This window comes from Oncorhynchus kisutch, linkage group LG26, assembly GCF_002021735.2.
Source record: "Oncorhynchus kisutch isolate 150728-3 linkage group LG26, Okis_V2, whole genome shotgun sequence".
Lineage (NCBI taxonomy): Eukaryota > Metazoa > Chordata > Actinopteri > Salmoniformes > Salmonidae > Oncorhynchus > Oncorhynchus kisutch.
Window position 1 is genome coordinate 2217551 of NC_034199.2, and position 72089 is coordinate 2289639.

The 72089-nt window shown below is 42.1% G+C and overlaps 2 protein-coding genes across 2 annotated transcripts; one reads left to right on the plus strand and one right to left on the minus strand.

Moving 5' to 3' along the window:
• Window positions 1-9452: 9452 nt before the first annotated feature.
• On the minus strand, window positions 9453-14434 carry zic5 (zic family member 5 (odd-paired homolog, Drosophila)). The gene is made up of 2 exons (XM_020461273.2): window positions 13135-14434; window positions 9453-11186 (listed from the first exon to the last, which is right to left on the minus strand). The coding sequence occupies exons 1-2, from the start codon at window positions 14198-14200 to the stop codon at window positions 10747-10749; spliced, it is 1506 nt and encodes a 501-aa protein (XP_020316862.1). The 5' UTR covers window positions 14201-14434; the 3' UTR covers window positions 9453-10746.
• Window positions 14435-18505: 4071 nt separating this feature from the next.
• Window positions 18506-24582, plus strand: zic2a (zic family member 2 (odd-paired homolog, Drosophila), a). The gene is made up of 5 exons (XM_020461262.2): window positions 18506-18648; window positions 19191-19289; window positions 21104-22110; window positions 23510-23673; window positions 23843-24582. Exons 3-5 carry the CDS (start codon window positions 21135-21137, stop codon window positions 24035-24037), a joined length of 1335 nt encoding a protein of 444 aa, XP_020316851.1. The 5' UTR covers window positions 18506-18648; window positions 19191-19289; window positions 21104-21134; the 3' UTR covers window positions 24038-24582.
• The last annotated feature ends 47507 nt before the right edge of the window (window positions 24583-72089 follow it).

Genomic DNA, 72089 nt, shown 5'->3' on the forward strand with positions numbered 1-72089 from the left:
TCCTTGCCGGCTGAGGCTGGGGGCTGCGGACCAATTGCGAGCAGAGACTGCAGACCTAGTGGGGCAGAGAGAACCTATAGCCTGGCGGAGCAGTGAGGGCTGACTAGGAATGGAGACAGCAAACTAGAACTTCTGAAGGCTGGGAGCCTAGTGCTGATAACTTTGGCAGGAAATGCAACTCAGAACCTGAGCGGGAGAATGACTCTAAACCTAACACTGACTGGACCTGATAAGGAGAATGACTCAGAACCTGACAGGGAAACTGGCTCCTAGCCTGACACAGAAACAGACTTTGACCTGACCTGGAAACTGTCTCTGGACTTGACTGGGAAACTAACCAAGAGCTAGGGGAGCGGTAGAGCTCTGGCCCTACTAGAGAAGCTGTGAGCATAGTCAGGCAGTAGCCTGATGACCAACCTGGGCTAGGTACTGAGGGCTGAAGAGGGCTGAGGACTGAGAACATAGTACAGGTAACTTGTAGCCTAGAAGGGCAGGAGGCCCTAAACCTGGCAAGCCAGGTGACTGCCTACCAACTAAGGCAGGGGGCTGCAATCTGAGCAGATCAGGAGATTGCAGACCTGAAAACCGGGCAGCTAATGTAGGGCCTAAGATGGCAGGGGGCTCTAAGCCTGGCAGGATAGGGAACTGTATACATGATACGTCAGGGGCCCCAGATCCGAGCAGGGCAGGAGACTGCAGATCTGGTGGTGACGTAAAAGTGGGGACTACTTGGGTAGAATACCTAGGGCCTGGCAGAGCAGAAAACTTAGAGGCTACTACTGCAGGGGACCTTGGACTTAGAATGGCAGATAACAGGGGCCCTAGTATTAAGGCAGCAGTCCAGGGGCCTAAGCCAGAATTGTGTGAGGTTGCAACTAGGGCCAGAGATTGAGGGCCAGCTAGGGCTGAAAACATACATTGGACCTACCAGGAAGGCAGGGAACCCTAGACCTACCAAGGGGGAAGGATACACTAGCCCTAATTTAGAGGCGGGACACTCTACACCTGTGCCCTCTACACCTACCGGGTAGGCAGGACTGAAACTCTAACCCTACTGTGGGGGCAGGGAACTCTGAATCTGACCCTGCAGTGAGGGCAGGGAACTGGGCGTCTAGGTCAATGGGGACATCATGGGGGACTTCTTGTGTGTCACCCGGGGTGATGTCTGGCGGGTCCCCCAAGGAGAGGATTGGAATGGCCCCTGAGGTGAGTTCTGGAAGGATCCTCGACGCTGGAAATAGCAGGGTGCTAGCAGGCTGGGCCAGCAGGGACCCCTGGCCTGGTACTGGTGGGTCCGACCATGGCAAGGGCTGACAGCACAAGGCCAGCAGGAGCGTGTCCTTGTGGCCACAGGCTTAACTTCGAAGGAAAGAAGGGTCTCATCGAACTAGGCTGTGATTGGAAAGGCCTCAATGTCCGGGCTGCACTTGACTTCTGCAAGAGCTGCAGGCTGTTGCTCCAGCTGGTTGTCAGTCTCGACCAGCAGGGGGTTTGCATTGGGAGGAGAGGACAACAACGGTAGCCAAATCATGTCCTATGGCAGCGGCTGACTGTGGCTCCACAACTGGAGAAGGAGTCTCCCTCGTTAAGGATCTGGCTGAGGGGGCTGCAGACCTTGGTGTGGTAGACTGTGCACACTGGAAGTGTCTGGAATGCAGACGTGGACCCGGTGCTCTGGTGGCTCAGGCCGGTGGGGGCCTAGTGGTGTGTCGGTAGGGAGAGCACCTGGGTCACTTCGGGGTTTAGTGGCGCTCCCTGAAGGCTGTAGTAGATACGACATAGGGTCTAGCCGGGGGAGCCTGTAGGGATGACGATCTGGTGAATAGCTGGGCCACCTTGGGACATAGTGGAAGTCTCAACGGTCCCATGGAGGTGGCGAATGTGCTAGCAGAGGAAGCATGGGGTTGTGTCTCTCAGGGGAGTAGCCAGGCTTACTCTGGGAGAATCAGCTGGTGTGGCAATGACCATGGCTCTAGTTGGAAGGGCCTAGAGCTGTGATGGTCAGGAGAGTAGCGGTGCTAACGTTGCTCCCGCGGCAGTGACTCAGGCTTGGATTGCCTAGAGAATGACCTCCTGCTCATGATGGAGGTCCTTCTATTTCCTCTGCAGCTCCCAAATGGGAGGCCTAGAGCAGGGCTGGTAGTCTCTTAGATGATAGAGGTGTGTAAGGCATCACAGCTTATCTACCTCAGGTGCATGAAGACTTCATGTGGCAATGTGGGCTGAGGTGGGTGGTGATGGGCATCTCATGGTGAGATGCACAAACCCCCCTTTGGCATGCTTCAACATATCAACTAAGCAGGTCAGAATCCGTCTCAAAGAACCGTCAATAAACACCTAGCTTGAGCTCGTCTGAGAAGTTGGCTGGATATGTCATATTTCAATGTCAAATTCACCATCTCCAGCACCAACCCAACATCAACATGTGAAAATTGCACTTTTCTATGTTTTATAGTAAAAATGATAGAGGAACAGAAGTGTTTCCAATGACATCACCGGTGTGCATCGTGTGATTTTAACCAACTACGAGTAGGCATTGCCTACTAATTGCCAACTAATTCACTACTATTTGGTTGATGATGTCATTGGAAACACTTATCTTCCTCTTTTTTTTGCTACAAGACATAGAAACACAACATTTTCACATATGTTGATGTTGGGGTGGTGCTTGAGATAATTAATATGAAGTTGAAAATATTGCAAGTTTAACGTTATAGTGTTATCATGTCAGAAAATTATGTTGAGGTCCATTACCATACACTTACCATTCTGGCACTGCTGCCCTCACAATGAGCCAGATTCAATAACTTACATTGTGGTGCTGAAACCTGAAGCAGCAGCCGCTGCTAAACCAATCGGAAATGGACAGCTCATGGTGCTGAAAGTAGACAAATTCGAGTAGACCTAATTAATTTAAACTGCCTTCATTTTAATTTGACTTTACTAACAACAAGAAGGCTTTGTGTTGAAACCTATTTCTTCCTATTTAAGCAATACGAGGTAGGCTTACTTGTTTGACAGACCAAATTAGGCTATAGGCTGCTATCCATAGATTTGTTGGAAAAATCCTCCACCTACCATGCACTCTACAGACTACCTCCTTGTCAGTAAACTGCTTGGTGTGTTAAGTTAAATCCAGGACTCAAATGCAGGGGGTCAGTGAGGATATGCCATAGGCTTACCTTTTGTTAAAGCAAATGGCAAAAATCGTAACTTAAGATATTGAAGAAAATAACATGGATTCTATTATATAAAGTGCTATACAACGACACTTTGGTAAGCGATGCTTTATGCTAGAAACAAGCATCTTTGGTTGGTTTCTATGACATTCAGAGTCTGATCTACAACCTTGTATAGCCGAGAAGACAAAACATTAACTTTGCTTGGGAAGTAATCTAATTCTGACGCTATCGTTTCTGTAATATAGAAGATGTTTTAAACTCAGAATCACTTGTTAGCTTCTGTCGACATTTCACAATGTCATTGGATTTAGGTTAAAAGTTGAGTGAAAAAAATATTAAATTCCCTTACATTTATGACTTTTTTCAAATCCAATCAGTTTTCCATGCTGATTGGATTAATTTTTTAAATTATTTTTTCATTTTTTTATTTAACCTTTATTTAACTAGGCAAGTCAGTTAAGAACAAATTCTCATTTACAATGACGGCCTACCCCGGCCAAACCCGAACGATGCTGAGTCAATTGTGCACCGCCCTATAGGACTACCAATCATTTGATTAGCTGTTCAGGAGTCTTATGGCTTGGGGGTAGACGCTGTTTAGAAGCCTCTTGGACCTAGACTTGGTGCTCCGGTACCACTTGCCGTGCGGTAGCAGAGAGAACAGTCTATGACTAGGGTGGCTGCGGTCTGACAATGCATCACTGCCTGGTATGGCAACTGCTCGGCCTCAGACTCAACAGCCTTGGTTTCTCAAATGACTGCCTCGCCTGGTTCACCAACTACTTCTCAGATAGAGTTCAGTGTGTCAAATCGGAGGGCCTGTTGTCCAGACCTCTGGCAATCTCTATGGAGGTACCACAGGGTTCAATTCTCGGGCCGACTCTTTTCTCTGTATATATCAATGAAGTCGCTCCTACTGCAGGTGATTCCTTGATGCACCTCAACACAGACGACACCATTCTGTATACATCTGGCCCTTCTTTGGACTCTGTGTTAACAAACCTCCAAACGAGCTTCAAAGCCATATAACACTCCTTCTATGGCCTCCAACTGCTCTTAAACACTAGTAAAACTAAATGCATGCTCTTCAATCGATCGCTGCCCGCACCTGCCCGCCTGACTAGCATCACTACTCTGGACGGTTCTGACGTAGAATATGTGGACAACTACAAATACCTAGGTGTCTGGCTAGACTGTAAACTCTCCTTCCAGACTCATATTAAGAATCTCCAATCCAAAATGACATATAGAATCAGCTTCCTATTTCGCAAACAAAGCCTCCTTCACTCACGCTGCCAAACATGCCCTCATAAAACTGAACATCCTATCGATCCTCGACTTCGACGATGTCATCTACAAAATAGCCTCCAACACTCTACTCAGCAAACTGGATGCAGTCTATCACAGTGCCATCTGTTTTGTCACTAAAGCCCTGCATACCACCCACCCGACCTGTATGCTCTCATCAGCTGGCCCTCGCTACATATTTGTCGCCAGACTCACTGGCTCCAGTTCATCTATAAGTCTTTGCTAGGTAAAGCTCCTCCTTATCTCAACTCACTGGTCACCATAACAACACCCACCCGTATCACTCGCTCCAGCAGGTATATCTCACTGGTCATCCCCAAAGCCAACACCTACTTTGGTCGCCTTTCCGTCCAGTTCTCTGCTGCCAATGACTGGAATGAATTGTAAAAATCGGTGAAGTTGGAGACTTATATCTCCCTCACTAACTTTAAGCATCAGTTATCTGAGAAGATTACCGATCTCTGCAGCTGTACACAGCCCATCTGTAAATAGCCCATCCAACTACCTACCTCATCCCCATATTGTTTTTATTAACTTTTTTTGCTCTTTTGCACACCATTATTTCTACTTGCACATCATCATCTGCACATCTATCACGCCAGTGTTAATTTGCTAAATTGTAATTAATTCGCTACTATTGGCCTATCTATTGCCTTACCTCCTTGCTCCATTTGCACACACTGTGTATAGATTTTTATATTGTGTTATTGACTGTACTTTTGTTTATCCCATGTGCAACTCTGTGTTGTTGTTTTTTGTCACACTGCTTTGCTTTATCTTGGCCAGGTCGCCATCTCTAACTCTAATGAGTTACAGCAGAGGTAACTCTGGGTCTTCTTTTCCTGTGGTGGTCCTCATGAGAGCCAGTTTCATCATAGCGCTTCATGCTTTTTGCGACTGCACTTTAAAAAACTTTCAAAGTTCTTAAAATGTTCCTTATTGACTGACCTTCATGTCCTAAAGCAATGAATGTCTGTCATTTCTCTTTGCTTATTTGAGCTGTTCTTGCCATAATAGGGACTTAGTCTTTTAACAAATAGGGCTGTCTTCTGTATACCAACCCTGCCTTGTCAGAACACAACTAATTGGCTCAAACGCATTAAGAAGGACAGAAATTCCACAAATAAATTTTTAACAAAGCACACCTTTTAATTGAAATGCATTCCAGATGACTACTTCATGAATCTGGTTAAGAGAGAATGCCAAGAGTGTGCAAAGCTGTCATCAAGGCAAAGGGTGGCTACTTTGAAGAATCTCAAATATAAAATATACACTTATTTGTTTAACACTTTTTGGTTACTAGATGATTCCATATATGTTATTTCATAGTTTTGATGTATTCACTATTATTCTACAATGTAGAAAATTGTTTTAAAAAATATTAAGAAAAACCCTTGAATGACTAGGTGTGTCAAAATGTTTGACTGGTACTGTATATATACATATATACATGTATGTGTGTGTGTGTGTGTGTGTGTGTGTGTGTGTGTGTGTGTGTGTGTGTGTGTGTGTGTGTGTGTGTGTGTGTGTGTGTGTGTGTGTGTGTGTGTGTGTGTGTGTGTGTGTGTGTGTGTGTGTGTGTGTGTGTGTGTGTGTGTGTGTGTGATAGGATGTATAGTCATTGTGGACAGTATGTCGATAGAATATGTAGTATGTCCTAAGAATACGTTTCTAGAAGTTGAGTACAAATAGTCTATAAAGTGGTCAATATCTTTGCAATTGTTACAAACAAGTAAAGAATAAAACAATGTTTAAAATGAATACCGAGATGACTGCAAAAGATGAATACATTAGGCTACATAGGCCTACACATTTAAATAACATTGAAATAATTTGTATGTTAATTGAATTGAAATCTATTTACCTAATTCTAGGCTGCTGTCTGTAATTCTTGCCTCAATGTGTTTCATGATGTGTGACAACATGTGTGCAGTGATGTGCCCAATCTGTGATGTAGTGCATTATTAATAAGCCTCCTCAATAGCCCATTTGCAGCCATAGGTGGTCATATCTCGCTAGGAGCTGATCCATTGTCAGTATTGTGGAATAATTCTGATGTTAAGGTCAAATTTGAATAGATAAAGCTGGTCTAAGAGCAGCGCTGCTTTTCTTTCGATCCTATCAGTATGCATCCAAATAGTTTACAAATGCACTTAGCGAATGTTCCCGCTAAGTGCTTGATTGGGAAACACTTTGGTAAATAACGATGCATCTGGTACATTATAGTAAAGCTTAGTAAAGCATCGCAACTGGAAACGAGGCCATGGTCTCGAAGTGAGGGTAAACCGTAGTCATGTTCTCTGCTATCCACCTAATTATAGTTTGGTTGTATAGGGGAGGGTCACCTGTTTTAATTTTCTTCAAGCCTTCAGGGAGGGTTTAGTGAGAATATATTTTGCTGAAGGGAGGGCCATCCATTTTTTTCAGGGGTAAGATTTTCTCCAGGTAGGCCTAACCCTTGTTATTTATATTATAGTCAACAAAACCTATGACTCGTAGTTTTAATGACTAGACCACAAACCATTTGATTTATGCTCGTTGTGCTCAACTTCAGAAAGATGGGTAATTCTTGTTAAATCTGACAAGACTGCATTTGTTTTGGTTCTACTGTTGTCTCCAAAATTATCATTCAGCCCATATAAAGGAAAAATGAGAGAGAACGAGACACGTTTTCCCTGCGACTTTTGCTTTGTCCTTGCCAAAGTGGCGTCTGCATGTCTGACTCAGTCGGTTACTGATTTGCAGGCAGCATGGTAAGGTGGCCCATGTAAGTGATTTCCACCGGCATCCCACTAAAGGAGAACAAATCGCTGACAAAGGAGAGAGCCTTTCCCATTCAGTGCTGTCGTTAGGACAACCCAAAAGTATTCCTCAGATAATAAGTTTTACTTCAAAGCGTTTCTCATTGATGGTGACTGCTTCACTCCTTTTCATTAAGTCCCATCGGGCGGAGGGAACTATCGCTTTGGTTATTTTTCATCGTGTTTATTTTGCAACATTCACGGAGCACTTGTTTTAAATAAATATAAATGGATTCAGTCCAAATAACGGTTTATTGCCAAAAGGAGAAACGTCAGAACACTGCTTGTATTCAATAAAACTTGATTAGCTTACATAAAGATGGAATAAAACTATTTGGAGACAAAGCAGGAGAAAAGGTACGAGAGGTGAAAATTGCCAACAAACGTTTCGAACAAGGTCAATGTAACATGCATCTCAATAGAGTGCCTTACGATGGAGATGACTATTTGGGAATCTGTCCGTTTTCTGGGTTGTTCTATTGTCATAGCCATCAGTGATTTATATTGGTTAGCCTACATCTCAGAGCAGTCTGCTTTTCACTCAGTCTGGCGTTGAACTGTGTGCGGTTGATTAGGTGCCTGTTTGTGTGTTTCTGTTGCTGCCATTCTGTTTTTGCAGCTTGTTCTGCATGACGCAGAAACCAGACTCAAGAGGCCCCCTAATACTATGGGATAAATAAAGACAATTTCTTAACACTCTCTTACAAATGTGACTTATGGAGCGCAAAGACATATGAATAATGCATTCTACTATTTCACTCATTTCATTCTTGCGTAAATGGCACACTTTTTAAGACAATTCCATTTCGCCTGTGTCTGTTGTATGACTGCATGTATAAAATCGTCTGTGCCTATTATTTGCCCATCCTATACTACCATACATTATCACATAAAAATGGCAAAACAATTTTGTCCCTGTAGGCCTGTTTCATTTTCTGTCAACAATATAGGCCAGCTAGGCCTATCTTTGTCGACACATTACGTTTTTCGGGGAGAAGGTGCACTGTGCGCTTTGATGATAGTCCATTTAGTGGCAGTTAGTGGGTTTTTACCAGACATATTCAAATGTGAGCGTCTCGCTCCCCAATTGCTGTAGAAATCGTAACGCACCATGAAGAGTGTCAAAGCGGCGGGCCTTCCGCTCAGAAGTATAGCAGGCCTTTGAAGTTGTGCAAGACTCGGGTTGGCCAATTTTAATTCTGGACAGGGCCGACTTTGAAAGTGAGGTTGCGCGTTTTAATGGAGGAAATAAGAAGGGGGACTTGTTTTATATAGTCTATACAAGGTCCTACATATTGCTATCTTTTATATTGTATTGTTTCAATTAATGATTCATGGCACGGTTGCTTTGTCCTGTTCCGCATTTCAGACAACGCCATTAAGGGGCTATATTTTTCGCCATTAGCCCTGATTGGTTTATACCAGCCCTTTACTGTGCCTGTTGTTTGTGAGTTACCAGTGAAAACTTTATTGAACTGTCAATAATTATGAATTCACATATTACCTCGCATTTCATCTTTGTCAGCTTTGAGGGGCTCCCTGTTGAATTTTGATGTGTCTTGTTGACAAAACCGTTGATGTTTACGTCTGTGATTATTAGAGTCGGGTATCCAACCAGCCAGTTGCTTGTTTTGGGCAAGGTGTTTGTAGTCTACGATTACTTCGATCATTTGTAGGCTACGATAATGTGATAATAGCTTTACAACTGAGTTTACCAGCAAAACGGTTGCATTTACTGCGTGCAAACAAGTCAATTATGTAGGCATATCCTTATCTAAGGAATGACATCCTACACTGACAGGCCTCATGCATTCTATGAAGAAACCATACAGTTTTGTTAACTAAAACACACGTATTAACTACTAACACGGCCTGGTGTGTTTATTAAGCTTTAAAATGAATTCATCCTGTCAGTTTATTTTTTATTGAACCTTTATTTAACTAGGCAAGTCAGTGAAGAACAAATTATTATTTACAATGACGTCCTAGCCTGGCCAAACCCTAACCCGGACGGCGCTGGGCTAATTGTGCGCCGGCCTATGGGACTCCCAATCACGGCCGGTTGTGATACAGCCTGTAATCGAACCAGGTTCTGTAAATGCAGTGCCTTAGACCGCTGCGCCACTCGGGATCACGAACATCAAGGGTCTGCACAATCATAGCTGTTTCATCATCACTTTTTATCCATCGTAAATAATGGCACCATGCACCCCAAATAGAAAAACACAGTCACTACAAAGGGCATGCGAGAAGAGGAACGTTTCACAATACACTGCCTATTCAAGTAAAGAATAATTATTTTTCTTTTACAGAACAAAACCATCAGTAGGTCTATTACATATTCACCAAAATTAATATTATTATTCTTTGGTGTCTCTGTAAATCCAGTACAACATTTATACCAGCAAATAAATTACAATGTACAAAACAACATATTATTCGTAATTAAGACTAAGAACAACATTCACGAGCATCAGTACAATTATATACAAATCCGACCGTCATTGACAAAACCTGTCAGTTTACATATTTAGGGTCCCGAAGGACTTATTCGTACTCTTTAAATTGTGTAAAAGTGGTGTGTTTTTTTGCATAAAATATAGTCTTAAATTGTTCTTAAATATAACAAAAGTCCATCCAAACATGGTCTTAAATCTTAAAACTAAGTTTGGACCCTTTAAGACACTTGCGTCTTAGCAATACTATCATGTGGGTGCGAATGTCTGTCGCTATCTGCAGGTGTTCGATATTCAATTGGATGTTTAGACTACATTAGTTCTCGCATCTACTGTGAGATATACGTAAGAAAAATGGAATGCCACTCCCCCATTCTTGGATGTTTAGACATTATTATAGTGTTCATGGGCTGTTGATAAGGTTCATGTACTTTGCATGAGCAACGTCTATTTCTGCCTTGTGTCTAGGATTGAACATTGATTAATAAAACAGGTTACATTGCCAGGGATTGCGATCATATGGACATTGTCAATGTAAGCATAATTCATCCGTGTTAAACGATGCAGGCATGTAAATGTAGCCTGCATATGTATGCATGTGTTTTCTCAAAGACTTATCCTTACTGGTGACATTGTATTTCTGTTCTCAGTATATTTAGGCTTCTCTTGGTCCTCTCTATAGCCTATTTAAATAATAAAGCTTTCAAAATGAATATGATTTCCTTTTCTCAAATAATACTGGTGATTGTAGCTTTTCTATATTGAGACTTGTTGAGATGGTGATACATTCGGCTCTTTAGAAAGCGAACAGAGAGGGCACGTTTTATTGGCTGTTGTTCTTCATCATCATCTGACATCCGCAGCGCTATTTCTTGCTCCATAAAGTCCCACTTATATGCTTACAGTCAGTACAGTCCCCATGCAGGTAGTTCTTACTACACTTCTAACCATTTGGGAGATAATTTGGGGAATAAACGCAATTTGTTATGTTTGTAAACATTAGAGCATTGTCCTGGGGTCTGAATTTCTGAAAGAGTCCTCTTCGTCCGAGTCCGAAGTTGGCACATCGCTGGAGGGGGTGTGGAGATGGTTGGGTCCCCCGCTCCCCTGGCACACGTACCACTCATTGAGGTTGGTAACCTGAGGCGACAGGTTCGCGGACCGGTTCCTGTGCGGTTCGGAAGCGGGCGAAAGGGGAGCGCCAAGAGGGTTCGTAGAGGAATGGTATGAAGCGTTGGCAGAAGGGGGCGGGGGCGACTTGCAGTGGACTTTCATGTGCTTTCGCAGCGAGCTGGGGTGCGTGTAGGACTTGTCACAGCCTCTGACTTTGCAGTAGTAAGGCTTGTCACTCGTGTGGACGTGTGAGTGCTTCTTCCGGTCGCTGCTGTTGGCGAATTTCCTGTCGCAGCCATCAAACTCGCACTTGAAAGGCTTCTCCCCTGGAAGAGATTGAGATGTTTAGCATTAGAGGCTACTCATATCATATCAGGAAAGGGTGCATGTGTTTTAACATAATATACAACATAGTGATGACATTGTATAATGTCCTTTATAAAAACACATTTGATCGAAGTCCAAGAAAAATAACAAAGTTACCAAATGGATCGGCCCAATAATAATGTTATGACATCAAATTTATACAATATATTCCCAGCTAACAGCAATGCCAATTTCTTTAAATTTGACATATACAAAGGATCGTCAATTTTCACCGTTATTCAACATGGACGTTCACCTTCTCTACCCAAAGTAGGCCCATAATTGAAACCACCGCTTACTGGTAACATATCACTTCCCCCAGTATAAGGCTACTCCAAAAATGGTCAGTGTGGCAGCCCACTCTGCCACTAGGGCTTCCTGTCCGACATACCTTATTTATTATACATCTACATCCGCGTCACTCCTCTCCCACATGTATAAGGAATGTTCCTGACTGACTGACGCACGTGGAACATGTCATAGGGTGGCCCGTGGACTATACACGTGAACGCGCAGGGGAAATGTGTAGACTAGTCACTGTTTTTTCCCCCATTGCGTCTGTTTTTCGAAAACATTCAGAGGTTGCTTTGATGTAGGCTAATGTTGGCTATGTGATAAGTGTCGCGGACACAAGTGCATTGGTAGTCCTAAATGAATGCCTTTTGGCGAAAGAGAAACATATCTGTTGTAATGCTTGTATTGAGAATAATGTGCATAGCATGATTTATGATTGTAAGATGGACAACTCAAAATAGAAAAAACATACATATCGGGCCACCATGACAGTGTAGGGGCGACCCCTAGGGTGTATTGTTTGTGTTTGTACTTTAGAAAAACGTGTTATTGCCACAATCTGAGTCTGCACGGAAAAGGGGCTTCTCTTGCTAGCTGTTACTAAGTAATCCCCAAAGGCTTGATGGTGCATCATGACGGTTTCAGTGGGCTCTGCTCGTCTCCCTCCTCACTTACTACCAAAGACACTGACATGATCTGATTGCCGTGCTGTTTTTCGCGTGAGTCCAGTCTTGGGAGCCACTTGCTGTCCAAACAGGCCAGTCCTCAATGACACACTTGTCTCACTTACGTCGTCGCCGTGTGAGTTATAAGGTGGAACATTGGGTCTGCTTTGCAGGCTACTCGGTAACATAGCATGCGCGCCGCTGCGTACTGTATTGCATCATACTACAAGTGTTTAGACTGCCATTGCTATGGTCGGACTCTAAGGACATGTACTAGGCTACTGTATATCCGTTTGGAAGAAAAAGCAGCCCCAGTAGCCCTTTTCTCTTTGTTGTTTTCCTTTGGTCAGCCTGAAATTATTATGGGTCAAGATTCCAATAGGTTATCATCAGCCTATAACACAATAGTCTAAAACTGTTATAACGTTCCCCCCCAAAATAAATTGTTTTATTTTCACCTGGTCTTCTACAGTTTTTAGGAGCTCGATTTAGTAACGTATAACATCCATACTAGACATTGAAGTGATGGTTTGCTTCTGCTGTGAAGAGTCGATAAATCAACATAGCGCTAACATGACCCATAACGGCGTAAACGTCATACGGACTAATAACTAGAACCATATGGCATAATCCCCCACCTCTAGCTTCCACGTCTCTTCGAGTAAATAGCTATCTTTCAGAAAGTTATTACTGTACATCGAATCACGTGATGCCTTGGCTTGACCATAATTCATAATTGTATTCAATTAAATCTCGTTCCTGTTACTTTTACGCATGCTCACCCCATGCCCGCCAGCAGTTCAAATGAAAGCTTTTCACAATATATATTTTGTTGTCTATGACAAAAAAAAGTGGATTTAACATTTTTAAAGCGTCTACTTTCATTCAAGAGATCGATTTCTGTTTGTTTTAATGCAGTTCTAAAATCATTCGGAAAACTTGCACTGACCTGTGTGTGTCCTTTTGTGAATCTTTAGATTTTCCGAGCGAGCGAAAACTTTTCCGCAGCCGGGGAAAGGGCAGGGGAATGGTTTCTCTCCCGTGTGAACTCGGATGTGGTTTATCAGTTTGTATTTCGCCTTAAAAGCTTTCCCCTCCCGCGGACATTCCTCCCAGAAGCAGACATGACTGGCTTGCTCCGGTCCCCCGACGTGCTCCACCGTGACATGGTTGACCAGCTCGTGCATGGTGCTGTACGTTTTGGAGCAGGGCTTCTTTGAAGTTTCATCCTGTTCAATCCATTTGCAGATTAACTCTTGCTTGATGGGCTGCCTCATGTATCTCAGAAATGCCCCCGCGGCTCCGTGAGGAGCAGAAGCGATGTTCACATTGAGGTTCATGGAGTTGTAGCTGTGGATAGAAGAGGGTCCATAGTGCTCGGGCCTGTGACCAAAGTGCTCTGGCCTGCCGTAGATGTCCCCCGGTAGACCCAGACGCATCTGCCCGTTGAGGGCATGGTGGTGGTGGTGGTGGTGGGCACCTGGGGCCGCTTGGTCGTGGAGTCCAGAGAAAAGTGGATGGGCACCAGTCTCGGCGTGCCCATAAGCACCTGTTGGTGCGATGAACATGCCATGGTGATGAGGGGAGGAGGCGGAACTATGCTGGTCGCCAAGTGCATGCATAGCCGAGGCTGAGAGTTCTCTCCTGAGGATGTAGTCCCTGCTGCTAGAGTAGCCTGAGTGGGGGTGAGGAGCCACGGGGAAACCTACTGTGGTCTGAGCAGAAGTGAAGGATGCTGCCGTTGCAGCGGTCTGGGCTTCGTGATGGCTCTGAATGTGCTGAGAGGGGCTAAGTTTGAGAGCGTTTGTCTGTGCCATGTGCTCGGGTCCAAATGGAGTGAGTGCCACTCCGGGGTCGTTGCCCATCTCCCCAGGGTGGTGGTGGGCATGGTGGGAGTGAGGGTGATGCACCCCTAGCCCCGGGAAGCCTGTCATATTCTGATGAGGAAGAGGTTGAGTCGCTGCCAAATCCGCTAATCTTATCGCCGGATTCCTCTTGCTCAAAGGGGGCTCCATAACTACACTGTCAAGTCCATCCACCGCTATTGTTTCTCCCCCACCATCACGCTTTTCTAAAACATTAAAATATATGTATATAAGCGAACTATATAACTTCTTTTGTCCTGCCTCTAACTCTGCTTGTTCCTTTTCCCACTCAGTCCTCAAGCGATTGACAGAACATACAACAGTTGGAGGACACAGTAGGGAATACAGTTTAGAAATGGCACTGCGGGTATTGGATGGATTTCGGTGACTGGCAGTTAAGAGAACGAAGCGATTGGCTGTCGTTCAGCGCAAGGGCTCAGCGGGGTTCCGCCCCCTCGCTCTCTTTATCGCTGTTGACTCCAAAAAGTTTTACACTCAAAGTTACCAGCAAATCAGTTTATGCGGCATGGTGTTTACCCCGGGCTGACGCACGTGGATGAAATTTAGGACGTCTACAGTATTAGAAAGCGTTTATCTCTTCTTGTTCGTATTCTTCTTTAGGGGTGTAACCCCAATGTAGAAAACATAATTTAAAATAAAATATATTCTTTTCACCATAACTCAAGTAGGCTATATGTACTTTTATTCAGGTCAAATTAAATACATACACATCAATAATAATGGAGACATTTAGCCAATCAAGTACTTTTAAAGCCATGGTCTCGAACAATGTATTTTGTTTCCAAGACTAATGGCCATAGCGAAAGCTGAAATATCCACAACACTTCAAAGTCGCTATTCAAATTAGTGATTATTATTTAACAATTTATCATTTAGTATGCAATAGAAATGTTTTATATACATACAATTATATTTCATATTGTTTCCCACCATAACATCTTTCCCCTTTAAAAAAATGCTTAATGATGTTTCCACTTGATATGGGTGACATACTATGCAGTTGATGTCTGTCCATGTTACATTTCTGAATTATTTATTGAGTTATTGCAACTTTATACTTAGTAGCATAGCGCAGTTTCGCGGGGCCGCAAGATATGAGCAGGCAAACAGTGATTCAATATTTTTCCATCAGTGATGGATTTGACAAGCTACTGATGGAGTTGACAACAGATACTCAAAACAGACATATTTTTGCCTCTAAAAATAAAAGTTCAATACAAACAGTTGTAAAGTATGTAACATGATTCATTTGAAAGTACCCAACAAAAACATAACCATACTATCAGGTATGTTAGCACTCTGACAGAGTTGAGTTGAACAAAAATCGGACTTCATTCAAGTGATATGCGCAATAGCAATTGTGTTAGCCTTAGTTGCTTTATGACTCTAAAACCTCATTAAATGTAACATGTTTGAACCAAAAGTAGTATTAATTGGAAGATGGAGTTGACAGCTTATGCATGGTGATTCCAATACTGTTTGTTTAAATCTATTAAAAGTAGAGAACTTTTCAGACCATGAGTGGTCTTGTTGCACTACATGTAATGAAGACATGGATAAAGGGGTCCTTATGGTAGAGCTGTCCCTGCTCATTCCTCATTCATTTAGGATTTTAGACAAATCTGACTGAGTTGACCAAATCTCAGGACACATCTTTTAGGAATCCGTTTTGAGATAAATAATTATTTAAAGTCACAAATGGCTATTACAAGAAACTACATAAGATCATTTTCCAGATAATATCCAATATTGTCAGTTAGGAGGGGGTGGGGACTGCTGAGGTGTCTGCTAAACCGGTGTTTATACTCCACTAATACAGTATTGCATGAGTTGTGCAAGTATCACGGAGCACTAGGACAATTTGGAAGTCATTCAATACTGTGCAACCATCCATGCATAACCAAACCGGTCTCAGCCGAAAAGCATGTTGGAATATGTTCTATTTATTTTGTGCTTAGATATAGAAGCACATATCTTATAGGCACATACTGTAGATAGAAAGGAATATATGATCAATACAAGTATCAAAGAAAAGTGTTGACATCTGAATTGTAGTGTTAAAATTGAGGCCAATGAATTCATTACAAGTAGCCCACACATACCAGGGTGCCAGATTTAACAAATGAAACGTGTTGCATATATAACAATCATGTCCATCGGAGATTTTAGCCAGCATTTGATCAACAATTGCATAAACATTATATAACGTATTATATTTTAAGACCTATCTATTTTGCTAAATGACTTTACAAATCTAGGATTTTCATTCTCACCACTGCCCCATGCATGGAGGGAGCTGAGTAGTGTAAATAGTTTCTCAATAAGTTGCCAGTGATCCACTCAAAATAGTTAAATTCAGTTTTTATGACCCTAGCAATGAACGGAGTAAGAGAAGCTTGTAAAACCTAGAATTGTTTCACTTTTATGGTCGTGGCCCACGCCTTCTTGTATGGTCCCTGTTCGACACAGCAGGACGTGTATCTGTCATCGATTTCATATGTCTTTTTTTCAGACACCTTTGTAATCGATTTATGATCGGCGGCCTCACACATCTCGATGTAATTGGTTCTTAAAGTGGTAGGAACATGACGAGGTTTGCCCAAAACTACCCCAGTAGTCAACTTCAACTAATTAAATTCATGAATCTAATACTTCAAGACACTTTCGCAGAGTAGTTTTGTTCTCGACATAGGGGCAGTGCATGTAAAATTACTATTTCATATTTAATAGCCTACTTTTTTACAGAGGAATTTGTTTGACCCAAGACCTTAGCATAGTTGAATGGTGTCATCACATACTGTAGCTGACAATCTGAACAATTATTATTAATAACTAGTCAACTTTTGGCATGTTTCCTTGTCTTCCGATGACTTGAAAATCAACAGTTGTACTCATAGTTGATTTTTCCTTTGGAGCAACCTATATATCTCTAAAATACTTTTAAAAAATTGCGCAACAACGGACATATTAGGCCTAGTGCTTAGTCATTATCCATGACTCTGTATAAATCAGTTGGCCTATATGGGTATTGATTTAAAAGGGAATAGGTCTGCATGCACCTGTGGTTTAAATTCATAATTACCATTGATACGTGCTTCAAAGTGTCATCGAGTGTACTTTTTGGATACAGAAGGCTAGCCTACAATGCGCAATTCAAATAAACAGTAAGCACACCTCCCAATATATTGTTAAACATAATTAATATATGGCCTGCACATACAAATAACAGGTAGGCCTATACATAATTTGGCTCAACAGTTTTTAATTTACATCTAATGAATGGTCAATGAAACAACCCCGTTGGGATACATACAGTAGAATGTGTATGTTGTTATCATCTACGAACAAGTGTTTCATTCGATAATACGATTCCAATCTCAAAGTGATCTCTAGGGAATAGTAAAAACAAATGAATATATTATTTTACAAAACACATTAGTACAGAGAAGGGTCCATAGTTGTCAGGCCTAGACTTCTATGTTTTTATATAGTAGGCGAAGAAAAAAACTATTACAGAATTTCCGACGGGTTATTTCAAAGAGCACCCCTCTGAACTTCCCAACTGAATGAAGGAGTTAAATTCCTTGATTCCGATTCGTAAGAAAATGCTCCCAAGGCCTATCCTTACTTCAGACGCTCAGCTGGAAGACGGGCTTTAAACTTCTTAAAAGAAAAGGCTCTTTGTTGTCATTTTTATTTTTATTTTACAGAACAAGTCAAGAGGCCAACATATGTGGTATTAATGGGTCATAGGTAAAACATTAATGAAACAAACAAGGTCATGGAAACCACACAAGTAACCTTCCAATGCGTCAACATATTGCTATTGTCAAATGAACTAATGAAATACGCCCGGCTTTTAAGCGCTGCGTCATCAGGGCATGCAATGGGATTATCCGTGTTGTTGGCAATATTAAAATCATAAGCATTATCATGAATATTTAGTCAGAACTTCTGTGGGAGTTTTTTTTCTCTGTAAACCAAAAATAGTGAAAGGTGTGTTAGTGTCCATATATTAGTTTATATACATTTTACAATGTATGTTATAGGCTATGTATAACCCTCTTTTAACACTTTCTGGCTCGTCCTGTATTCTGGCTCTGAGAAACTTGTTGAAATGTATGTCGTGGGGAATTTCAGATGGTCCTTTCTTCTAGAGGTAGATGGAAATAAGAACCCATAGCTAGCTATGGGTCTCTGATCCGATTGAGTTTTCTTTCTTTCTCTTTCATTTATTTTTGTCAAGTGACAGGGCCAAGGGGTTTTGTAGTTTTCCACGGAAATAAAGAAGTTCTTTTAAGAAGTCGGCAGACGTGACTTTGAACTTGGATCAGATCCTGCGTGTCCCGTGGTGCGGGGAGAAATAGATTCTTGGAAGAATGGCAGAGAACGCTCTGGCTGCCCCGGCTTGGGGCTGAGTGAGAGAGGGACAGTATTCCCAAAGTTTTCAGACGTCCTACCTACTCTCCGTCCCATTATTGCCCGCTATTTTAAGTGTTTGGGAGCCGAGAGGGACCAGAGAAAGTTTAATTTGTGTTGGAGCAGGAGGACTTGTGGGACTTGAGTTCAATGGGAGTGTAAGTAAACTTCCTTCACTTAGTGTGTACATTTCAATGGGCAGCTGTTGTTGGGAGACCGTTGTTAAACGCAGTCCATACAGTACGCGCTTTGGATGAAAAGACTCACTATATTAGCAAACCTTGTGAGTTGGCGGTGTTTTTGCAGGCACGACTAGCAAGCGAGGTTTCTTGTTGAGATTGATTGGGACTTTATAGTAGGCTATGGCAGTTGAAGGGAAGGACCATTAGGCTTTTGGATCTAGGCTATTTTATTCTTTAGTAGCCTATTCTAGAAACTCTATTTTATTTATTAATTTAATACATTTGTTTTCAACAAACACATCCAATTGTGATGAAGTTACACACAATTCTTGTCTGTAATGCTCCCTAATATTTTCACCAAATTATGACTAATTAGAAATAATGGGTGTAGACCTATGGCAGTGTGTTTTGATTATCGTTAGGCAATAGATATCTATAGTAATCTCATTTTACGCATTTAAAAAAAACTTTTACAGGATAAAAAACATTCAAACATAAGCTCATGCTGTTGATTGCAGATAACATAAACAGTAACCATATTTTTGGGGCAAGACTGACAAACTGCACAAGCTAAGCAAAGTGAACAAACCACCAACACGGCTCTCTACAAAAAAAAGGTGAGTACTCTCTGAATATTTAGTACCTCGTGTGTGTGTGTGTGTGTGTGTGTGCGCGCGCGCGCGCGTGCAAAGCCATGCTTGGGGAATATATATCCCTGTAGTAAAGATTGAATATGCCATTGAAACAGTAGGCTAATACCACTTCCCCAAACCCGTAATACACATGGGAAACCACATTAGAATTACTTTTAGAAGTGTCATTTTATAGGCATAGTAGACAATTGACTAACACACTACCTTTACAGACTCGTGATTTTTATGTTTTCAAATGATTAGGCAATGTTCTTTAGCAGAATATGAACATCATGTACTGTTGTCATGTAAAAAAAATGATAATTCTGGCATTACAATTGGTGCGCAGACTGCTGTGTAATATTTGAACAAACGTACGTATAGACTACATGAGCCTATGGTAGTTCAGTGATGGTTGCCGGAACAGATACTATGAACATACATTATTCCCTTTATGGGGTAAATGATCAGTAAAAAAAATGTATAGTACTCTGTTACATATATCTACAAGCTCTACAATAGAAATGTGACAGTAGAAACATAAGGTAAGCATAGCGAATCAGAAAACAATATGCAATGTAATGTAATGTAATGAAATACATAATGAATAATGCATAATGCTCACTATTATATGTATTATGTATTCCATGAAATTAAATGGCATATTGGTTTCTGATTTCCTATATTGTGTGCTTCAGTTTCCTTTGTATAACTTCACATGTATATTGCAGAGCTTGTAGATATGTGGCCTATTTAAGCGTCCGTTATTACCCACTTATAAACGCAGCCAGGTCTCCCGTGATATAAGTCAGTTAGTATAAACGCGTGCGTTATTACGTATAGACTACATATAAACACTGTCAATACCTAAAATAATGTTTTTGCTAAATAATTTAAAATATTTGCTAACTATATCCGCCTGTCTAATGATAAATTGACTATGACTGTTTACATTTCATTACATGTGCTGACCCCACCTTCTCCCCAAAAGACCAGCTCGCTATTACAATGATCGTTATTTTCTATCATATTTATTTAACCGTAGCTCAACTTTTAAAGCCCGTTATCACACAACGTGCAATTTCGTGTTGTCAAGCCACTGGTTATACAACAAGCTATAAAATTAAGGTTTTGAAGAATCATTTCCGATACTATGCCCCCCCCCCCCCCACACTCGCTCTCGCTCCCTCTCTCATTGTACCCTTCCCCCTAAAAGCCGCTCCTAACAAGTAGGCGGTAATTATTAGTGAAAATGGCGATCAGCTATTAGTCGTCAAAGCGGTACCTGCTATTGGAGGGGCACTTGGGATTGATGAGACGAAGTGGCCAATGAGACTGCTTGGAATGAATGACCGGGCTTCAGTTAAAGGGGGCGTAAGAGGAGCTAGTGCCAGTCCACGGTGAAAGAGGGACCCTCCGCGATAAACACAGACAAGCGAAAGAAATAAACACACCAATCCGAACAACAATCCGAGATGCTGCAACAACCCGCACTCTCTCCGTGCGAGGACACCTAGTAAGATAATTATTCAATTCTTCCTGTGTGTTTAAACGCAATCAGCATTCACAGTTTCCAGAGGAAAAACGCAAAGGAATCTCTTCGTTTCATGGGGATTTTTAGTAACAAGTTAACTACCAGTGAATATAGACGTGTTTGTGTAGTTTTTTTCCCCTTACGAGCGGATCATCGCTTTGAACTTTGCCTGATATGGTGTTTCCATGCAATGAAGGTGTGAATAACCCTAACCGAATATAATATTGAATTGTACTTTTCCCCCCCAAAATTGTTTGTACACAAGCTGATTCGAACGAAATTCGCTTTGAGAGACCATGTTACTGGACGCAGGTCACCAGTTCCCCGGACTGGGAGTTGGCACGTTTGCCAGGCATCACACAGCGAGCGAGATGCAGGAGAGAGACTTGAGTTTAGCACAAAATAGCTTCGTCGACTCGGCACACATGGGTGCGTTTAAACTGAACCATGATCTTTCTCCGGGACAGAGCTCAGCCTTCACCTCTCAGGCGCCCGGCTACCCCACAGCAGCATTGGGTGCACACGCCGCCCATGTCACCTCGTACGCGAGTTCCCCATTCAACTCCACCAGGGACTTTCTTTTTCGCAGCCGCGGCTTCGGAGAATCCTCTCCGGCGAGCAGTCAGCACGCTATTTTCGGCCCCACTACCGGGTCGCTCCATCATTCCCACACAGACAGTCAAGGCCACATTCTGTTCCCCGGGATTCACGACCAGCATGGGTCCCACGGATCCCCGAATGTGCTCAACGGGCAAATGCGTATTGGACTACCAGGTGAGGTTTTCGGGCGTTCCGACCAGTACCACCAGGTCTCCAGCCCAAGGACCGACCCTTATTCGGCCGCCCAGCTCCATAACCAGTACAGCAGCATGAATATGAACATGGGTATGCACATGGGAGCTCACCAGCACCACCCCGGTGCCTTTTTCCGCTACATGCGGCAGCAGTGCATCAAACAGGAGCTCATCTGCAAATGGATCGACCAGGAGCAGCTAAGCAACCCCAAGAAGAGTTGCAACAAAACTTTCAGCACAATGCATGAGCTGGTCACGCACGTCTCCGTGGAGCACGTCGGAGGACCGGAGCAGAGCAACCACATTTGCTTTTGGGAAGAGTGCCCCCGCGAGAGCAAACCGTTTAAGGCAAAATACAAACTGGTGAATCACATTCGGGTCCACACGGGAGAGAAACCCTTCCCCTGCCCCTTCCCTGGATGTGGCAAGGTCTTCGCACGGTCGGAAAACTTGAAGATTCACAAGCGCACACATACAGGTAATTATACAATATTTATTGCATTTTGCCCAAGTGTTTCTCATCTCTCGAGCACTTTTTTCGTTTCGTAAAAGTATACGGCACAGTTAAGAATTCCCTGTGCCAATGCGCCATGCTATATTTAATCTTAGCCAATTGCGTAGCCTGCAAAAATCTAATTATTCTCGTTGTCAAAACATCCAAGTTGACCAAATTTAAGATGACTATCGGTCGATAGGGTATTTTTAGACTGCCAAGGTAGACATTCACACCTATGGTCAAAGTAGATTTGGATTTAAGAAAGAAAAGCTGCTAGCATAACGTGCGAATTGTACTCTAAAAGAGTAAAACACATAGCCGACGCGTCTCGAAACGATTAGATTTCGTCCAGTTTTGGAGAAACTCAATGTTTTGCAACAATGTGCTAAATTATGTAATATTCTGTCGAGGTTTTGTGGTTTGTAAACTTAAAAATGGGTCAAAGGCGAGACGAGGGCTTCTGGCTCGCAGCGGAGCAGTAGTAAATCTCATCACCCGGTTTAATGTTTACGCAAGACTGAGCTTTTAGGATTATATCCGGAATGCCTCGCCTCTTTTTCACATATCGATTTATTTTGTTTTGTCCGTTGAGAATTATTGTTTGGCTTTTTGTTTTCTGGAAATCGTATAGCGAATTTACTCATTGCAAACATGCAAGTGTGTGAATGTGTGTAATGGCCTATTCTGTTTTCTTAAGCATTCCATTGGTAGTAGCCTAGGTGCTAGATGCATTACCAGCCTTTCACTTTGGGACTATTTTCTGGGGGGATTTAGTTGTGCTATACAGCCATGGAATTGGTCAGGTGCTAATTCGTTTTGTTATTGTTTCCCAGCAAATGGCGCGCCTTATGCACCAAAGGCTATTGCCCCACATGGGATGTTTGCGTATTGTTTAGGCTATAAACATTTAACTCGGGCATGTTGTTACTATTTTGACATCAATTCTAAATTTCAGAGCCCTGACATATATTGAAATATAGTAGTCTATGAAATACATAAGTAGGCCTAAATGTACTTAGCCTACTGGCTTACTTACATTCAATTGCTGTGATTCAAAGAAATAGGCTTCCCATAGGCCTAAATGATAAGATATTTCTTAAAACCCACCATAAAACAGAACATTTCTGCACCCACGAACATAGTTAATATTTTAAAATTCATTTTGTGTTACAATTGACATTTAACTGAATGGAAGGCATGTGCGTGAAAATAACAGCACCCACTAAATATGACGAACGCTATGAATTAACCCGTTACTCCTCGTTGAATGGCCATGTTATTGAATCCAAAAACCTATAGTATTCGGCCTAAGGCATAGACGTTTGGTAGACTTTTGCTGAACTGAATCTAACGTCTCTGTTTTATACTTGTTTTTCGGCAGGAGAGAAACCATTCCAGTGTGAGTTTGAAGGCTGCGACAGGCGGTTTGCCAACAGCAGCGACCGAAAGAAGCACATGCACGTTCACACGTCAGACAAACCATATCTTTGCAAGATGTGTGACAAGTCCTACACACATCCAAGCTCTCTACGAAAACACATGAAGGTAAATGGACTTTCAGTCTTTCACTTTCCAGCTGACAGCAGCATTTAAGGGTTGTGTACGTCTGTTGTTTACGTTACGTTCCCCACCATTCTTGAAGCACTTTGAAGTCATACTTCACAATTTGCCTGTCTTGATATCATAAACTCATTTTATTTGCACTTTTCTCCAGGTCCACGAAGCGGCCCCCCCTCCAGCGTCCGACTCCTCGCCTGCAGCCAGTTCTGGTTATGAATCGTCCACTCCACCCGGTCTCGTCTCCCCTAACACCGAGACCCAAAGCAACAACAATCTGTCCCCCGCAGTCCACAACAACCACAATGGTCACAGCAGCCTATCGTCCAATTTCAGTGAATGGTATGTTTAGGACTGAACCGAAAAGCGAATACAAGACCATTGCTCAGAGCCCCTACCAGCGCAGGAGTTTCGGACACTTGTGCACCGAGGAGAGCACGAATAACCTACTATGAACGCTTCAAAATCATAAAAAGCGATTCAAAACCACCAGGGAAGAAATCTCACTTACCAACAGAAGAAAATATGTGATATGTTTAAGCTGTATTCAATATATTTGTAAATATTACACGCCCTCTTTCCCATTGGTTGTGATAGATTTTGTCAGTCTGTGGTGTATAGATGTTCCTTCAATGGTAGCTATTTCTCTAACTGGACTTTTAGTGCACATTTTACGATTCAAGTTGTATTATGATGTTTAATATTGTGATCCTAAGGCAAATTGATTGTAACTATACTAAACATCTATAAACTGGAAAGAGTGCCAAAGTCAACACTTAACTCAAACAGACCACAATATTTTGCTTGTGAATGTATATTTAGTTTGCTGGGCTTAACTTGTGATGTTTTGTGCTTTGGAAGTTTTGAATTGTGAAATGCTATCTGGAAGATTGTGAGGAAAATAAACGTTGTGCCGTTGGATTTTCTGTACCCCCTTCCTTTTGTAAATATCGACTGCCTTATTTATCCGTTTGTAATTAAATTATGGTATTTACTTGCTACAGATGAAACAATATTTATAAAGAATGTTTCTTTACTATAAATATGTACAATTATGAGCTAAACACGGGCAGTTGTTTTGTTATGTGTTTTTGTTCAAAGTTAAAGAGGTGTTTTCTTCATTATTGTGATAAGAATTTTACTGCATACAAATATAATAAACAGTGTTGCAAGCGTTAAAAAATGTCCCCGTCTTGATGTCTTCTTCACACTCATAATGGTTTTGATAGGAACTCTACTGGTGCCAAACATGGTTATTAAGCGGGTCATTTCAGACCAGCATTTTCATATACCTATAAAGCTACGACTCATATTTGATCAGCAAGAGTATGCATGCTATAAGGATATGGGTGTATCTGCACTATGTACATTATATTCTGCTTCCAGTGGTAAAATAAGTATGGTTTTAGATATGAAACCCCATCAGCTATGGATTCGTATTGCACCACCTCTCGTGAATAAGTCATAACGTATAACCATATAACAATCTGTTTGGTGAACATGGTCTGCAATCCATGTTAATGTGGCTTACAGTGTCAACACGGCAGGCCAAATTCCAAGTTTCAAGATATATGTGTAGCCTAGGCATAACCTTCTCGCTAGTCACAAAACAAACATTGTGGCTGAGGTTAATTTAAGCAGGTAAGGCCAAAATGTAAACTCAACTAAAATGTATGTCTACTTGAAAGTAAAAAGAGTAGGCTATCTAAATCAGGCTACTCAAACCCACATGTTATGAAGCCTAACCTATAGCCTAATTACCTCGACAAAACCTGTACACACGCACATTAACGCGGTACCTGTACCGTATATAGCCTCCTTATTGTTGTCATTTTTTTGTGTTACTTACTGTTATAATTTTTTTTAACTTTAGTTTATTTAGTAAATATTTTCTTAACTCTATTTCTCGAACTGTATTGTTGGCGAAGGGCTTGTAAGTAAACGTTTCACGGTATTCGGTTGTACTCGGCGCATGTGACAACACAATTTGATTTGAACTCCTGCTTATGTAGTCGCTTGTTTGTCCATGCATCCAAATTAAATACAATGTTGAAAATTAACACCCGGCAATGACTCAGACCATTTCAATTTGAGACTTATGACAGCATCTTTTAACCGTTTTGGCACAGGCTTTACGTTTGGTAGAGAGACCCTTGTACTCCCGAAAAGCCAGCCGAACATCCCCTCCCCCACACGGGGAGGTTGCGCAGTCAGGGAAGCCGTGAACTTGAACTTGACTCAGTCCTGAGCGGGGCTGGAGCCTTCTGTATGCCGAGACATGGTTAGGCGTATGAATGCGTGTCAATATCATTTATACAGTTGTGTTGATTTATTTCAATCAGTTGGGTATACTTTCTCTGACTGAGAATGTTGCTTTCTGGAATAGTTAGTGGATTGTATTATTTAGGCAACACAGGTTGAGAGTATGGCTACTTGAAACGATTTGAGTGGTTGCTGATGTCTGTGAATAAGACAGCCACGAGGGTTCATTGGTTACAGAACATCTGGCAGGTCCCGATAATCTTTGTACATACCCTCAGTGTATTTGCACTAATTCATAATTAGTAACCTAAACATGTATTTGCACTTAATGTATTATGTTTTTGACCATACAGGATTTTTTTTGTCTGCAGAAAATGTAATTGAGTTATGTGTGATGGTAGGGAGTGGCCCAAAAAATAAATCTGGTAATGTCATATCATGAGCGATGAACGAGTGCATGTTGATGCAGGTGGCGAGTAACTGAGGCAGCTTTCTCAGTCTGAGACCATGTGAAGAGGCTATCCCGTCATTGACTTACCTACAATTCTCTGTGGCATATACATAAGCTGCTTACGTTTCTCGGCAATCAAACAATGTTTCTTCCTACCCCGTTCCAGCTCGGTTGAATCATTCATTGAATCAAAGTTGAATGTTCAGATGTCTTAGACATGTTTTTGCATTACCCGGATATACTCTATAGCCTGAACTAATTAACTAGTGAGTGAACATGCCGTATTCTTTCGAATTATGCTTTTCAATTGATTCCCAATGCCATTTAAATGATAGACTTCGAGTAAATAATTGCTAATGGCACCTGGAAGTGCGGAAGATATGACTTGTGGGGAGCGGGAACATGTCAAAGATCAGACCCAGGCAGCTCGATGATGCCGCCTCTTCCTCAGCGCATGCTACTCTCAAATGAATCAATGCTGGAGAAGGATGAGCTGGGAGCAGAGGTGTCATGCAAAAAGGGGGTACAGGGGCATGTGCCCCCTTAGATTTGTCCTGTTAAAAAAACACTCCTAGCACCCTGGCAATCTCATACAGTTGGTATTAGCTAGCCCAGATGTGTTCCCAATCTCCCAACCTACGAACTAGCTTCAAGATAGAGCTTGTCTAACTGTTTTAGCTGGCATGCCTGTTGGTAGAGTTTAAATATGCTTCTCTACATCTCTGCTAAAATCTGAATAAAATGTTGAAAGGAATGTGTCTTATTCAGTACATTTAGTTATTGCTTGCTTTTCTATGCATAGAAGTATACATCTTTTGTACATCAATTAAACACGGGTATGGTTCTAGATTGCAGATTAAAGCTGTTTCAGGTGTTTCAAAATGCAGAATTTTCCAGTCTCCAGACCAGCCCCCAGTCACCCTCACATACAGTTAGAGCTTCAGAACCTGGCTTTAGGTGCTATTGATAGAGAGAAAACATGTTTTGGTTTCGTTTTGGCACCACTTACCCTACAGGCTAATCTGTCATTTGTGTGAGGTGTATAGGCTAATTATGTAGCCTAAATGGGATACATTTTTAAGCATTATTGCAACATTCAATAAACACGCTTATTCAGAGCTTAGAGTAAACAACTTTAGTACTTTACCCAAAGTAGCCCATGGGCTACGTATACACATACACATACACATTAATATTAGGCCTACACAATTTCCCCAAAGACAGACCATATATAGAACATTGAGAGCAGATGAATTCAACATAAGTCTAGTTATTAAAAAGTATAGGTCAGGGTATATGAATGTCTTTTTTAAATTCAGTTGCTCTCAGTGACAAGGGGCAGATACACAATTCAAATACTCAAGTCTGTGGGGAAAAGTTGTGTGTCTGTGTGTGTTTGTATTTGTGTAACGTGTGTTTGAGTGGGTGGGTGTGAGTATGGAAGTGAGAAAGGGGGTGGTATAGCAGATGTGGGTGGAAGTGTGTGTGCGCGGGTGGGAGGGTGTTTGTTGTAAGAATTATGTTCACGAGTTCGCTCGTACCTCTGCTCCAGGTACAGTCAAGAAGGATAGGAGGAGCAGAAATCAAACAATGAACTTCATATTGAGTAAAACAAATACAAAAACACAATATGCTACCTTGGAAAGGCATTAGGTTTATGATAAAAATGAATGCTTTATTCTGGGACATTGCTAACACAGGAGGTTGGTAGTACCTTAATTGGGGAGGACGGGCTCGTGTTAATGGCTGGAGCGGAATCTGTGGAATGGTATCAAATATAGCCAACACATGGTTTCCATGTTGTTTGATGCCATTCCATTTGCTCCATTCCAGCCATTATTATGAGCCGTTCTCCCCTTCAGCAGCCTCCACTGAACACTCAGGAACATAAACACTCATTGGGCTACTGCATATTGTCAATTTTATTGTATAGCACTAATTAACTTAATTTGATACCAATGAAAGACTTGGTAGGGCTACATGCTTTTTTACCAAAATCATTTTATGTATCTTGTGAAAGGAAATGTTTTTCACACATCCAATACGATTTAATCACTTACTTATTGTATTTCTTAAAATGTTCCAAAAAATCGCCATTGAGATAGAAGATCAAATGAAATTAGAAAAAAATTGAAATATAAAGCCATTTACAAACATTAAAGTAATTGAAGACATAAGCTCCCAAACAATTAAATTCTAAGCCATACCATTTGAGTTAGTTGGTGATATGGACATTAAGGAACTTGAAGCTCTCAAGCTGCTCCACTGCAGCCCCATCGATGAGAATGGGGGTGTGCTCGGTCCTCCTTTTCCTGTAGTCCACAATCATCTCCTTTTTATTGATCACGTTGACGGAGAGGTTGTTATTCTGGCACCACACGGCCAGGTATCTTACCTCCTCCCTATAGGCTGTTTCGTTGTTGTCGGTGATCGTTGTTGTGTCATCGGCAAACTTAATGATGGTGTTGGACTCTTGCCTAGCCGTGCAGTCATGAGTGAACAGGGAGTACAGGAGGAGACTGAGCACGAACCCCTGAGGGGTCCCTGTGTTGAGGATCAGCATAGCCAATGTGCTGTTATCTACCCTCTTTAGTATCTGGCGCCGACAGAGATGGCCGCCTCGCTTTGCGTTCTTAGGAAACTATGCAGTATTTCGTTTTTTTTGTATGATTTCTTACACTGTTACCCCAGGAAATCTTAAGTCTTATTACATACAGCCGGGAGTAACTATTGGATATAAGAGCAACGTCAACTTACCAACATTACAACCAGGAATACGACTTTCTCAAAGCGGATCCTCTGTTTGTTCCACCACCCAGGACAATGGATCGGATCCCATCCGTCGAACCAAAAAATCGCGGCGCCGCAGAAGGAGCAGATGGAGCGGTCTTCTGGTCAGGCTCCGTAGACGGGCACATCGCTCACCGCTCCCGAGTATACTACTAGCCAATGTCCAGTCTCTTGACAACAAGGTAGACGAAATCCGAGCAAGAGTTGCCTTCCAGAGAGACATCAGAGATTGTAACATTCTCTGTTTCATGGAAATATGGCTCACTCAGGATACGTTATCAAAGTCGACACAACCACCAGGTTTCTTCACGCATCACGCCAACAGAAACAAACATCTCTCTGGTAAGAAGAAGGGCGGGTGTGTATGCCTTATGATTAATGAGTCGTGGTGTGATCATAACAACATACAGGAACTCAAGTCCTTTTGTACCCCTGACCTAGAATTCTTTACAATCAAATGCATTATCTACCAACAGAATTGTCTTTGATATAATCACGGTCGTGTACATTCCCCACCAAGCAAACACCTCGACAGCCCTTAAAAAAATTAATTGGACTCTATGTAAACTGGAAACCACATATTCTGAGGCTGCATTTATTGTAGCTGGGGATTTTAACAAGGCTAATCTGAAAAAAAGGCTCCCTAAATTTTATCTGCATATCAAATGCCTGTTCACCCCGCTATCATCCAGAAGGCGAGGTCAGTACAGGTGCATCAAAGCTTGGACCGAGAGACTGAAAAACAGCTTCTATCTCAAGGCCATCAGACTGTTAAACAGCCATCACTAACATTGAGTGGCTGCTGCCAACATACTGACTCAAATCTCTAGCCACTTTAATAATAAAAATGGGATGTAATAAATGTATCACTAGTCACTTTAAACAATGGCACTTATATAATGTTTGCATACCCTACATTACTCATCTCATATGCAGAGTGGGGCAAAAAAGTATTTAGTCAGCCACCAATTGTGCAAGTTCTCCCACTTAAAAAGATGAGAGAGGCATGTAATTTTCATCATAGGTACACTTCAACTATGACAGACAAAATGAGAGAAAAAAATCCAGAAAATCACATTGTAGGATTTTTTATGAATTTATTTGCAAATTATGGTGGAAAATAAGTATTTGGTCAATAACAAAAGTTTATCTCAATACTTTGTTATATACCCTTTGTTGGCAATGACAGAGGTCAAACGTTTTCTGTAAGTCTTCACAAGGTTTTCACACACTGTTGCTGGTATTTTGGCCCATTCCTCCATGCAGATCTCCTCTAGAGCAGTGATGTTTTGGGGCTGTTGCTGGGCAACACAGACTTTCAACTCCCTCCAAAGATTTTCTATGGGGTTGAGATCTGGAGACTGGCTAGACCACTCCAGGACCTTGAAATGCTTCTTATGAAGCCACTCCTTTGTTGCCCGGGCGGTGTGTTTGGGATCATTGTCATGCTGAAAGACCCTGCCACGGTTCATCTTCAATGCCCTTGCTGATGGAAGGAGGTTTTCACTCAAAATCTCACAATACATGGCCCCATTCATTCTTTCCTTTACATGGATCAGTCGTCCTTGTCCCTTTGCAGAAAAACAGCCCCAAAGCATGATGTTTCCACCCCCATGCTTCACAGTAGGTATGGTGTTCTTTGGATGCAACTCAGCATTCTTTGTCCTCCAAACACAACGAGTTGAGTTTTTACCAAAAAGTTATATTTTGGTTTCATCTGACCATATGACATTCTCCCAATCTTCTTCTGGATCATCCAAATGCTCTCTAGCAAACTTCAGACGGGCCTGGACATGTACTGGCTTAAGCAGGGGGACACGTCTGGCACTGCAGGATTAGAGTCCCTGGCGGCATAGTGTGTTACTGATGGTAGGCTTTGTTACTTTGGTCCCAGCTCTCTGCAGGTCATTCACTAGGTCCCCCAGTGTGGTTCTAGGATTTTTGCTCACCGTTCTTGTGATCATTTTGACCCCACGGGTGAGATCTTGCGTGGAGCCCCAGATTGAGGGAGATTATCAGTGGTCTTGTATGTCTTCCATTTCCTAATAATTGCTCCCACAGTTGATTTCTTCAAACTAAGCTACCTATTGCAGATTCAGTCTTCCCAGACTGGTGCAGGTCTACAATTTTGTTTCTGGTGTCCTTTGACAGCTCTTTGGTCTTGGCCATAGTGGAGTTTGGAGTGTGACTGTTTGAGGTTGTGGACAGGTGTCTTTTATACTGATAACAAGTTCAAACAGGTGCCATTAATACAGGTAACGAGTGGAGGACAGAGGAGCCTCTTAAAGAAGAAGTTACAGGTCTGTGAGAGCCAGAAATCTTGCTTGTTTGTAGGTGACCAAATAATTATTTTCCACCATAATTTGCAAATAAATTCATAAAAAATCCTACAATGTGATTTTCTGGATTTTTTTCTAAGTTTGTCTGTCATAGTTGAAGTGTACCTATGATGACAATTACAGGCCTCTCTCATCTTTTTAAGTGGGAGAACTTGCACAATTGGTGGCTGACTAAATACTTTTTTTGCCCCACTGTATATACTGTACTCTATAGCATCTACTGCATCTTGCCTATGCCGTTTGGCCATCGCCCATCCATATATTTTTATGTTCATATTCTTATTCATTCCTTTACACCTGTTTTTATAAGGTAGTTGTTGTGAAATTGTTGGATTACTTGTTAGATATTACTGCATGGTCAGAAGTAGAAGCACAAGCATTTCGCTACACTCACATTAACATCTGCTAACCATGTGTTTGTGACCAATAACTTTTGATTTGGTTTGATTTGACCACCTGGGGGCGGCCCGTCAGGAAGTCCAGGATCCAGTTGCAGAGGAGGGTGCTTAGTCACAGGGTCCTTAGCTTATGGATGAGCTTTGAGGGCACTATGGTGTTGAACTCTGAGGTGTAGTCAATGAATAGCATTCTCACATAGGTGTTCCCTTCATCCAGGTGGGAAAGGGCAGTGTGGAGTGAAATAGAGATTGCATCATTTGTGGATCTGTTGGGGCAGTATACAAATTGGAGTGGGTCTAGGGTTTCGGGGATAATGGTGTTGATGTGAAACATGACACACATCAGCACCGGAGAGCATGATCACACAATCTTCCAGAACAGCTGGTGTTTTCATGCATGTTTCAGTGTTATTTGGCTCGAAGCCAACATAGAAGTAGTTTAGCTCATCTGGTAGGCTCGAATTAATGGGCAGCTCTCGGCTATGCTTCCCTTTGTGATCTGTTATGGTTTGTAAGCCCTGCAACATCCAACGAGCATCAGAGCCAGTGTAGTACGATTCGATCTTAATCCTGTATTGATGCTTTGCCTGTTTGATTGTTCATTGAGGGCATAGCAGGGTTTCTTATAGGCTTCCAGGTTAGAGTCCCGCTGCTTGAAAGCGGCAGCTCTAGCATTTAGCTCAGTGTGGATGTTGCCTGTAATCCATGGCTTCTGGTTGGGGTATGTACGTACGGTCACTGTGGGGATGACGTAATCTATGCACTTATTGATGAAGCCAATTACTGATGTGGTGTACTTCTCAATGCCATCGGCAGAATCCTGGAACATTTTCCAGTCTGCGCTAGCAAAACAGTCCTGTAGATTAGCATCTGCTTCATCGGACCACTTTTTTATTGATCTAGTCACTGGTGCTTCCTGCTTTAATTTTTGCTTGTGAGAAGGAATCAGGAGGATAGAATTATGGTCAGATTTGTGTAAGACCATTAACTTCACTAGGGTAGGGGGCAGCATTCGGAATTTTGGATGAAAAGCGTGCCCAAATTAAACTGCCTGCTACTCAGGATATGCAGATAATTAGTAGATTTGGATAGAAAGCACTCTAAAGTTGTCAAAACTGTTAAAATATGTCTGTGAGTATAACAGAACTGATATGGCAGGCAAAAACCCGAGGAAAATCCATCCAGGAAGTACTATTATTTTGAAAGGCTGTTTTTCCATTGAAAGCCATACAAAGACTTTAGGACCCAGTTCACAAGCTCTGAAGCTTCCTCTACGTTTGTCTTTAGGCATTGTTTCAGGCTTTTACTCTGAAAAATGAGGGAGGTACAGCACTTTCAATCAGTGGAGAGTGGAAATTTCCATTCATCAGCCTGATTGGGAAAGAGCCTTTCTTGTTTCTCCTTTCCTATTGACGAAGCTTTTGTCCAGTTGAAATATTATTTATTATTTATGACAAAAACAACCGGAGGATTGATTTTAAACATCGTTTGGCATGTTTCTACTAACTTTTATCTTACCTTTTAAAAACTTTTCGTCTGGACTTAGTGCACGCGCTTGTGCAGGGATCTGGGCCTGTTCGTGAGAAAGCAGTATATCGTTCGCGTCAGTCTCGTTAAAGGAAAAAAAGGATTCTGCCAGTCAGTGGTGAGTAATCGCAGTCCTGATGTCCAGAATTGTTTTCTGTCATAAGAAACGGTTGCAGCAACATTATGTACATAATATGCAAAAAAAGTCCACTTTGCGCCTGTCCCACTCCCTGACGTGGGGTACTCCTGACTTGGTGTCTCTCCTCTCTTGGATCTCTACCTCCAAATTCTTCAGTACATAATAAGTAAAAAAATAAGTTACAAAAAACGCAAATAAACGAACATAAAAACACAATCGGTTGGGGGCAGGTAAAACGTCTGCCTTCTTCATCGGCGCCATCTTGGTGGTATTTACAGTGTTTGTGCTCCACTGGTTGACCTTTTCTCATGGCAACTGGCCACTGATCTTGCTGCTGTGGTTGCACACTGCAGTATTTTGCCTAACAGATATGGGAGTTTATCTGTTTGATTTGTTTTAAATGATTTGTGGGCCTGTGTGAAGTGTAGGAAATATGTTCCTCTTATATAATCAAACATCTGGCAGGAGATTTGGAAGTGCAGCTCAGTTTCCACCTTCTTTTGTGGGCAGTATACACATAGCCTGTCTTCTCTCGAGAGCCAGGTTTGCCTATGGCAGCTTCTCTCAATAGCAAGGCTATTCCAACTGAGTTTGTAGCCTACATAGTTAAGGATTTCTTTATTTTGGGTCAGTCACAGAGGTCAGGTATTACATTTCGTTTTTTGGTGGATTCTTTCCAGTGTGGCAAATTGTGTTGCTGTCTTGGGGCTATGTGGAGTCTGTTTGTGAACAGAGCCCCAGAACCAGCTGCTGAGGGGACATCTTCTCTAGGTTAATCTCTCTGTAGGTAAGAACTTTGTGGTGGATTGCGTGGGCATTTCTTCCTTTTAGGTGTAGAATTTAACAGCTCTTTTCTAGATGTTGATAGCTATCGTTTAAAGTCCTAATTATGGTCTGCATGCACTGTTTGGGGTTTTGCGTTGAAGTACAGTACCAGACAAAGGTTTAGACACACCTACTCATTCAAGGGTTTTTCTTTATTTTGACTATTTTCTACATTGTAGAATAATAGTGAAGACATCTTAACTATGAAATAACCATATGGAATCATGTAGTAACTAAAAAAGTGTTAAACAAATTAAAATCTATTTTCTATTTTAGATTCTTCGAAGTAGCCACCCTTTGCCTTGAAGACAGCTTTGCACACTCTTGGCATTCTCTCAACCAGTTTCACCTGGAATGCTTTTCCAACAATCTTGAAGGAGTTCCCACATATGCCGAACCATTGTTGGCTGCTTTTCCTTCACACTGTGGTCCAACTCATCCCAAACCATCTCAAATAGGTTGAGATTGGGTGATTGTGGAGGCCAGGTCATCTTATGAAGCACTCCACCACTCTCCTTCTTGGTCAAATAGTCCTTACACAGCCTGGAGGTGTGTTTGGTTCATTGTTCTGTAGAAAAACAAATGATAGCCCCACTATGCGCAAACTAGATGGGTTGGCGTATCGCTGCAAAATGCTGTTGTAGTGATGCTGGTTAAGTGTGCCTTGAATTCTAAATAAATCTTCAACAGTGTCACTAGCAACGCACCCCCACACCATCACACCACCTCCACCATGCTTCACGGTGCAAACCACACATGCAGAGATCATCCATTCACCTACATTGCATCTCACAAAGACACAGCAGTTGGAAACAAAAATCTACATTTTTTTCATTTTTTTTTTCAACATAGTACCAAGAACCTGCCTGTCTCCCACTTTTCTTGCACTTTTTACACTCTGTAGTGTGTGAAACTACACAATGTTATTAAAATACATTATTTTGAAACATTATTTCGATACGAGTATTTTCCCACACTCTAATCCAGTTAGGTGCAAATAGGAGGAGGGACATAGCAAATAAATAGCAAATAAATAGCAAACAAATAAATAAATATTTGTGGCTCCTTACCACAATCAATCAGTATGGCAAACATAATCTCTGCTCAGAGGACCTGAGAAATAATTTTTGCAGAGAGAGAAGCTAGTGTGGAAGGAACGAAGATGAAGAATTGTCCAAATATGAGGATCATGTCTCTGACAATTCTGTTGAAAGAAGTGGATGAGATTGACCCTCAAAAGCCTGTCACCAACCAGCTCATCAGCAGCATGCAGGAGGAGAAATATGGATGTTAAAAAATGCTAAAATTGAATGGTCCTCTTGCCCAAGAAATGAGCCACCCAGCATGGATGCCAATGTGATAAGGATGTTATAGAAGAGAGATGGAAGGAGATGGATCAAACTCATTTACATGCACAGTTTGTGGTTCTTATCAATTTTCGCCTAAAATGACAAAATCAAATCTAATTGCCTGTAGCTCAGGATCTGAAGCAAGGATATGCATACACTTGATACCATAGTCACAATTTAGATTTTGGCAACTAGATGACAGCAGTGTATCTGCAAAGTTTTACACTGATTCAATGAACCATTGCATTTCTGTTCAAAATGTTGTATCAAGACGGCCCAAATGTGCCTAATTGGTTTATTAACACATTTTCAAGTGCAAAACTGTGCACTCTTCTCAAACAATAGCATGGTATTATTTCACTGTAAGAGCAACTATAAATTGGAGAGTGCAGTTAGATTAACAAGAATGTAAGCTTTCTGCCCATATCAGATACAGTTGAAGTCAGACATTTACATACACCTTAGCCAACTACATTTAAACTCAGTTTTTCACAATTCCTGACATTTAATCCTATTAAACATCCCCTGTCTTAGGTCAGTTAGGATCACCACTTTATTTTAAGAATATGAAATGTCAGAATAATAGTAGAGAGAATTATTAATTTCAGCTTTTCTTTCTTTCATCACATTCACAGTGGTTCAGAAGTTTACATACACTCAATTAGAATTTAGTAGCATTGCCTTTCAATTGTTAAACATTTCGGATAGCCTTCCACAAGCTTCCCACAATAAGTTTGGTGAATTTTGGCCTATTCCTCTTGACAGAGCTAGTGTAACTGAGTCAGGTTTGTAGGCCTCCTTGCTAGCACACACTTTTTAAATTCTGCCCACAAATTTTCTATGGGATTGAGGTCAGGGCTTTGTGATGGCCACTCCAATACCTTGACTTTGCTGTCCTTAAGCCGTTTTTCCACAACTTTGGAAGTACGCTTGGGGTCATTGTCCATTTTGTAGACCCACTTCCGACCAAGCTTTACCTTCCTGACTGATGTCTTGAGATGTTGCTTCAATATATCCACATACTTTTCCACCCTCATGATGCAATCTATTTTGTGAAGTGCACCAGTCCCTCCTGCAGCAAAGCACCCCCACAACATGATGCTGCCACCTGCGTGGTTCACGGTTGGGATGGTGTTCTTCGGCTTGCAAGCCTCCCCCTTTTTCCTTCCAAACTGTATGGTCATTACGGCCAAACATTTCTAATTATGTCTCATCAGACCAGAGGACATATCTCCAAAAAGTACAAATTTTGTCCCCATGTGCAGTTGCAAAACGTAGTCTGGCTCTTCCTTGCTGAGTGGCCTTTAAGGTTATGTCGATATAGGATTCGTTTAGCTGTGGAGATAGACACTTTTGTACCTGGTTCCTCCAGCATCTTCACAAGGTCCTTTGCTGTTGTTCTGGGATTGATTTACACTTGTCAAACCAATGTGCGTTCATCTCTAGGAGACAGAAGGCACAGAAGGCCTTCCTGTGCGGTATGACGGCTGCGTGTTTATACTTGCGTACTATTGTTTGTACAGACGGACGTGGTACCTTTAGGCGTTTGGAATTTGCTCCCAAGGATGAACCAGACTTGTTTTCTGAGGTCTTGGCTGATTTCTTTTTATTTTCTCCATGATGTCAAGCAAAGAGGCACTGAGTTTGAAGGTAGGCCTTGAAATACATCCACAGGTACACCTCCAATTGACTCAAAATGTAAATTAGCCTATCAGAAGCTTCTAAAGCCATGACATCATTTTCGGGAAGCTTTCCAAGCTTTTTAAAGGCATAGTCAACTTAGTGTATGTAAACTTCTAACCCACTTGAATTGTGATACAGTGAATTCTAAGTGAAATATTCTGTCCGTAAACAATTGTTGGAAAAATTACTTGTGTGCTACACAAAGTATATGTCCTAACTGATTTGCCAAAACTAGTTTGTTAACAAGAAATTTGTGGAGTGGTTGAAAAGCTCATTTTAATGGCTCCATCCTAAGTGTATGTAAACTTCCAACTTCAACTGTATGTCTGTGTCCTGGGAAATGTTTGTGTTACTTACAACCTCATGCTAATCACATTAGCCTCAACCATCCCATGGGGGGGACACCGAACCCGTAGAGGATTTATCATTGCTGATGTTGTCAGATCCAATAGTAATCCACAGAATCCCTTTGGGATGCAGAAACTGGCAGAGAACTTTTCCGTGCAACAATGTCTCCGGGAAAACTTCCACATAATTTCGATAACCAAGACACCAGACGAGCTTGGCAGCAGAGAGACAAGCTAGCTGCAATCAAGTCATTGTGGGACAAGTGGGTGGACCGCCTTCCCCTGTTTTACAACCCTGGACCCAACATAACTGTTGATGAGCAGCTTATGCCATTTCAGGGGCGCTGCCCCTTCAGGCATTACATATCTAAACAAAAATATGGATTCAATATCTGGACTGCCTGTGATGCTGTTTCATCACATGCGTGGAACTTGCAAGTGTATATGGGGAAGCCAGATGGAAGAGCCCCTGAGAAGAACTAAGGGATGCGGGTTGTCCTGGACGTGATATCACATGCAATATCTTTTTTATTTCGCACAAACTGGGACAGGAGCTCCTCAACAGGAAGCTGACAATGGTAGGAACAGTACGAAAAAACAAGCTAGAGCTCCCACCTCAGCTGTTGAATACACAGAACAGGCCTATCAATTCCTCTAAGTTTGTGTTCACGGCCAACACGTCTCTAGTGTCCTACGTGCCAAAGACAGGCAAAAATGTGGTACTGATGAGTATGCTGCATGGGGATCAGAGAATCTGTGGCCAGAAAAAAAAACATAAATCAAAATGGACTACAATTTCACAAAAGGATGGGTGGACAATTTAGACAAACTGGTGACTGGCTATAGCTGCAAAAGGAGAACCCTACGCTGGCCACTTGTGATAATCTTCAACATCTTGGACATCAGCGTACAATGTGTTTCTCATCTAGATGGCATTGAACCCAGATTGGAACCTCTTTCTCGTGGAGCTGGGAAAGGCATTGTTAATTAAGACCTCAAATCCAGAGGAGGCAACATATCCCAAGGACCCCAGCTTCTTCAGCCATCGTCAGGAGGATTCAGGAGGAGGATGCTGGTGCCCCATTACCCTGACCCACAGAACCATCAACTCCAATGCCGGAAGTATGTGTTGCATATGTGTGTGTCTGACTCTCCTACCTTGGCCTGCTGTAACTATATACTGTATGTGAGTGAGATGTTAGTAAAATTCCTGAACTGTGTTTTCATCATTCCAGATTGCAGCCAGTAGCAACAAGATGTGTGTGGACCCAAGAAGGACAGGAAGACACAGTACACATGCATCAAGTGCAATAAATATATTTGCAACACACACAGTAAAACTCTGTCCCTCATATGGTGTGTAGACTGGCCTTAATTTGTGTTCAATGGGTGTAATTTATCATTTCCCAAAAATACTGTATGTAAAATGTGTCCTTCCAATTTGTTCAGTTCAAAGCAATAAGCATCAATAGTGCTGAAAACCTTATATTGTTTATATTTTATCATGTATTGTTTGTAATAGATCATTGTTTACAAAAATCACATTTTACAATAAAAATAAATAGCGCTTTTATTGATAAATGTGATCTAGCAGAGGTAAATGGCAAATATGAACCATTTATGCTGTCTATGTTGCTTGTAAGTGGTATAAATCAAAATCTAAGTATTAATTTTTATTTTGTTTTATTATTAGTATTATTTTTACGTAAATTGTTTTGGCTGTATAATTTAAAAACCCAATAATGTCCATCAAACCCGCAGACATTGGGTAAATAACAAAAACATAAACACCATTCAAGGGTTAATTGGGTGTTTGTCCCATTTAGTGAATTATTGGTTGGTGAGTGGACACCAGACTTACAATATTTCACAGTCTCATGTCAGAAATAGACATTCATACATGTTTCTTCAAAGTCAAACTTCAAAGTTGTTCCAAAAGCCAAATTTGGAAGTGTTTAAGGTTAGTGTTACGTTTAGGCATTAAGTCTAAATTCTTACGGCTATGCATTAACTCCAAATGGTTAAGGTAAGGCTTAAGGATAGGCTTCAAACAAAAATATCAAAAGCAACTTTCAGTAGCTGGATTCGAACACGCAACACGGAATCCCTGTCCAAAACAGTGAAGGCAACAGCGCTCAATATTGCCCTTAGTGGCCGGTTTCCACTTCATCTTCCGACATACTCAGACATGGGTGGACGGCGAATGTTGACTTGTACCAGACCTTACAACCGTAAGCAGTTGTAGATCATAAGAGGGCAATCGGTTCTATAACTGCTAGTATCTTTAGCCATATCCTAGGTCCTACACACACACTCTCTCTGTCTCTGTCTCTGTTTCTCTCGCTCTCTCTCTCTCTCTCTCTCTCTCTCTCTCGCTCACTCTCTCTCTCGCATGCAGCAATATATTTTGTGTAGGCTAAATGTCAACTTAAATCCCAATATATTTTAATTGTAATTCTGCCCAAATATATGAGAAACGCTTCGACTGTTCTTCTGGCTTGTAACATAATTAACTCGACGTATTAATTTGAGGTCTATAGTGAATGGATATGTTTCACAATATCCACTGTATAGGTTACCAACCACCATGTCTTGGTTTGTCATAACTAAATATGGTCACGACAATTAAATGAGGTATATCTTTTTCTATTTGACTTCTTAAATCTTTATGGTTTACAGAAGCATCTTGAAAATAGATCACAATACACAAGGCTAAACAGTCCTTATTCGTTTATTTCAGAACTGCCCACATTGAGATATGAAAAAGTTGGGTAATCCATTAAATTAAATGTACATAACATCCATAACAATTTGCATCTAGAATTTGGAAGTAAGCCTACAATTTAGGATGATACGCCAACGAATTTGAAAGTAGATAGGCATTCCATTTTGAATTCAAATAATTACGCAAGAATCAAAACATTAAAACCGTGAAAGAACTTTAAATGACTATAGGGCTATCACAATATTTGCAATATAAATATGTAGATAATAGGCTAAACATAATTTTGTGGCACAAACATATAATATAGTTTTGGGTCTCTGTGCGGAGCAGGGTTCTAAAACAAATATCCTGTACATTTATGAACGAACCGGACACAATTTACTTCAAATGGAGGTCATGGCTGTACCGTGTCAATCTTCGCTGTATGCAGCATACCAACATTTCAATAGGCCTATTTTTATACCGTGACAGTCGGCATTGACCCAGCGATGCTTTCAGCGCTTAGGTTAACATATTTGCATTTTTCTAACCAACTAAAATCGTAGATTCAGTTGGTTTTTGGATTTAATTAGATGTCTTATTTTTGTGAACTCATAGGACTATATGCTTATAACACCCATATGACCATACATGCTGACATTCGGGTATAAAATGAAATACCTGCTATATGCCTAGTTCAAGTTCATGACCATTTTGTCTAAAATGTAGGCCTACATAACCTTTTGTTGATTTTATTGGTAATATCAACAACCAATAGAGAAAAAGTGCATTTTATGGTATTATGTTTTGCGATAAAGAAAGATCATGGTCTGTATTATCTGTAAATCATGTTGTATTTTACAGTTTGTTCGTTATTGGGAGATTTTTTTGTTGCTTTTTGGTGACCCAGGTACGATAATTGTTCGGGTAAAACTAATGCAAAAGACTCATTTCACGAGAAGTTGTTTCTTTAACATATGTGGAACTTATAAGGAAGCCTCAAAAGGTATTAACCTACACATCTCAGTTCTTATCCTACATTTGATTGGCAACTAGTTTAGCCAACTAGTTTAGCCTTTAGAAAAATAAAAATATCAAACCGTACCCAGCTAGCACATTTGGTTCCTTGGAAGTTGTGGGAATGTGACAAGTGACAATTTTGCCTGTTCCGGGAACATTAATGTTGCAAGGAGGTTTTGAGAACGTTTTACTTTGGTTCCCTGAAAGTTTCTTGGGAGGTTTCATTAACGCTTTGAGAACAGAATTGATAGGTTATTTGAAGGTAATTAAATAACATTCTGAGAACATTCTCTAAATTTTGTGAAAGTTTTGTTATGGTTATTATTGAAAGTTTTCTCAACATTCTCAGAATTAAATGTAAAGGATATTTGGAGGTTGATAAATAACTTCCTAAAAACATTCACTGAATGTTTCAATACGACTTTTAATAGCATTGCCATGTTATTTTGAGTTAACTTTTTTGAACTCCAAGCACAAATATAGCAGGACACAAGTAAATTAATTTGTTTAGGCATTAATAATGAAAACATTTTTGATTGTTATTGTGACATGGCATAAGTGCGATTCAAACCTATGATTTTCTGTTCTCTATCCCTGTAATTAGTCCACTGCACCATTTTTTTATGCATACAAAGCTGTTAATTTTAATCTATTGAAACAGACCCCTTTTCCAAGGAAACTTGCACTCAATAAGACCAGGTGTGGCCATTTAGTGGGCGTGGCCAGCACACCTGAAAATATAGTTTTGTTGACGCTGAGAAGGAAATGTATAGGTTTTTAAATAACCTTCTTAGAACCTTTTCTGAGCGTTACAAAAGTCTTCTTCAAATCAAATCAAATCAAATGTATTTATATAGCCCTTCGTACATCAGCTGATATCTCAAAGTGCTGTACAGAAACACAGCCTAAAACCCCAAACAGCAAGCAATGCAGGTGTTGTGATTTTATGTTAATGTCTGGAATGCCATTTTTTTTTTACATTCCCAGAATATTGCCAACAATTACCTTAAAAGAGAACCATACATTCTCTGAACATTCTGAGAACATTGCTAAATTCAGACCATTTTAAATAGAACCACTTCAGAACTTTTGTGGAATGTTTTGTGGAAGTTTGGAAATTCCTACAGAAGAACAGTGTTTCTTAATGTTCTCTGAACAGTTTGAGAATATGACTTTAAAAAGGACAATGAGGGAAACTGTATGAAATGTTATGCTGACGTAGGCCTACTGATATTCCTATAGAAGAACATTGTTGCTTAATAATGTTCTCGAAACAATTTGAGAGCATGACTTTAAATAGAACCATAAGGAAACCTCTAGCAAAACGTTATACTGAAGTAATGTAGTTCACAAGAGTTCAATCAATAAGGCAGGTCTGAATGGATGTCACTTGTATTTCTATTCAGTAAGCATAATATATTCACATTGCTTCCTATCTCAAGGGCAGGTATGTCACCCGCTTGCTGATTAACCTATGGGCTCACTAGTGCCACTTTCCTTTCCCTGGACCAGGTATTCCCAAACTGGGGTACGCGCAATGCCGTCAGGGGTACGCCAAATAAAAATGTGATAAAAAAAGTACAACATTTTTCACATTTTCACACAGTCCATATATATTTTCCAATGGGGCTATACATTTTGGTGAGGTTTTCCTCTCACCTGAGTAGCCTCTTTTCGCTGCAAAAATATGGAGTAAAACAAACATACAGTCAATAATACAGTAGAAAAATGAGTCCATATACAATGTGAGCAAATGAGGTGAGATAAGGGAGGAAAAGGCAAAGAAAGGTAATGGGGGCAAAGAAAATACAATATAGCAAGTAAAAAATAAAAATAAAAACACTGGAATGGTAGATTTGCAGTGGAAGAATGTGCAAAGTAGAGATAGAAATAATGGGGTCCAAAGGAGCAAAATAAATAAATAAATAAATAAATACAGTAGGGGGAGAGGTAGTTGTTTGGGCTAAATTATAGATGGGCTATGTACAGTTGCAGTAATCTGTGAGCTGCTCTGACAGCTGGTGCTTAAAGCTAGTGAGAGTGTGTTTCCAGTTTCAGAGATTTTTGTAGTTCGTTCCAGTCATTGGCAGCAGAGAACTTGAAGGCGAGGCGGCCAAAGTAAGAATTGGTTTTGGTGGTGACCAGAGAGATATACCTGCTGGAGCGCGCGCTACTGGTGGGTGCTGCTATGGTGACCAGCGAGCTGAGATAAGGGGGACTTTTCCTAGCAGGGTCTTGTAGATGACCTGGAGCCAGTGGGTCCGGCGATGAGTATGAAGCGAGGACCAGCCAACGAGAGTACAGGTCGCAGTGGTGGGTAGTATATGGGGCTTTGGTGACAAAACGGATGGCACTGTGATAGACTGCATCCAATTTATTGAGTAGGGTATTGGAGGCTATTTTGTAAATGATGTCGCCGAAGTCGAGGATCGGTAGGGTGGTCAGTTTTACAAGGGTATGTTTGGCAGGATGAGTGAAGGAGGCTTTGTTGCGAAATAGGAAGCCAATTCTAGATTTAACTTTGGATTGGAGATGTTTGATGTGAGTTTGGAAGGAGATTTTACAGTCTAACCAGACACCTTGTAGTTGTCCACATATTCTAAGACAGAACCGTCAAGAGTAGTGATGTTGTACGGGCGGGCAGGTGCAGGCAGCGATCGGTTGAAGAGCATGCATTTAGTTTTACTTGTATTTAAGAGCAATTGGAGGCCACAGAAGGAGAGTTGTATGGCATTGAAGCTCATTTGGAGGGTTGTTCACACAGATTCCAAAGAAGGGCCAGAAGTATACAGAATGGTGTTGTCTGCGTAGAGGTGGATCAGAGACTCACCAGCAGCAAAAGCGACATCATTGATGTATACAGAGAAGAGAGTCAGTCCAAGAATTGAAGCCTGTGGCACCCCGATAGAGGCTGCCAGAGGCCCGGACAACAAGGCCCTCCGATTTGACACACTGAACTCTATCAGAGAAATAGTTGGTGAACCAGGCGAGGCAATCATTTGAGAAACCAAGGCTATCGTGTCTGCCGATGAGGATGTGGTGATTGACAGAGTCGAAGGCCTTGGCCAGGTCAATGAATATGGCTGCACAGTATTGTTTCTTATCGATGGCGGTTAAGATATCGTTTAGGACCTTGAGTGTGGCTGAGGTGCACCCATGACCAGCTCTGATACCAGATTGCATAGCGGAGAAGGTATGGTGGGGTTCAAAATTGTCGGTTATCTGTTTGTTGACTTGGCTTTCGAAGACCTTAGAAAGGCAGGGTAGGATAGATATAGGTCTGTAGCAGTTTGGGTCAAGAGTGTTCCCGCCCTTTCAACAGGGGGATGACCGCAGCTGCTTTCCAATCTTTGGGAATCTCAGACGACACGAAAGAGAGGTTGAACAGGCCAGTAATAGGGGTTGCAACAATTTCGGCAGATCATTTTAGAAAGAAAGGGTCCAGATTGTCTAGCTCGGCTGATTTGTAAAGGTCCAGATTTTGCAGCTCTTTCAGAACATCAGCTGACTGGATTTGGAAGAAGGAGAAATGGGGAAGGCTTGGGAAAGTTGATGTGGGGGTTGCAGTGCTGTTGACCGGGGTAGGGGTAGCCAGGTGGAAAGCATGGCCAGCCGTAGAAAAATGCTTATTGAAATTCTCAATTATAGTGGATTTATCGGTAGTGACAGTGTTTCCTATCCTCAGTGCAGTGGGCAGCTGGGAGGAGGTGTTCTTATTATCCAAGGATTTTACAGTGTCCCAGAACTTTTTTGAATTTGTGTTGCAGGAAGCAAATTTCTGCTAGAAAAAGCTAGCCTGGGCTTTTCTAACTGCCTGTGTGTATTGGTTTCTAGCTTCCCTGAAAAGTTGCATATCACGGGTGCCGTTTGATGCTAATTGTAATGCGTATCGTCTGGGGAAGGAGAAGAGGACCAAGGTGCAGCGTGGTAAAAGTTCATATTATTTAATGAAATATGCAACACTAGACAAAACAAAAAACACAACAAACTAACAGTCCTGAAAGGTGAAACAAAAACACTAAACAGGAAACAACCACCCACAAAACACAATGGAAAACAGGCTACCTAAATATGGTTCTCAATCAGGGACAACGATTGACAGCTGCCTCTGATTGAGAACCATACCAGGCCAAACCCAGAAATAGAAAATCATAGACAAACTAACATAGACAACCCACCCAACTCACGACCCTACCATAATAAAACAAAAGACAAAACAAAGGAACTAAGGTCAGAACGTGACACTAATGCAGAACGCCATAGGATGTTTTTGTGTTGGTTAAGGGTAGTCAGGTCTGGAGAGAACCAGGGGCTATACCTGTTCCTGGTTCTAAATTTCTTGAATGGAGCATGCTTATTTAAGATGGCATTTAAAAAAATAACCAGGCATCCTTTACTGATGGGATGAGGTCAATGTCCTTCCAGGATACCCCGGCCAGGTCAATTAGAAAGGCCTGCCCACTGAAGTGTTTCAGGGAGCGTTTGACAGTGATGAGTGGAGGTCGTTTGACTGCAGACCCATTACGGATGCAGGCAATGAGGCAGGGATCGCTGAGATCTTGGTTGAAAACAGCAGAGGTGTATTTAGAGGGCAAGTTGGTTAGGATGATATCTATCTCACGCCAAACGTGCCCGTGTTTACGGCTTTGGGGTGGTACCTGGTAGGTTCATTGATATTTTGTGTGAGATTGAGGGCATCAAGCTTAGATTGTAGGATGGTTGGGGTCTATAGCATGTTCCAGTTTAGGTCTTCTAGCAGCACGAGCTCCCTCTTGTTTGGGTACAGAGCTGGATAGTAGGACAGAACTCTGCAGGCTATCTCTGCAGTAGATTGCAACACTGTCCCCTTTGGCCGTTCTATCTTATCTGAAAATGTTGTAGTTAGGAATGGAGTTTTCAGAATTTTTGGTGGTCTTCCTAAGCCAGGATTCAGACACGGCTAGAACATGCGGGTTGACAGAGTGTGCTAAAGCAGTGAATAAAACTAAAAATAAATAATAAAACAAGCTTAGGTAGGAGGCTTCTGCATGAAACCAAGGCTATTACGGTTACAGAAGTCATCAAAAGAGAGCGCCTCGGGAATAGGAGTGGAGCTAGGCACTGCAGGGCCTGGATTCACCTCTATATCACCAGAGGAACAGAGGAGGAGTAGGATAAGGGTACAGCTAAAAGCTATGAGAATTGTTAGTTTAGAACGTCCGGGAAAAGAGAGTAAAAGGAGGTTTCTGGGGGCGATAAAATAGCTTCAAGGTATAATGTACCGACAAAGGTATAGTAGGATGTGAATACAGTGGAGGTAAACCTAGGTATTGAGTGATGATGAGAGAGATATTGTCTCTCGAAACATCATTGAAACCTGGTGATGTCATCGCATGTGTGGGTGTTGGAACTGAAAGTTTGGATAAGGTATAATGAGCAGGGCTAGAGGCTCTACAGTGAAATAAACCAATAAACACTATCCAGAACAGCAATGGACAAAGCATATTGACATTAAGGAGAGGAATGCTTAGTCGAGTGATCATAAGGGTCCAGTTAGTAGTGAGGATGGTTGGGGTAACGGCGATTCAGACAGCTAGCCGGACCATCGGTAGCAAGCTAGCGTAGGACGGTGTTCTGTTTTTAGCCACTTCGTGTGTTTCCGTTAGTAGATTAGTGGGGTTCCGTGTGGTAGAGGGGATCAATCCAATTGGCAAAATAGATATAGTTATAGTGACCCAAGAAAAATTGTCCGAGAGACCTATTCAGATAGCAGCCTGGTAACAACACAATGTTAAATACAGGTACAGACTAGTCAAATAATTAACATCCAATCACATTAACCGTTACTCTCTTGCGGGAATACCACTAACGGTCTATATGTAGCCAAACGTAGCTGCTGTCATTCGCTCGAAAATTGATAAAATGTTTAAAAAAGTAAGGCCTGAATCCATAGAGACACATACCAGCTCAACTGGTAGTACTGCTATTACCAGCAGTACTACACCTGCACCTATCGACGACACAAGTTGTTCTGCTTCCACGAGCACATCCAATGCTAGCATCAGTAATTCTACATTTGTTGTTAGCCCAGCTGGCATGGACACTGGCAGTTGTGAATCTGATGCAGCCGAAGAGCTACTGCCCCCTTACCCGGGAAGCACCGAACAACAGACAGGGACGTTGGACCATCGAAGAGGCACAAATATGATGAGAACTACATTGATTTGGGGTTCACTTATATTAGGAGTAGTGCCTTTCCTCAGCCACAGTGTGTTATATGTGCAAAAGTAATGAGTCACAACTCAATGAAACATTCACTCTAGCGCAGACATTTAGAAACAAAACATGCCATTTTGAAAAATAAGTAATGGGAGTTTTTTGAGTGAGAATTATTACAACTTTCAAGTAGTAAGATACGTATAAAAGCAAGAGATACCATTAATAAGAAGGAGCTAGAAGCATCTTATATGGTGAGCTATCGAGTGGCTATGACAGGCAAGCACCATACTATTGCGGAGAACTTCATTCTTCCTGCTGCCGTGGATATGGCTGGTACAATGCTGGGGGAAATCCCAAAAAACAACACTGTTTCACGACGCATCAGTGACATGGCAGGAGATGTTTTGAAACAATTACTGCTTTGCATGCAAGCTAGTGAATTGTATGCGTTACAGCTGGATGAGTCAACAGACGTGGCCTGGCACAGCTCCTGGTATATGTCTGTTACGTTTATCGGGGGTCAATTAAGGAAGACATCCTCTTCTGCAAAAGCCATGACAGGGAGACATAGTGGAGTGGTACTGCACGTGCAAGCAGTTGCTCCCAACACTACTTGGGTACACTGCAGCATCCACCGAGAGGCTCTTTCTGCCAAAGGAATGCCTGACAGCTTGAAAGACATTTCGGACAATACAGTGAAAATGGTCGACTTTGTTAAAGCAAGGCCCCTGAACTCTTGTGTATTTTCTGCACTATGCAATGATATGTGCAGCGACCATGTAACGCTTTTACAACATACACAAGTGCTTTGGTTATCAAGGGGCAACGTATTGACACGTTTTTTTTTTTAATTGAGAGACAAGGTTAAAGTTTTCTTTACTTACCATCATTTTCACTTGTCTGACCGCTTGCATGATTATGAGTTTCTCACAGGACAGGCCTATCTGGGTGGTGTTTTTTATCACCTGAATGATCTGAATCTAAGATTCCAGGAACTCTCCGCAACTATATTCAATGTGCGGGACCAAATTGAGGCTGTCTGCATTAACCATGACAACACACAGGTCTTTCCATCATTGTATGATTTTTGTGTGCAAATTAACTCAAGCTTACGGACAATGTCAAATGTGATATAGCGAAGCACCTGAGTGAGTTGGGTGTGCAATTACTCAGGTTCTTTCACAAAACGGATGACACAAACAACTGGATTTGTTATCCCTTTCTTGCCCTGCCTCCAGTCCACTTATCGAAATCGGAGCAAGAGCCTCGTAAAATTGTAACAAGCGGTTCTGTGAAAATTGAATTTAATCAGAAGCAACTGCCAGATTTCTGGATTGGGCTGCCCTCAGACTATCCTGCCTTGGCAAATGTTTTGCCCTTTACAACCACGTACCTATGTGACAGTGGATTCTCGGCCCTCACTAGCATGAAAACGAAATACAGGCACAGACTGTGTGTAGAAAATGATTTAAGACTGAGACTCTCTCCAATACAACCCAACATTGCGGAGTTATGTGCATCCTTTCAAGCACACCCTTCTCATTAACCTGGGGTGAGTAATTCACAATTTTCAATGAACAAATAAAGTTTTATATGTAAGATGTCTAAATAAAGAGCAAAATTGTTGATTATTTGTCACGCCATAGAGCTTTTTATTCTCAATGTTGTGAATAGGTGTGAATAGAACGGGTCATCTAGGTCATTATATTTATATGTTGGCCTGGTATGGTTCCCAATCAGAGGCAGCTATTTATCGTTGTCTCTGATTGGGGATCATATTTAGCCATATCTGGCTTGTTTATGCCAGTTTTGGAGCAGTGGCTTCTTCCTTGCTGAGCGACTTTTCAGGTTATGTCGATACAGGACTCCTTTTACCGTGGATATAGATACTTTTGTACCTGTTTCCTCCAGCATCTTCACAAGGTCCTTTGCTGTTGTTCTGGGATTGATTTGTACTTTTCACACCAACGTACGTTCATCTCTAGGAGACAGAACGCGTCTCCTTCCCGAGCGAATGATGGCTGCGTGGTCCCATGGTGTTTATACTTGCGTACTATTGTTTGTACAGATGAACGTGGTACCTTCAGGTGTTTGGAAATTTCCCCCAAGGATGAACCAGACTTGTGGAGGTCTACAATTTTTTTCTGAGGTCTTGGCTGATTTCTTTTGAGTTTCCCATGATGTCAAGCAAAGAGGCACTGGGTTTGAAGGTAGGCCTTGAAATACATCCACAGGTACACCTCCAATTGACTAAATTAGCCTATCAGAAGCTTCTAAAGCCATGACATCATTTTCGGGAATTTTCCAAGCTGTTCAAAGCCACTGTACATTTCTGACCCACTGGAATTGTGATACAGTGAATTATAAGTGATATAATCTGTCTGTAAATAATTGTTGGAAAAATTACTTGTGTCATGCACAAAGTAGATGTCGTAACCAACTTGCCAAAACTATACATTTGTGGAGTGGTTGAAAAACCTGTATTAAAGACTCCAACCTAAGAGTATGTAAACTTCCGACTTCAACTGTACCAAGTAGCTTTATAAATGCACTTAAGGAAATGGCAAATTTCTATCTTTGTCAAAGATATATATCAATGTGGTTTTCTCACTTATTAAACAAAATATAATGAATGAAATTGTGGAATAAATTGTCACAAAAATGCATAGACTAGTTTACAAAATTGAGGTGTTGGGAAATACCATTCTCTCATTTTCTAAATTCAAAAATCATATACTAATTATCACATATTCCATATTTTTGTTTCTCATGTGCAGAATAGCCAGTGTGATTTCGAAATGGTTAGTGCTATTCGGAAACCTTCAGACATTTCTATCCTAACCCTAACCTTAACCCCTACCCATAACTATAACTATAACCATAACCTTAACTCTTACCGAACCATAACCTTCACCCTTACCTTAAACATTAAACCTTTCAACTTCAATAGGGCAGGGCGTCCCAAGAATCGCGCATAGCAAGGACCATTTTTTAAGCAGTGTAACAGAATAGAAGGCACCCTATGGAATAGAAGCCATCCTCCAAATCATTCTCAAGTCAACATCAGGAGTGGAGTTGCTTGTCGCTGTTTGGTGCATCGTACTGATTGTTGGACAGTTGGAATGGCCTAACTACACTCAGCACTGTCAAAAGAACAATAAGACCAAAAGCTGGGGGCTTCATTGCATGCCTGTATTGTACTCAGTAATGTTCAGCGTGTAATAATAGCTGTTGACAGCAATTATAGAAATTAGTTGTTGGCATACATTATACAGCTTTTAGCCACAGTTGAATGTGTATATTTATTGTCCAATTGATTAAGTGTATTACATATTCAATCAATCCTTATCCCAGTCTGCTGTTCCAACATGCTTCAAGAGGGCCACCATTGTCCCTGTTCCCAAGAAAACTAAGGTAACTTGAGCTAAACGACTACCGCCCCATAGCACTCACTTCCGTCATCATGAAGTGCTTTGAGAGACTAGTCAAGGACCATATCACCTCCATCCTACCTGACACCTTAGACCCATTCCAATTTGCTTACTGCCCAAATAGGTCCACAGACGATGCAATCTCAACCACACTGCACACAGTGCCCTAACCCATCTGGACAAGAGGAATACCTATGTGAGAATGCTGTTCATCAACTATAGCTCAGCATTTAACACCATAGTACCCTCCAAACTCGTCATCAATCTCGAGACCCTGGGTCTTGACCCCGCCCTGTGCAACTGGGTACTGGACTTCCTGACGGGCCGCCCCCAGGTGGTGAGGGTAGGTAACAACATCTCTACCCCGCTGATCCTCAACACTGGGGCCCCACAAGGGTGCGTTCTGAGCCCTCTCCTGTACTCCCTGTTCACCCACGACTGCGTGGCCACGCACGCCTCCAACTCAATCATCAAGTTTGCGGACGACACAACAGTGGTAGGCTTGTTTACCAACAACGACGAGACGGCCTACAGGGAGGAGGTGAGGGAAAATAACCCCTCAGGAAAATAACCTCACACTCAACGTCAACAAAACTAAGGAGATGATTGTGGACTTCAGGAAACAGCAGAGGGAGCACCCCCTTATCCACATCGATGGGACAGTAGTGGAGAGGGTAGTAAGTTTTAACTTTCCTCGGCATACACATCACAGACAAACTGAATTGGTCCACCCACACAGACAGTATCGTAAAGAAGGCGCAGCAGCGCCTCTTCAACCTCAGGAGGCTGAAGAAATCTGGCTTGTCACCAAAAGCACTCACAAACTTCTACAGATGCACAATCGAGAGCATCCTGTCGGGCTGTATCACCGCCTGGTACGGCAACTGCTCCGCCCACAACCGTAAGGCTCTCCAGAGGGTAGTGAGGTCTGCACAACGCATCACCGGGGGCAAACTACCTGCCCTCCAGGACACAGAAAGGCCATAAAGATAATAAAAACGTCACAGAAAGGCCATAAAGATCATCAAAGACAACAACCACCCTAGCCCCTGCCTGTTCACCCTGCTATCATCCCAGAAGGCGAGGTCAGTACAGGTGCATCATAGCAGGGACAGGGACATAGCAGGGACAGGGACATAGCAGGGACCGAGAGACTGAAAAACTTCTATCTTCTAAGATCTTCTATCTCAAGGCCATCAGACTGTTAAACAGCCACCACTAACATTGAGTGGCTGCTGCCAACACACTGACAACTCCAGCCACTTTAACAATGGGAATTGATGGAAATTGATGTAAAATATATCACTAGCCACTTTAAACAATGCTATATAATATAATGTTTACATACCCTACATTACTCATCTCATATGTATATGTATATACTGTATTCTATGTCATCTACTGCATCTTTATGTAAAACATGTATCACTAGCCACTTTAAACTGTGCCACTTTGTTTACATACCCAACATTACTCATCTCATATGTATATACTGTACTCGATACCATCTACTGCATCTTGCCTATGCCGTTCTGTACCATCACTCATTCATATATCTTAATGTACTTATTCTTTATCCCTTTACACTTGTGTGTATAAGGTAGTAGTTTTGTAATTGTCAGGTTAGATTACTCGTTGGTTATTACTGCATTGTCGGAACTAGAAGCACAAGCATTTCGCTACACTCGCATTATCATCTGCTAACCATGTGTATGTGACAAATAAATTTGATTTGATTTATTACCATGAATTAAGGGTTCCCTGGCAAGTTATGTAAAATACACCCATGCTTGTCTCATCTCTCTCTCTCTCACTCTCCCTCTCTCTCTCTCTCTCTCTCTCTCTCTCTCTCTCTCTCTCTCTCTCTCCATCTCTTCCACTTTTTCATGACTTGTGTAATGTTTATATGAAAGTCTATGTGCAGTCTGCCTTCCTCTGTAACACAGCTCCTTTCATCTTGGCTCAGGGGCCACCATTCTCATGACTTGTGTAATGTTTATATGAAAGTCTATGTGCAGTCTGCCTTCCTCTGTAACACAGCTCCTTTCATCTTGGCTCAGGGGTCACCTTTCTCACACAGATGAATTGGTTTCTCTGAATAAGCCGGAATGGCTGTCACTTCTCCTGGCACAAAGCAGAAAAAAACCACCTACTCCTTCAAGGAAACTGGCGCAGGCGCCTCCCATTGGACTCAAACAATCTCCCTTTAAAGCAGAAAGGCATTGTTGCTACTCTCGTGGAAGGAGAGAAAAACAGAGTAAAATGGCACACTCAAAGTGGATTGAGGTAGGCTTTTTGTAGTGGGTCCTCTAGCTAAAGTGTCAGAAGAAGAATTCACTCGCACAACTCTGCGTTTTTCTTCCCACTAGCTCGTTTGCGGTCGGGTACCTGATATGACTCCCAACACAAGACCTGGCCAATTATGCTTCATTGCCATGATGGCACATATGCTCTGAATATGAGGTATTTTCAGGGCCATTCTCTCTCTCTTTAGCCCTGTTTATACCTGCCTTTAACATGCGTCCTTCGTCCTGATCTTTTCCTAATCTTGAGCTAATCTTGTCTGTTTACAGATATAAGATCAGATAACAATTTGTCTTTTAATCGTCTAAAAATCTGTCTATAATCAGAATGTGAACAAGATCAGTACAAAGGCTGCATGTTAGAACCAGGTATAAACAGGGCTTCTGTTAGGAACCCGTGCCCCTTCTGGACATGAGCAGGTGGGGCATCAAAGAGTACTGCTCTTCTATCAACACATCAGGAACGATTTTCATGTTCCTGGCTCTATCATATAGGGAAGGCCAATAGCTCAGATACAAAACGGCAGGGGTTTATCTCCCCAAAAGGATACGCCCACACACACCAAATACAACACCCCCTCACAGACACACCGTATACATGCACACATATCTGAGGAAGTTTTTAATTTCCCAGCACCTGTAAACATGATGTTTCACTTCAGTGTCTTTCATCTTCAAATACAGCAGCATTCTGGCTCAAGGAACAGGGAGCAGTGAGGTGACTGTGGTCTCTGATTACAGTGCTTTGTAGGGATGTTAGTGGTGTTGGCCATTTTGGTGTATTCAATTTCATGAGTGCAGTATATATATATATATATATATATGGGTATTGTTATTAATTATTTTGGGGTGGTTATATATTTTTACAAAAACATGTACGTCTATTTCCCTAATTTCACTTTGCATTTATTAAATTATCAATATAAATAAGAAATTGATGAACAATAGAGATATGGACTAATGATCAAATCGTACTTGATTGGCATTTGGTAAGATTGAAATAAACCCTCATTCAGCTTAGACAGAAATTTGGCGCTTGTCAATAACAACCTATTAGATGTAACGACAATCTCATAAACCATTTGTTGAAACTTCCTCTGTATCTGCTACCTGGCATTCAAGCCTTCACTGCTGTGCTTTGTTGATCTCCTGCCTCTGAGATTTTTGGGGAACATTGAGAAAGTTGCTAAGGTCTGCATTTAGAAAACAATACCGACACGTTTTTAATCGCCTGAAGATCGTGTTCTGCCTCCTGTTGTCCGTCACTTTCATTTCAACAATAATCAGGGAAACAAAACGTAACGCTCGTATCCAAATTGATTTTATACGACTTGGCACAAGAGGGAATGGAGATATGCCCCCCTACCACCTGCCCCCTCACACCCCCCTCAAAAACCTTCCTACCGTCTGTCGTCTGCTTATTTCTTGAAGAAAAATCTGTTTATTGATTTGACTATATCTTTTCAGACAACCTCTGGCACCCATCCTCTTCTCAAATAGAAGATGGGAGGAAAGCTTTGCCTTTCGCTTTGAAGATTTTGTTCAAGATCTGATGTGACATCAATGTGTGTTGCCTGTGTGATATCTTAAAGATTTGGAAAACATCAAAAACATTAGCAAGGCATCTGTCCTCTACAGGTTCTTACAATAAGACAAATGGAGCGGGACAAGGATACACCCCTGCAGCAATCCCCGTGATGCAGACTCATATGCAGTAAGTCAATACTCTGATCTTAATAATATGATTTCCGTTGTCTGGTCCTCCCCAGAGGAATTCACTTACCTGCTGAGACTACAGAAACACAACGGGGGGAACGACCAACGTCTGCCTGTACCTGTTTCACATGCAAAACAGCAGCACCCCAAGTTGGATAACAACATTTCAATCAAAAGAACATAATTGTTTCCAAATGAAACTAAATTTTTTTTTTTTTTCATCGCTTCACAAACTCCCAGAGTGATGCTTTTCTTGAATCAAAGACTATTCAACATGGCTGCTAATTTCCTCTGAGTTCATCAATGCTACGTATAGTCTCTACTTGCCTTTTCCTACCCCACAGGGTGCCCTCCTAGATCACCCCCCACAGACATAACCAGCTCCCTGGGATGGGAGTTCTGGCTGCAGCTCCTCGGTTCATGAGTTAGTGGGCTGGAAGGAGCTAATTTGATTGACTTTGAGCGCTAAGTTTTTTTGCGGTGGTCCCCTGACAGCGCAAGACCTTTCTGGTCAGTGAGCACATCGACTGGCAGTCAATCGGCACCTGATGCATGTCAATGTCCAGTCCTCCAGACCTGTGGTAGATAGATGGAGCTCGGCAGCAGATGCCCAAAGTGATGCTGATGAGATGGAATGGATATTGTTCTGGTTTGATTGGTTTTTGTGTCTCTTCACCAATGCATTTATCTGGTGGTCCTTTCATGAAATTGTATAACAAGACATAACTGCTTTTAATGTAAAGTTCTGCAAAACATACATTTTATTTATAGGAATGCACATAGTGGCTTTTGTGTGTTTTCAGGTCAAAAGATAGATAATAAAGAAGCTTACTTTATTAACTGTCAGGACATTTTACTTGAATCTTTTTAATTGAACCTTTATTTAACTAGTCAGTTAAGAACACACTATTTTTTACAATGACAGCCTACCGGGGAACAGTGGGTTAACTGACTGGTTCAGGGGCAGAACGACACATTTTTACCTTGTCAGCTCTGGGATTCAATCTAGCAACCTTTCGGATACCAGCCCACTGCTCTAACCACTAGGCTACCTGCAGCCCCTATCTTACATTTGTAAAATGACAGATATTACCATACATTATAGTACAATATACAGTACACTGGTACAGTAAAAGGAACTGGTTGAGGTAGATATATTGTACCCAATACACACACACACACACACACACACACACACACAGATTCACTGCCATTCCTCTCTTTCCTTGTTTTTTATTTTTTATTTGTTTTTATTAAAAAAAAATCTGAAATATCACATTTACATAAGTATTCAGACCCTTTAGTCAGAACTTTGTTGAAGCACCTTTGCCAGATATTACATTCCAGAGTCTTCTTGGGTATGACGCTACAAGCTTGGCACACCTGTATTTGGGGAGTTTCTCCCATTTTTATATGCAGATCCTCTCAAGCTCTGTCAAGTTGGATGGGGAGCGTCTATGCACAGATATTTTCAGGTCTCGCCAGAGATGTTCGATCAGGTTCAAGTCCGGGCTCTGGCTCGGCCATTCAAGTACATTCAGAGAGTTGTCCGAAAGCCACTCCTGGTTGTCCTGGCTAGTGTACATAGGATCGTTGTCCGGTTGGAAATGTGAACCTTGCCCCAGTCTGAGGTCCTGAGCGCTCTGGAGCAGGTTTTTAACCAGGATCTCTCTGTTCTTTGCTCCATTAATCTTTCACTTGATCCTGACTAGTATCCCAGTCATTGCCGCTGAAAAATATTTTCACAGCATGATGCTGCCACCACCATGCTTCACCGTAGGGAGGGTGCCAGGTTTGTCCAGACGTGACACTTGGCATTCAGGCCAAAGAGTTCAATCTTGGTTTCATCAGGCCATAGAATCTTGTTTCTCATGGTCTGAGAGTCCTTTAGGTGCCTTTTCGCAAACTCCAAGCGGGCTGTAATGTGCCTTTTACTGAGGAGTGGCATCTGTCTGGCTACTCTACCATAAAGGCCTGAATGGTGGAGTGCTGCAGACATGATTGTCCTTCTGGAAGGTTCTCCCATCTCCACAGAGGAACTCTGGAGCTCTGTCAGAGTGAGCATCGGTGTCACGGACTGGTCTTAGTATTTTGTGTTTTCTTGATTATTTTGGTCAGGCCAGGGTGTGACATGGGTTTATTATGTGGTGTGTTTTGTCTTGTTTTTTTTTGTAGCTATTGGGATTGTGGCTTAGTGGGGTTATCTAGTATAGTCTATGGAGTGGTTCTCAATCAGAGGCAGGTGTTTATCGTTGTCTCTGATTGGGAACCATATTTAGGCAGCCATATTCTTTGAGTGTTTGGTGGGTGATTGTTCCTGTCTCTGTGTTAGTTTGCACCAGTTTAGGCTGTTTCGGTTTTCACGTTCCGTTTATTGTTTTTCTATTGATGGTGTTTCATCTTCATTAAAGATGTATCTAAATAACCACACAGCATTTTGGTCCGACTCTTTTCACCGCAAGAAAACCGTAACAATCGGGTTCCCAGTCACATCCCTGACCGAGGCCCTTCTCCCCAATTGTTCACTTTTGCAGAGCGGCCAGCTCTAGGAACAGTCTTGGTGGTTCCAAACTTTTAAGATTGATGGAGGCCACTGTTTTCTTGGGTACCCTTCCCAGGTCTGTGCCTCGACACAATCCTGTCTCTGAGCTCCACAGATAATTCATTTGATATCATGTCTTGGTTTTTGCTCTGACATGCACTGCCAACTGTGGGACCTTATATAGACAGTTGTGTGCCTTTCCAAATCATGGTGGTCTCCAATCAAGTTTTAGAACCATCTCAAGGATGATCAATGGAAACAGGACGCACCTGAGCTCAATTTCGAGTCTCATAGCAAAGGGTGTGAATACTTATGTAAATAAGTATTTCTGTATTTTATTTTTAATACATTTGCAAACTTTTCTAAAAACTTGTTTTCGCTTTAGCCTTACCAAGACCCCCCCCCCTTTCCACACACATGCACACAGACTCCCCCACCCACACTCAAACATTCTCCCATGACAACACGCACACACAGACCCCCCTGCCCCATCCCGACCCCCCCCCCCCCTTCCCCACACTCATTCAATCTCTTTTTTTTGTTGATATTACATATTTAATACACTGATCAAATAATTTCAACGCAACATGTAAAGAGTTGGTCCCATGATTAATGAGCTAAAATAAAAGATCCCCTACATTTTTTGTATGCACAAAAAGCTTATTTCTCTCAAATTGTGTGCACAAATTTATTTGCATTCCTGTTAATAAGTATTTCTCCTTTGCCAAGATAATACATCCACCTGACAGGTGTGGCATATCAAGAAGAGGATTAAAATGCATGATCACTACACAGGTGCACCTTGTGATGGGGAAAATAAACGTTCACTCTAAATAAATAATCATAAGCCCCGTCTAATGTCATTTTTGAGAACTTGGCAGTGTGTCCAACCGGACTCACAAAGGCAGACCACGTGTAGCCACACCAGCCCCAGATAGCTGATGAAACTGTGGGTTTGCACTACTGAATAATTTTGCACAAACTGTCAGAAACCGTGTCAGGTAAGCTCATCTGCATGCTCATTGTCCTCACCCAGGGTCTTGACCTGATTGCAGTTTGGCGTCGTAACCGACTTCAGTGGGAAAATGCTCACCTTTGATAGCCACTGGCATTCTCACGCTCTCCCTCCCCTCCCGGAGGACCTGAGCCCTAAGACCATTCCCCAGGACTACCTGGCCTGATGAGTGACATAGGTTTAATTCTGGACACATGAAAAGTGGGATGTATACGGAGGGTACGGGGCAACAGAAGACGGACAGCAGAGGGGCTAAGGGCTTTAGAGATGGGGAAAGGACCACTTCACCCGGAGGGGCAGATCCTGAGTGGACAGGAGCATGGGTCCCGTGGCGGTTCACCTGTCATCGGTACCTGGAGATGGTCTTGAGAAGAGCGGCTCGGGCTCCCTTCCAGGTACGGCGACAGCGACGGGAAGAGCGGGGGCTGATAACCTAGGGAACACTCAAAAGGCAAGATACCTGTAGCAGAACAGGGAAGGGTGTTGCGAGCACCATATTCCACCCACACGAGTTGCTGGCTCAAGGTGGTGGGATTAGTGGAGACGAGACAGCGAAGAGTTGTCTCCAGGTCCTGTTTGGCTTGCTCTGACTGGCCATTGGGCTGAGGATGAAAACCAGAGGACAGGCTGGCCAACGACCCAATAAGGGTGCAGAACGCCTTCCAGAACCGGAATGAGAAATGAGGACTGCGATTAGAGACCATGTCTACCAGCAGTCAATAGATCCGGAAGACATGCTGCACCATGTGCTGTGCGATCTCCTGAGTTGAGTGCAACTTAGGAAGGGGAATAAAATGGGTAGCTTCGGAAAACCGGTCCACCTCAGTAAGGATGGTGGTGTTGCCGTCAGATGGTGGGAGGCCCGTGACAAAGTCCAAGGATATATGGGACCAGGGGCGATGAGGGACCGGAAGTGGTTGAAGAAGTCCAGCCGGAGCTGGCCACTGAGTCTTGTTCTGCGAGCGCACAGTAATAAATGCAGAGACATCAGGAGCCATGGTGGGCCACCAAAAATGTTGTAGGACGAAGTCCAAGGTTTGACAGGTGCCAGGATGACAGGTGAGTCAAGGAATGTGCCCATTCTAGAACAGAAGCACAGGTAGAATCAAGGACAAACATCCGGTTAGCTTGCAGACCAGACTCTCGATTCCCCAGACAACAGCGGCTGCTAGACAGGACATAGGGAGAATGGTCTCGGGGTCCGAGGATGTTGTAGCAGGGCTGTACAGCTGTGGGACTGCGTCAGGCTTTTCATTCTTGGATCCCGGATGGTAGGAAATAGTGAAATGGAAGTGAGTGAAAAACAGGGCCTGGTCCCGGGCAGAGTGTTGGGACACGACATCCCCCACTCCGACGACCTCCACGACGAACTGATGGGACGGGTCCGGATGGATTAAGATGGGGGCTGTAGTGAATCGCTGCTTGAGGTCAGAGAAAGCCCAGTCAGCTTCTGGAGAACATATGAACGGCACCTTGGGAGAGGTGAGTGCTGAGAGGGGGAAGCAAAGGAGCACTAACACCGGATGAAACGACGGTAGAAATGGGCAAACCCCAGGAAATGCTGCAGCTGCACTCTGGACTTGGGTTGAGGCCATTCCACCATCGCACTCTCCTTGTCAAGGTCATTCTGAACACTCCCTGCAACTATGATGTATTCTAGGAAGGAGATGGTGGTGCAATGGAACTCACACTTCTCTGCCTACACAAACTATGTATTCTCCAGGAGACGCTGGAGGACCTGTCAGACATGGAGTACGTGCTCTTGAGCAGAATGGGAATAGATGAGGATGTCGTCGAGGTAGACAAACACAAATCAGTTTAACATGTCTCAGAGTACATCATTGACAAGGGCCTGGAACACTGGGGGGAGTTGGTCAGTCCGAACGGCATCACCAGGCACTCGTAGTACCCGATAGCCATGTTAAAGGCAGTTTTCCACTCGTCCCCTTCCCATATCCGAACCAGATGGTAGGCATTCCGAAGGTCCAACTTGGAGAAGATGGTTGCCCCCTGGAGAGGCTCGAAAGCTGAGGAGTTGAGTTGTATCGGGAAACGTTTTTTAACCGTAGTGTCATTGAGGCCCCGGTTGTCAATACACAGACTTGTCCTTCTTCTCCACAAAGTAACACCCTGAGCTGGCGGGGAGAAAGAGGAATACATAAACCCAGCAGTGAGAGAGTCCTCAATATACCCTTCTATCGCCTTGGTCTCCGGACCCAACAGGGAATAAAGTCACCCCTGAAAAGGAGTATTGCCCAGAAGATGGTCGATGGCGTAGTCATAGGGCCAATTCTGAGGAAGCGAGGTGGCACAAGCGAGGTGGCACGGGCCTTGCTGAAAACCTCCTGGAGGTCCTGGTATTCCGCGGGAAAGGCGGAGAGGTTCGGAGCTTCTCCAAAGCCCGCAGGAAGACATCCCGGGGCAGGCAGCGCCAACTTAAGGCAATGAGCATGGAAAAACAGGCTCCAAACCCAGGATGGAACCAGTAGTGCAGTCGATCAGAGGATTGTTTCTCTGGAGCCAGGAGAACCCCAAAACCACGGTTGCATGAGGGGATTCAATGGGCAGGAACGCTATACGCTCACTGTGATTGTATGACACACATTCAGGTTAATAGGAAACGTAATGTGTATGACTCAATAGAGCGCCCCTCCAACGCTCTGAGTCCATGGGAATGGCGAACAGTTGTATTGGGGATTCCCAGCTCTAACACGAGGGTAGCGTCCATAGAGCTCTCGCTGGCCCCAGAGTCCATGAGCACCCGGAGAGATTTGGACCAGTCACCCCACAACAGGGTAGTATGGAGAGGGGTACGAGCAATGGAGGATGGGAAACTATACTGTATGGCTCACCAGCGTACTCATACTTACTTGATGAGCCTGGGTTTTTAATGGGAAGGTAGCTCAGAAATGTCCCGTTGCTCCACAATATAGACAGCTCTGGTGTTAAGTCTGCGTAAGCGCTCAGCCGGAGACAATCTAGCCCTGAGCAATTGAATGGGCTCTGAAGGATGCGAGTCAGCAGCCCTCGGTGATTCCCTAGAGAACTCGGGTGAATGGGCCAAAATTCACCCAGTTAACAAAAATACATGGAAATGTCTGCTCTACTCTAAATTACAACAAACGAATTACCGCAAAAATGGAAAAGGCAAGTCGAACGGTGAGAAAGTATGGAACTTCTCTATCGGGCCTGCATTAAAGACCAACATTGACTAAAGAAAATTGTAATAAATAAAAAAGTATACTTTCATTTAAGTCCCAAAAATTGACAGCTGTGCCATTATAGATTGCAAAATAGTTGGAAAGAGATTTTCGACGTATCGATTCCATGGCATGTGGTTTATGAACTGATACACAAAACAACGCTGGATTCAAAACATGGTTTTTCAATTAAAATGATTGAACAAGATTATTGCAACCAATACAATGTTATATATGCAGTGCTTTCGAAAATTATTTAGACCCCTTGAGTTTTTCCACATTTTGTTACATTACAGCCTTATTCTAAAAAGTAATACATTTTTTAACTCATTCATCTACACACAATGCACCATAATGACAAAGCAGATCCTCTCAAGCGCTGTCAGGTTGCATAAGGAGCATTGCTGCAGAGCTATTTTCAGGTCTCTCCAGAGATGTTAGATTCAAGTCCAGGCTCTGGCTTGGCCACTCAAGGACATTCAGAGGCTTATCCCAAAGCCACTCCTGCTTTGTCTTGGCTGTGTGCTTAGGGTCGTTGTCCTGTTGGAAAGTGAACCTTCGCCCCAGTCTGGAGCAGGTGTTCATCAAGGATCTCTCTGTACTTTGCTCCGTTCATCTTTGCATCGATCCTGACTAGCCTCCCATTCCCTGTCGCTGAAAATCATCCCCACAGCATGTTGCCACCACTATGCTTCACCATAGGGATGGTGACAGGTTTCCTCCAGATGTGACGCTTGGCATGCAGGCCAAAGAGTTCAATCTTGGTTACATCAGACGAGAGAATCTTGTTCCTCATGGTCTTAGATTCCAATCAGGCTGTCATGTGCCTTTTATGTCTGTCCACGATACCATAAAGGCTTGATTGGTGGAGTGGTGCAGAGATGGTTGTCCTTCTGGAAGGTTTTCCCATCTCCACAGACGAACCCCAGAGCTCTGTCAGAGTGACCATCGGGTTCTTGGTCACCTCCCTGACCAAGGCCTTTCTCCCCCGATTTCTCACTTTGGCTGGGCGGCCAGCTTTAGAAAGAGTCTTGGTGGTTCCCAACTTCTTCCTTTTAAGAATGATGGAGGCCACTGTGTTCTTGGAAACCTTCAATGCTGCAGAAATATTTGTGCCTCGACACAATCCTGTCTCCTTCGACCTCATTGTTTGGTTTTGGCTCTGAACTGCACTGTCAACTGTGGGACCTTATATAGAAAGGTGTTTGCCTTTACAAATCATGTCCAATCAAGTTAATTTACCACAGGTGGACTCATCTCAAGTGGACTCATAGAAACATCTCAAGGATGATCAATGGAAACAGAATGCACCTGATCTCAATTTCGAGTCGCATAGCAAAGGGTCTGGATACGAACAAAAATAAGGTATTTATGTTTTTTATTGTTTATACATTTGCTAAAATAAAATAAAATACTGTTTTCGCTTTGTCATTATGGAGTAGTGTGTATAGATTTCTTGGAAAAAATATATATTTTAGAATAAGGTTGTAAAGTAAAAATAAGTGGAAAAAGTCAAGGGGTCTGAATACTTTCCGAAGGCACTGTATGGGGGATACAACCATCCAAGCTGTGCAGATTTTGCTGCAAGCAGACAATCCTTAGATAATTTGTTTTGCTACTGTCCATATGTAGCTTGTTTTTGGTCGCAGGTTCAGGAATGTCTGAATAATTGCAACATTTACTTGGAACTAACTCTGCAAATAGCACTGCTGGGTGATTTAAAAAAACATAGTCAATTGATCAATAGTATAGTAATACTACTTAGCAAAAATGTTCATCGTTAATTTACACTCAGTAGAATCTATGAGAACAGAAAGGTTCAGAACTGTTGTGAAACATCACAGCACAGTTGAAAAACATGGATGGTGTTCAGAGATATATGGGAGGGGTTGAGTGGATGGGCTAAAAACAAAGAAAAGATAACTATTGTAAAATATACTGTGTTTGTAAAATGTATAGTATGTATTAGCTGGAAGTAGAAGCCTAAGTCTGGTTGTCCATTAGTTTACTCCCATTAGGGGAGGGATGGTAGGGGAGAGGGAAAATAATAAAGGAAAATATATACAGTTGAAGTCGTAAGTTTACATACACTTAGGTTGAAGTCATTAAAACAAATCTTTCAACCACACCACACATTTCTTGTTCACAAGCTATAGTTTTGGCAAGTCAGTAAGGATATCTACCTTGTGCATGACACTCGTCAGACGTTCGGACGTTTACATACACTCAATTAGTATATGGTAGCATTGCGTTTAAATTGTTTAACTTGGGTCAAATGTTTCAAGGAGCCTTCCACAAGCTTCCCACAATAAGTTGGGTGAATTTTGGCCCATTCCTCCTGACCGAGCTGATGTAACTGAGTCAGGTTTGTAGGCCTCCTTGCTCGCACACGCTTTTTCAGCTCTGCCCACAAATTTTCTATGGGATTGAGGTCAGGGCTTTGTGATGGCCACTCCAATACGTTGACTTGGTTGTCCTTAAGCCAATTTGCCACAACTTTGGAAGAATGCTTGGGGTCACTGTCCATTTGGAAGACCCATTTACGAACAAGCTTTAACTTCCTGACTGATGTCTTGAGATGTTGCTTCAATATATCCACATCATCTTCTTATCTCATGATGTCATCTATTTTGTAAAGTGCACCAGTCCCTCCTGTAGCAAAGCACCCCCACAACATGATGCTGCCACCCCCATGCTTCATGGTTGGGATGGTGTTTTTCGGCTTGCAAGCCTCGCCCTTTTTCCTCCTAACATAACGATGGTCATTATGGCAAAACAGTTCTATTTTTGTTTCATCAGACCAGATACTGACTGGTTTTCCGATCCACGACTCTATTTTCTTTTTGTTGGTATCTTTGACGAAGAGATGCATATATGTGTTCCCAGTCACGTGAAATCCATAGATTAGGGCCTAATGAATTTATTTCCTTACATGAACTGAAGAGTTTCAGTAAATCTTAGAAATTGTTGCATTTGGTGTTTATATTTTTGTTCATGTAACGATCGTTGTTGGAAGGATTGGACCAAGGTGCAGCTTGGAAGGTGTTCATCATGATTATTAATGTGAACCAGCAACAAAACAAATAAAGAGTAACAAAACGAACGTGCAGCATTGTAATGTAACAAGGCTACAATACAAAAACAAGATCCCACACACAACAGGAGGGAAAGGCTGCCTAAATATTATCCCCAATCAGAGACAACAATAGACAGCTGCCTCTTATTGGGAACCATACCAGGCTAACATAGAAAATAAAAAACTAGACTTACCCACCCTAGTCACACCCTGAGCTAACCAAAATTGAGAAATAAAAGGTTCTCTAAGGTCAGGGCATGACAGTTCAGTGTAGATCAATACAAGGTATGATGGTATAGTGGTGTAAAGCTAAGGGGCTGAGGAATTACCCAATATTAACCAGTAGTATTACACCCTCTTGGGAACCGGCCACTAATTGCTGAGCTGCTGTGGAGAGGAGAAGCCCAGGCCAGACCTACGGCCCTGAAGGCCCCGGGTCCGATGAGGAAAATTATGACGATTATGACATGTTAGCACATGTCTGAGGGTTGAGTGGACAGGCAGATGATGAGTTAATCAGGAGCCTGGATTAGATGGAACCCATGCTGGTCGGTAACTAGCATCCGGCCCTGAGACCAGCCCTCCTCCCAGTTCCCTCATTAAGGGCCCAGGGAGAGTAATGGCTTATGCATATATGGGTTTGTCCTAGGTAGTGAATAATTGAACATTGTTCAGGAGATTGTCTTTGAGTTCATAGGGTTTATGTGTGTATATATATTTTTACATTTATCGTTAAGGGATAGTGTTGGTAATTATATCAATATTTCAGCTTATGGCACAACTTTACAGTCAAATCTGTTTGTATGTGCACTCATTTTGAGTTCGTTAAACATTTGAGTATAACAAACATTAGGAACACCTTCCTAATATTGAGTTGCACCCCTCCGCCTTTGCCCTCAGAAGAGCCTCAATTCGTCAGGGCATGTACTCTACAAGGTGTCGAAAGCGTTCCACACCAATGCTGACTCCATGTTGACCACAGTTGTGCCGAGTTGACTGGATTTCCTTTGGGTGATAGACCATTCTTGATGCACTCACAATCTTTTGGGCGTGAAAAACACAGCAGTGTTGCAGTTCTTGACACAAGCCGGTGCGCCTGGCACCTACTGCCATACTCTGTTCAAAGGCACTTCAATAATTTGTCTGGTTGGCTAAATTAAGTTTGATCTGTCTTTTTATTGTGTGCTGTGTATTCAGTTTAAGATAGATTATAAGTAGGCTTGTTTGGCCTTGGTAATTGCTGAAATATAGCCTGTTCAACGTTTGTGAAGGTTTAAACCAGTTCTCAAGTGTTTTGTTTAATTCTGGTTCTGTGTTATAATCGGTAGAGCTATCTTTGAGGTAACAAGTGTTACTTAGTTCTCTAATGAATTCGAAGTTACACTTTATAGGCTGGTATAGGCTTTATGTGTTTTGCCTTTTGTAGCCAGTTAGTTGCTACTTATTTCTGCTGTTTTTTGTTTTGCCGTTTGTCCTTTTGGTCCATTTGTCTGGACTAATTACCTCAACATTATTTTTTGGATCCATTCTGAGCCATTTTTGTAAATATTCACCTGCTCTATTTTCATGGACTGCGCATATTTTTTTTTTTATCTCTGGTAACTCTCTTGTGCTAGTAGCCTCCTAAATTAGACTGCCAGATATCGTTATATTTAATATCTTGACTTACTTTTGTAGGTTTGGTGTGGTGTGGATATTAGCATATTATACTGGTGGTGTAACAATTTTCGTTGGTGGAAGAGGGAGTGTGGTACGTGTTCATAAACTGAACACTGAATACAAACGAACAAAAGAATCAAGGAAAACCAAAACAGTCCCGTATGGTGAAAACACTGAAACGGAAAATAACCACCCACAACTCAAAATGGGAAAACAGGCTACCTAAGTATGGCTCTCAATCAGAGACAACGATAGACAGCTGCCTCTGATTGAGAACCATACCCGGCCAAACACATAGAAAAGGAAACCTAGACCTACAACAGAATACCCACCCACATCACACCCTGACCAAACTAAAAATAGAAACATACAAAGCAATCTACGGTCAGGGCGTGACAGGTGGCCTATGATATGAAGGTAATCTGCGCTCCAAATGACACCAACGGTTGAACTCGAGGCGAGGAAGAATGTTTTAGGCCTACACGAGTTACTCATATAATCTAACAATATAATGCTTATCTTTATAAAAAAATATTAGAACAGAACCTTTATGAATTAGTCTCCGTCTGTACCCCTATAGACTCCTTAATTATACTGAAAAGGATAAATAAGTGTAGATTTCATACAAAAAAGGTGCTATCTACAGTGGCTTGCGAAAGTATTCACCCCTTTGGCATTTTTCCTATTTTGTTGCCTTACAACCTGGAATTAAAATATATTTTTTGGGGGGGATGTATCATTTGATTTACACAACACGCCTACCACTTTGAAGATGCAAAATATATTTATTGTGAAACAAACAAGAAATAAGACAAAAAAACTGAAAACTTGAACGTGCATAACTATTCACCCCCCCAAAGTCAATATTTTTTGTATAGCCACCTTTTGCAGCAATTACAGCTGCAAGCCTTTTGGGGTATGTCTCTATAAGCTTGGCACATCTAGCCAATGGGATTTTTGCCCATTCTTCAAAGCAAAACTGCTCCAGCTCCTTCAAGTTGGATGAGTTCCGCTGATGTACAGCAATTTGTGTTGAAGTCTGCACTCTGACTAGGGCATTCCAAGACATTTAAATGTTTCCCCTTAAACCACTTGAGTGTTGCTTTAGCAGTATGCTTAGGGCTATTGTCCTGCTGGAAGGTGAACCTCCATCCCAGTCTCAAATCTCTGGAAGACTGAGACAGGTTTTCCAGGTTTATATGCAGGTTTATATCCCTGCATATAGATTGAACAATCTTTCCCTCAATTCTGAACAGTTTCCCAGTCCCTGCCGATGAAAAACATCCCCACAGCAGGATGGTGTGAAGTGCTTGGTTTGCGCCAGATATAGAGTTTTCCTTGATGGACAAAAAGCTAAATTTTATTCTCATCTGACCAGAGTACCATCTTCCATATATTTGGGGAGTCTCCCACATGCCTTTTGGCGAACACCAAACATGTTTGCTTATTCTTTTTCTTTAAGCAATGGCTTTTTTCTGGCCACTCTTCCGTAAAGCCCAGCTCTGTGGAGTGTACGGCTTAAAGTGGTCCTATGGACAGATAGTCCGATCTCCACTGTGGAGCTTTGCAGCTCTTTCAGGGTTATATTTGGTCTCTTTGTTGTCTCTCTGATTAATACCTTCCTTGCCTGGTCCATGAGTTTTGGTGGGCAGCCCTCTCTTGGCAGGTTTGTTGTGGTGCCATATTCATTAAACATTTTAATAATGGATTTAATGGTGCTCCGTTTTCCCCAACATTTTCCCTGACCTGTTTGGAGGGTGCTGCTTGCTTAGTGGTGTTGCAGACTCTGGGGACTTTCAGAACAGGTGTATATATACTGAGATCAAGTGACAGATCATGTGACACTTAGATTGCACAGAGGTGGACTTTTCTAAATCTAATAATGTGACTTCTGTAACTGGTTGTACCAGATCTTATTTAGGGGCTTTATAGCAAAGGGGTTGAATACATATGCACGCACCACTTTTCCGTTTTTTTCTTCTTCTTCACTTCACCAATTTGGACTATTTTGTGTATACAATGTGATTTTCTGGATTTTTTTCCCTCATTTTGTCTGTCATAGTTGAAGTATACCTATGATGAAAATTACAGGCCTCTCTCATCTTTTTAAGTGGGAGAACTTGCACAATTGCTGGCTGACTAAATACTTTTTTGCCCCACTGTATATATATATTTATAATATTTTATTTTCATATCATACAGTGGATGCCTATCGGCCTATGCATGCAACGCCCTGATGCATTTAGTGCTCAAATCTCTGACAGCTGAACCATTAGGAGGACAATTATGGTTTTAGGAAAGAAGAAGGCGGTGAAAGGTGGAGAACGTCCTCTCCAAGGACACGACAGAGATTGGAAGACAGAGGCACAATTTGATTAGGGTTTCTACTTCTCTGAAGAGACCTGGGTGAAGTTGGCCGATATGTGAAGCAACCTCTGGGACAGTGCTGTGTGGTGTCTTTTTTGTGATGTCTGCCAACATGTGGATTTGGAGCAGCAGGCGGCCTTCGTCTAGTTGCGTGAGGAGGTGAAGGGAGTCAAAGGACTGTGCCTCTGTAGCTTATCTTATCGGCACCAGCGGAGAGCATCGTACATATCCCCGGTGAGTGTGCTGTGCACATATTCAATCTTTATCATTGGGTCAATGCCACCTGAAACTTTGTTTTTGGACAATAATTTCCCCCGCAAGATTAGATGATGTCATACTGTACAATTTGTGTCTAGCCTTTCATAGGCCTAAATTAGTTGGTTGCAGGCAATGTCGTCCTTCTTGATATGTTTGTCAGTGTCAGCATCATTTACAAAACAGAGCTGAGAGCTCTCCATGCACATATATAAATATCCCATGTTTTTTTCTTCCTCTACCCCAATCCCATGATCATTTATATCAATAATGCAACAGATATATATTATTTTTTGCAACAAAAAATCTTGCAGTTTTACAATCCGCAGCACCTCATTTTATTTGTCACATACACAACAGGTACCTTACCGTGAAATGCTTACTTACCTGTTCGGCCCTCCTTTTCCTATAGTCCAAGATCAGCTTCTTTGTCTTGCTCATAATGAGGGAGAGGTTGTTGCCCTGGAAGCACACTGCCAGGTCTCTGGCCTCCTCCCTATAGGCCGTCTCATTGTTGTCAGTGATCAGGCCTACCGCTGTTGTGTCGTCAGCAAACTTAATGATGGTGTTGGAGTTGTGCTTTGCAACGCAGTCATGGGTGAACAGGGAGAAAGGTGGGTACTATGCACGCACCCCTGAGGGGCCTCAGTGTTGAGGATCAGGGTGGCAGATGTGTTGTTGTCTACCCTCCCCACCTGGGGGCGGCCCGTCAGGAAGTCCAGGATCCAGTTGCAGAGGGAAGTGTTATAATCCATGTCATAGGCTGCTTCCCAAATGGAACCCTATTGCCTAAATAGAGTACAACTTTTGTCACTATATAGGGAATAAGGTGCCATTTGCAATGCATCCATGATCTTGAACCCCATACAGCTCAGCATACACTCTCTCCTGATTTATTTGTTTTACCTGGCCTTTTAACACAGTAAACAAATGGAGACCTTGGAAACCATAAGGCTAGGTATGTTTGCCCTCTAAGACGAGCTCCTTATATTGAATAACAATTAAGTCCTTTTTTCTCATTGAAAGGTAGGCTCCTGTGTGTATGTGTGTGTATGTGTGTGTGTGTGTTTGTGTGTGTGTGTGTAAGTTAATGTGAGAAAGAGAGTATGTGTGTGTGAGTTTGTGTGTCCGCGTGTGCTTGTAAGAGAGAGAGAGATTGTGAGTGAATCTCAGTATCGTTGTTTGTTGAGTCATGAGCTTGTGTTAGCTAGCAGATGTGTATTTCTGTGTTTACATGTAGCCAAGGGATAATTGATTTCCTGTTTAGAAAGTCTTGCTGTTTTGATAAGAAGGCTGCAGCTTTTCTTCACAGATAATGTTTTTCACCTGTCAGAATGTCTGTTGAAGATATACTTCAATTTCACATTAAAGCATCTCTTTGGTATCAGCTTTGCCTCTATAGCCTAACTGGCGAGTTTGACATGAGCTTTTTTTCATAGCTTTCTTACAGCTTGTTCATACCGAAAGTGAAAGTCTCAATGTTTGCTTCTCTTTACTGCATGCTTAAAATCACAACCAACTGTGCTGCATTGCCTTTTGTTATGATGGTACACAACTTACTTACGGTTTCTTCTGGCTCAAAAAGGGGCTTAGGTGGTGGTTGTGGCAGAGGGCGTGGCCACGGTCATGGTATCTCAGTGAATTCAAATTGCCATCGATAAAATGCAATAGTGTTTGTTGTCCGTAGCTTATGCCTGCCCATACCATGACCCCACCACCACCATGGGTCACTCTGTTCACAACGTTGACATCAGTAAACGGCTCGCCCACACGACACCATACACATGGTCTGCGGTTGTGAGGCCGGTTAGACGTACTGCCAAATTCTCTAAAATGACGTTGAAGGCGGCTTATGGCAGAGAAATTAACATTAAATTCTCTAGCAACAGCTCTGGTGGACATTCCTGTAGTCAGCATGACAATTTGTGGTGGCAGCGTAGCCTAGTGGTTAGAGTGTTGGACTAGTAACCGAAAGGTTGCAAGTTCAAATCCCTGAGCTGACAAGGTACAAATCTGTTGTTCTTCCCCTGAATAAGGCAATTAAACCCACTGTTCCTAGGCTGTCATTGAAAATAACCATTTGTTCTTAACTGACTTGTGTATTTAAATAAAGGTAACATTAAAAAAATTGCATGCTGTTTATTGTCCCCAGCACAAAGTAATGTTCACGCTGTTTAATCATCTTCTTGATATGCCACACTTGGCAGGTAGATGGATTATCTTGGCAGAGAAGAAATGCTCACTAACAGGGGTGTAAACAAATGTGTGCATAAAAATTTAGAGAAATAAACTTTTTGTGTGCATTTAGAATATTTCTGGGATATTTTATTTCAGCTCATGAAACATGGGACACTTTACGTTGTGTTCATATATTTTTTCAGTGTACTAAGCTAACATATCAAATTGCTTTAAGATAGTCATACCAATGATCATTTAGCTATTTGCTAAAAAAATGTTAGGATCTCTTTAGGTATACATTTTTCTTTACAAAATGATCAGATGGAACATTGCATTTGGCCCATAAGAAACACATTGAATACCATACATGGCAAAACAGACAGGAAAAATATACAGTGCCTTGCGAAAGTATTCGGCCCCTTGAACTTTGCGACCTTTTGCCACATTTCAGGCTTCAAACATAAAGATATAAAACTGTATTTTTTTGTGAAGAATCAACAACAAGTGGGACACAATCATGAAGTGGAACGACATTTATTGGATATTTCAAACTTTTTTAACAAATCAAAAGCCCCTTTACTTTCAGTGCAGCAAACTCTCTCCAGAAGTTCAGTGAGGATCTCTGAATGA

Excerpts from the sequence above, each read along its gene's own strand:
- zic5 (XM_020461273.2), bottom strand. The coding sequence starts at position 14,200 with ATGGAGCCCCCTTTGAGCAAGAGGAATCCGGCGATAAGATTAGCGGAT. Across the intron at positions 11,187-13,134 it reads TCACAAAAGGACACACACAG|GGGAGAAGCCTTTCAAGTGC; the intron begins GTCAGTGCAAGT and ends AATCTCTTCCAG.
- zic2a (XM_020461262.2), top strand. The coding sequence starts at position 21,135 with ATGTTACTGGACGCAGGTCACCAGTTCCCCGGACTGGGAGTTGGCACG. Across the intron at positions 22,111-23,509 it reads TCACAAGCGCACACATACAG|GAGAGAAACCATTCCAGTGT; the intron begins GTAATTATACAA and ends GTTTTTCGGCAG. Across the intron at positions 23,674-23,842 it reads CTCTACGAAAACACATGAAG|GTCCACGAAGCGGCCCCCCC; the intron begins GTAAATGGACTT and ends ACTTTTCTCCAG.